General features: G+C 49.4%; 4 protein-coding genes across 4 annotated transcripts; all 4 read left to right on the top strand.

Moving 5' to 3' along the window:
* Positions 1 to 2,535: 2,535 nt before the first annotated feature.
* Positions 2,536 to 7,075, top strand: LOC308502476 (keratin, type II cytoskeletal 6A-like; the record flags this gene model as incomplete). The annotated part of the gene is made up of 9 exons (XM_081060328.1): positions 2,536 to 3,066; positions 3,975 to 4,189; positions 4,505 to 4,565; positions 4,724 to 4,819; positions 4,943 to 5,107; positions 5,578 to 5,703; positions 6,259 to 6,479; positions 6,694 to 6,728; positions 6,840 to 7,075. The coding sequence occupies 9 exons, from the start codon at positions 2,536 to 2,538 to the stop codon at positions 7,073 to 7,075; spliced, it is 1,686 nt and encodes a 561-aa protein (XP_080916454.1).
* A 10,499-nt stretch (positions 7,076 to 17,574) lies between these two features.
* LOC308502477 (keratin, type II cytoskeletal 75) lies at positions 17,575 to 27,597 on the top strand (the record flags this gene model as incomplete). The annotated part of the gene is made up of 9 exons (XM_081060329.1): positions 17,575 to 18,072; positions 18,628 to 18,842; positions 19,802 to 19,862; positions 20,212 to 20,307; positions 21,149 to 21,313; positions 23,221 to 23,346; positions 23,495 to 23,715; positions 25,424 to 25,458; positions 27,371 to 27,597. 9 exons carry the CDS (start codon positions 17,575 to 17,577, stop codon positions 27,595 to 27,597), a joined length of 1,644 nt encoding a protein of 547 aa, XP_080916455.1.
* Positions 27,598 to 29,612: 2,015 nt separating this feature from the next.
* Positions 29,613 to 43,594, top strand: LOC308502482 (keratin, type II cytoskeletal 75-like; the record flags this gene model as incomplete). The annotated part of the gene is made up of 9 exons (XM_081060334.1): positions 29,613 to 30,077; positions 31,944 to 32,152; positions 36,567 to 36,627; positions 37,434 to 37,529; positions 39,607 to 39,771; positions 40,615 to 40,740; positions 41,209 to 41,429; positions 42,023 to 42,057; positions 43,383 to 43,594. 9 exons carry the CDS (start codon positions 29,613 to 29,615, stop codon positions 43,592 to 43,594), a joined length of 1,590 nt encoding a protein of 529 aa, XP_080916460.1.
* Positions 43,595 to 47,192: 3,598 nt separating this feature from the next.
* Positions 47,193 to 58,978, top strand: KRT82 (keratin 82; the record flags this gene model as incomplete). Its single annotated transcript, XM_081060338.1, has 9 exons — positions 47,193 to 47,597; positions 49,419 to 49,627; positions 52,049 to 52,109; positions 52,786 to 52,881; positions 53,241 to 53,405; positions 55,984 to 56,109; positions 57,717 to 57,937; positions 58,164 to 58,195; positions 58,737 to 58,978. 9 exons carry the CDS (start codon positions 47,193 to 47,195, stop codon positions 58,976 to 58,978), a joined length of 1,557 nt encoding a protein of 518 aa, XP_080916464.1.
* Between the last annotated feature and the right edge of the window lie 2,551 nt (positions 58,979 to 61,529).

Raw genomic sequence — 61,529 nt, 5'->3', positions numbered from 1 at the left:
ATAAACATAAAGGTAAACTCTACCCTCAATGACCAAAAGGAAAAGATCTTAAAATCTCTGAATCCAAAAAAACAACAACAAAAAAAAAGGAACAATACCCTCACAGAAATAGAGAAATACACACACAATTGTTAGGAAAACTCAAAGACAAGATGCCCACAGCTACAGATCTCAGGAATAACCAGTGACAAACCCTCTCACAAAGAAACAAACCAAAGCCAAGCAACAAGGTAACCACAAAGGAACACCAAACAAAGCTAAAGCCTCTGAGACTTTCCTACTTGCCAGGCACTGTTGACTCATGTAACTCCTACTAAGTCAACTAAAGGACACTTCCTTCTGTGCAAATCCAAGGAGCCCTTGTTTGCTTCGATCAGAACTGGATGTGTGGGCTGGAGGCGGGACCCCATATATCATGAAGTTGCAAGAAACTGCAAAGGTAGTGTTGAATCAGAGACAAGGCCTACTGGCAGCATTTTGTTGGTGAAGCAAAGAAAGACTGAAGTGTGAGCCACTCTTCAGTGATCCCTTTTGGTTTGGCTGAATTAAAGATTAAAATAATTATTCACACAGCCCTGTGTCATAATGAGAAATTCCTGTTAGCCTGGATATGGTCCTGGCCCTTCCTCCCAGAATTCTTTTTGTAAATGGCAGGTCCAGAAGGAACTCACCTCATTCAAAGATGAGCAATAGTCAGAAAGGAACCATTCTTGGACTCACAAAAGATATTTTACATTGAAAAAAAAATACTGCAGGGAGTAGGATAAACAAAAGGCATACAAAAAAAGAAAAACACTTAGCAGAAAAAAAGTCACAATAAAATATTACCAGAGAATTAAATGAAATAAACACCATGATAGAATCAGAGAACAAGGGGGCAATATAGTGAGACAATGAAAGGTTAAAACATTTGCTTAGAGAGCTCAGAAAAGGAGCAGAGGGGTGGAAAATGCCACAATAGAAATGAAGGCCAAACTGAAAGCAGCACAAAGAGGAAAGGACATTGCTGAATGTACAATAGTAACACACAAGCAAAGGTGAAGAAAGGCAAGCAGTTATGAAGTAGAAATCGTAGAGTATTGAAAGAGAATCGAGAGAAAACTTAGATGTGGGAGATAACGCAGATATAACACAAACATAATTGGAAAAGAGAATATATGTATTATATATATATATTGTATATGTATATATATGCAAATATGTTATATAAACACACACACACACATTACACATCACACATGCCCCAGGAAAAGCACAGGAACCTATCCAAGTGAAGTTACTACAAGCTTACACAAGGAACTGGGAACACAGCTTGCCTCCAAATACAGCAATTAGGTGACTGGGCAATGGCCTGGAGCATGTATTTTGTCTCTTAAACATGTACTATTTATTTAATTTTTAAATATATAAATGTGTAAGGAAACATATACAATATCTATATCTAGAAAGTTTAAATACATAGCTTATTAAGCTTCTAGTTTTAAATATCAGTTTACAGGACATATAAAGGACATAGCAGCATGTTAAATGAGACTCTTGAATATGCAATTAGAAATATCCAAAGAATGAAAAACAACGCAGAACAAATAACCTGGTTTCTTTCACAGATAAAAATCAAGGGAAAAAAAGAAGGGGGATTTAATGATTTAAAAGACATGTCACCAAAATACAACATGTGTGGAGCTTATTTGGATCCTGATGTAGACGAGCAAGCTATAAAAAATAAATTACACACGCAGGTTTATTTGAAGATTGAATTTGTTGATGTTAATAAATATATACTATTTAACATATCAAAATGGTATTTTGGGTTTTTTTTGTTTGTCATTTAGACATAAATATAGAATTACATGACAAAGAAATGATATGATCTCTGAAATTTGCTATCAAATAATTTAGAGTTGGGAGAGAATTGGGTGGGAGTATGGAAGAAATGAGTCCAGCCGTAATATAATAATTTTTATAAAGCAGGGTGATAAGTACATAGGGGCCCATTATGTTATTCTACTTATCCACCTGTGGGAAATTTAATGTTAAAGGAAAGAAAGTCATTTATATCTTTTGTAAAAAAGAAAAAGAATGGGAATTTTTCTATTAGGCATATTGAACAGATTATTTGGATCTGTAATCTCTGCTGGGTAAAATAGCAGGTTGGAGAGACCTCTCGGTAAATTGTAATACACAAGCATAAAATGCAGAACCTTTGAGACAATGACGAACTCCTAGCACAGTGAATAGAGAATAGTCTTATTGTACTGAGATCAAGTCAAAGCTGGAAGGCAAGAAAATTTTCCCTGAGTAAAGGAAGCCAAAGTGCAACCTTCATATTTCATAACTTTTTAAATAATCCAGATGTGATCTCATTGTTTGTAAAGCCCAGCCCTTCCCAATCCGCAAGCTCACCTTCCAGGACAGAGCCCAGCCCATTTCACCATATATAAACTGCTGCTGGACAGCTCATCTCACACATCTGCTTCTCTCAGCCCTACCCTCCAGCTTCTCACACCTTCTTCAGCCTCCTCATCTTCGGGAACCATGTCTAGCAAATCCATCACGAGGAGCAGCCATCGTGGCTTCAGTGCCAGCTCAGCCAGAGTCCCCAGGGCTGGCCGCTCTGGCTTCAGCAGCGTCTCCGTGTCCCGCTCCAGGGGCAGTGGTGGCTTCGGTGGAGTGTGTGGAGGGGCTGGCTTTGGCAGCCGGAGCCTCTATAGCCTGGGGGGCTCAAAGAGGATCTCCATCGGAGGGGGCAGCTGTGCCATCAGTGGCGGATATGGCAGCAGAATTGGAGGTGGCTTTGGCTTTGGAGGTGGAGCCGGGAGTGGATTTGGTTTCGGCGGTGCAGCTGGTAGTGGCTTTGGGCTCGGTGGTGGAGCTGGCTTCGCTGGTGGCTATGGGGGCTCCGGCTTCCCTGTGTGCCCCCCTGGAGGCATCCAAGAGGTCACGGTCAACCAGAATCTCCTCACTCCTCTGAACCTGCAAATCGACCCCACCATCCAACGGGTGAGGACTGAAGAGCGGGAGCAGATCAAGACCCTCAACAACAAGTTTGCCTCCTTCATCGACAAGGTGAGCGGGCAAGACCGGCCCACCTCTGGGATCTCTGAGTCCCCAAACTAGAGAATAGTGAATGTCCTACTTGGGGGCAGAACAGGGGAGAGGGAGAGAGAGACTCTGACAGGCTCCCCAACGGGAAAGCAACAGCTCAAAAGATGATGGAAATCAATTAGAACTACAGAATCTTTAAATATCCCTCATTCTGTCTGGGAAGAATTTTCAACTTTTAATAACCATAAAACACTGAGAAATGGGAGGGACTGAGCCATACCTCCTAAAGAATCTAAGTGGTTAAAAAGAAAAATCCAGTGGACAACTAACTGCCCTAGAGCTCTGGGCAGGGGAAAAAAGAAAAGGAAGAAAACAAAATTCTGGCTGGGTTAGAAAAAAAAACCTCAGAAACACCCATATGTTCCATAAAAACACTAATCTATACTAGAAACAGTTAACAACCATTAAATGAGGATGTTCTAGAGGAAACTCATGCACTAAATGGGACATTAGATTGGATCTAAATGTTAATTGGTTTAAATTTGATCATTAGATTCTAAACATTTATCATCCCCTTAACTGGGTCCTAACGCAATACAATCTTTGTGCAATGTATCAGGGAATACTATTTTAAACTAGATTTGTGATAGTACTTGCCAAGAGAAAGAGAAGAAACATCAAAAGTCACTGATAGACGTCAGAACACAAAGTCAGAGCACCCCAAGGTCCACGGGGGAACTTCACTGGGAGCTCTGTGGGTTGCGAAGGAAAACAGTCTGGGGGAGCACGACTGTCAGCCTGAGGCTCTGCACATGCTCTGTAGAAACCCAGCATCACCACGGGACCAGCCAGGCCTGCTTGCGGACCTGACAATTCAATCTCTTTCTTACTTCCTTCACCTGGCAAACAACCAACTTGTGTCCCTCCAGGTGCGGTTCCTGGAGCAGCAGAACAAGGTCCTGGACACCAAGTGGACCCTGCTGCAGGAGCAGGGCACCAAGACCGTGAGGCAGAACCTGGAGCCTTTGTTCGAGCAGTATATCAACAACCTCAGGAGACAGTTGGACAGTGTCCTCGGCGAGAGAGGCCGCCTGGACTCGGAGCTCAGGGGCATGCAGGACATGGTCGAGGACTTCAAGAGCAAGTGAGTACAAGGAGAGAGATGGGCTCAGTTTGCCTATCAAGTACAGATGTGAGCATCGTTTTGTAGCAAAACAAGTCTGTGAAATGAAAACTCATAATTGTTGCCTAAAAACAAACACAAAGAACAAAAGTATCATTAGGTGGATGGGGAGAAAAAGAAGGAAACAATTCAGGAGTCACAAAAATCATCGTTTAGAATTACAGGAGGGAAAGCTCAATTAGGATGAATCCACTATGGAAAGCTTGGATCCCGGGCTGCCTTTTCTGTGCCATCTTCAGCGCTGCTCAGTTACACCTTGTCCCTTTCTCATTCTAGATATGAAGATGAAATCAACAAGCGCACTGCAGCAGAGAATGAATTTGTGACTCTGAAGAAGGTAAGCTGATTAAGATCAGGGTCATGTTTCCTGGCAGAAGGAGAGGACTCTGGGTCTTTGCCCACATCTGAGAGGAGAATAGGTGGGGGAATAGACTAAAGATGGGCAGATGGGGAAGGAGGGCTCAGCTGACTCCAAGTTGTTGGCTTATTCCCCAGGATGTGGATGCAGCTTATATGAATAAGGTTGAACTGCAAGCCAGGGTCGATGCTCTCATGGATGAGATCAACTTCACGAGAGCCTTCTATGACGCAGTAAGCATGTCCAGCTCCCTTTTACTTTCTGTAATGGGGCCCAGCAAAAGGGGGCAAGGTCTCGGGGTTATGAACTCTGTCAGTGTCGCTGGAGAAGATGATCTGACAATCTCTGTTATGTAGGAGCTGGCTCAGATGCAAACCCACGTCTCAGACACGTCCGTGGTCCTTTCCATGGACAACAACCGTGACCTGGACCTGAACAGCATCATCAACGAAGTCAAAGCCCAATATGAGGAGATCGCTCAGAGAAGCCGAGCTGAGGCCGAGTCCTGGTACCACACCAAGGTGAGTGGGCAGCTGCTGAGGGATTCCTGGGCTCACTCCCTGAAGACCAGCAAGATTGCAGTCTTCACTGGGAAATCGACTTCTAGGGAGCTGGGTCCTCTCACAGAAGGTGTAACCTGCACTGACCGAGTAGATATTTACAGAATTTATGTGTGACTCTAGTAAGCCACAGAAGTGCAGTGCGGGAGGAAAGCTAATATAGATAAGGACCCAGTGAGCGTTGCTTTAGTTTCACCCTGATGCTGGATCTCAGATACGTAGCGCAGGACATGGTGGTTCTGAGGCAAACTAGACAGTCAGTGGTCCCATAACAAGGATGGTCTGAGATCAGTGTGTAGTATCGAAGGGCCTTACAAAATATCTTGTGGGGAAGCCATTAGGTTCTAGTTTAATAAATGGCTGATTCAGAAGTGAAATTCACCAGCATGTGAAAGGCCATACACATCACCTTCTCTCCCTCTGGACTACAGTATGAGGAGCTTCAGGTCACAGCTGGCAGACACGGGGATGACCTGCGCATCACCAAGCAGGAGATTGCTGAGATCAACCGCATGATCCAAAGGCTGAGATCTGAGATCGACCATGTCAAGAAACAGGTAGGATGGGGACTATGCAGAAGAAAAGCATCGTTTTCTTGCTGGATCACCAGGCTGTCATCAACCATCTTCTGGGAGGTGCCTGGAAACTGAGGTAGCAGCAGGAGGGGAGAACATGCAATACCTACCCTCAGTGAGTTGCCACAGGTAGGAGAGATGATCCCAACGTAAGAGCGTGAGACAAAGGTTGGAACTAAACCAGTATCCCTTGGCCCTAGCTATAAAAATATAGGCAAGAGGCATTGAAAAGAGATTACATAAGGAGAACGATTGACTTGGGAATATAAGAAACAAGTTGGATGTGTGCTGTCGTATCTTCCACCAGTCAGCCCCCACATCCTCGTGCAGGAAGCTTAACACAAAGAGGAACAAAGGTTAACACGTGGCTCCCAGACTAGATAAGTCTTGCAGAATAGGCGAAGTCTTGACAAAAGGAGTCAGAATGCCTTTCCCATGCAATCTGGGCTCTGGAACTCTTCCTCGCTGGGAAAGAACGACGGTTAGTCTCCTCTGGAGGACGGGATTACAAGTTCCTTCTGCCTATCTCCCCTCTAGTGTGCCAGCCTGCAGGCTGCCATCGCTGATGCTGAGCAGCGTGGGGAGCTGGCCCTCAACGATGCCAAGAATAAGCTGCTTGGACTGGAGGACGCCCTGCAGAGGGCCAAGCAGGACATGGCCCGGCTGATGCGTGACTACCAGGAGCTCATGAACGTCAAGTTGGCTCTGGACATGGAGATCGCCACCTACAGGAAACTGCTGGAGGGCGAGGAGTGCAGGTGAGTAACTGACAGCCCCTCAGACAATGGGTGCGTTTCCATGATGGCCAGCCAATGAGGACAAGTTCAGGCCCTCTCATCGTGGCCATGATTCTTACTCTCAGAGAACCATTTAAAAGGCACTTTCCCACCAACTAGCCTCACAGGGAGGCTTCCCACACTGGTTCCGTGGTGGCTCTGAGATCTCATGGTCCCTGTGTTTCCTTCCTCCTAGGCTGAGTGGGGAAGGCGTTGGACCAGTTAACATCTGTAAGTATCTTTGCTTACCTCCCTCCCTTGCCCTTGCGCTCTTCTGACTGGTGTCAGGCTCGGTGAGTGAGCTCACCATGTCTCTGTGCCCTTGTCCTCCTCCCTCCACAGCTGTGGTGCAGTCCACCGTCTCTGGTGGCTATGGTGGCGCCGGCGGTGTTGGCGGTGGCTTAAGCCTGGGCGGAGGCAGCGGCTACTCCTATGGCAGTGGTCACGGACTTGGAGTTGGCTTCAGTTCAGGAAGTGGCAGAGGTTTTGGTGGTGGCCTGAGCTCTGCTGGGGGCAGCACCTCCACCATCAAATACAGCACCACCTCATCCTCCAGCAGGAAGAGCTACAAGCACTGAGGTCCTCTGTTGGCTCCTGATCCCACATTGTTTCAGGGCCCCTGTCCAGCTCCATTGCCCTCCCCTCTGGTTGCTTCTTCTTTCTTGCCTCCAATTTCTCTTGGCCCCTGAATTGAGCTGAGGTCACCTAGTTCTCACTTCCGGTTTATACCTGCTAGATCTTATCTTCATTAGTCACCGTTGGGAAGTCAACCAGCAGGATCACGAAGACATGTAGACATCCTTTTGATATCCCATGTCATTAGTTATATCATTCTGCCATAATTTGAGGAAGAAAACGGCCTATGCTCCTCTGAAAAATGAATCTCGATCTGGATCACGCTACACAATGGGTACTCTTCCCTTTGATGTTTAAGGGTGCCGCCCATTATACCTCCACTTCAGAGTTCCCCACAGGCTAAATAAGTTATCTTTTCATCAAGGGCCCCTAAATGGCATTGACACAATGCTCTCATGTAGAGTTTTATTCCTGCAGTGTCTTTCTCTGCTCTCTTGGCTCTTTTTTTGTTGTGTTCAATAAAGCAGACTTAATACAAAGATTCTGTGTTTAATTGATTGCTTATTATGTATTGGTTATGAAACTTTCTCATCCTGCACCATGATCCTCATCTTTGGAGTACCATCTCTCAGCCCCACTGACAACTTACCCTGCTTCATACCCAATTCTGTCAGTCAACATTACATGATACCTAGTTATTCCGTGGCTGGATGACCAACAACAACTATTTAGCTCTCTGCCACTCAAGGCTCTTTCTCAAAATGAAGTCTTTTAAAAAAGCATTAGGAAAGAAAGGGAAACCAGGGTCCTGGAAGCTGGATCAGCATAATCTCATAACTGAGGGGTTGTGCTTTTCCAGATCAATCATTTGGTGGCCTGGTCCCCACCCTGACCCCTGAGACTCCTCAGAGACACCCCATCCAACCCCCCGTCCATCAGGGAAACGTGGAACTGATTCACCAGAGCAGAGACCAGTTGGTAGGAAGGCAAAATGCTTGATTCCTCTGTATGACAATAAAAAGTTGCCACAAAGTTGTTGCTTTGATATGACATCTGAGGTGTATCACTCAAACCAATTGGTACAGAAAAGAAATATCCCCAGATTGTGGTGGATGAATTAATAAAGCCACACTGTGCTAAGTGAGTTGTAATACATTTCTTTTGTGCCCAAAGATACTTGGGTTCCATTGAAGAACTTCTTTTAAAAAAATGTTCATTAAAATTAATAAAACTATACACCTAGTTTTATTATTTTATAGTTTGACTCTCTGTAAATTATATTGCCATAACTTTGAGGTAAAATAAAGCTGTCAAGAAAAGTCAATAAAATAAATTAATAAAATCTCCAAACAGCATTGGTTGGAGACTTTGTTCTGAAGTGCTGTTGGTGAAAAAAATGAGATTGAAAGATGAACCATGTTGACAGATGACACCCAGATTAGCATAGAGATGGTTCTGGCTGGGAAATTCTCTTTTTGTGATAGAATATCCAAAAATCATTTTCAGTGTACATTTACATACAAATTTTGACAAGCAAATATAGATGTTGGGGTTAATTAAAATATTTCCAGCTATCAGTGTCAGGGTTATAATTTTGACTTCCATATAGAAATGGACTCTATCTTTTAGGCCATGTTTATAAAAGCTTAATCTAGAATCCGACTAATCAGGCATTCTGTACCTGGTCTTATCTATATGCAAAAGAATAAAAAGCAAGGAAAACTTCCACAAGAACAGCAATAACCACTCAGTTACAAAAATACTTTGATATTTTGAAGCCATGGCAGAGACCCTCTGCCCTGGCTCACAAATCCAGTTGCGGTCTTGCCTCATTCCATGGTTGTCTGCAGGTGGGCAAAGGTCTTGCTGCTGAGCAGGTCACTAGGCAGAAGCTTTGGAGCTGGGGAAGACTTTTAAGAATTAGTCACCTCCCACCTTTCTATTATATAGCTGTGGAGTTTGAGGTCAAGGTCGTGGTGAAAAAAGAGCTAGGAACAGCCGTGCTGTACAAAACCCCCAACGCTGATAGGGAAACTTGAAATGAGCCAGGCTAAGATTCTGGTTCTCCCACCTCATGTGAGAAGCTCCATGGCAGCAGGTTACCTACAGGCCTCCCTCACCACCCTTAAGTGAGGGCCAGGTGAGCACCCAGTTCTGTAGAGGCCAACTACTTGCCAGGAGGCTTGATACTCAGAGCAAGCATTACTATCTCAGGCACCTGTGAATAGGCCACCCAGACGAAATAGAGAACGCCGAGTAAATGTGAATTCTACATAAACAATTTTAAACGTTTAGTATTAAGCCTGCCTAAATATTGCATGGCATATACTTATACTAAACAGTTATTTGTTATCGATCTGAAATGCACATTGAACTGCACGTCTTGTATTTATTTGTATTTGCTAAATCTGGCCCGATCAACGAAGTAGATCCATCTTCATACTGAATTACAGTCAAGGGCGCTGGTGGTTGGGCTGCTGCTCCGAATCTCTATTGTAAAGGGGCAGACGATAGGTCAGGGCCGACCTTCAGACCCTCTCCTCCAAAGTATCCTTTCTCTGTTATCCCAGCCCTCAGCTCCAGGCTATAGCTACCCAGCTGCCCCTATGCAAATCAGCTCACACAGCTTTGGGCTCCCTTGGGGTTTCTCATAGTTTTGTGGTCATCAGTGACAGTTCCTACTGTCCATGACTTCCAGGTGTTTCTATAATTTCTCAGGACTGATCCTGGGAGAGGGATTAGCAGGACCAGCTGGTTTCCCATCTTAGCGGGAACTTAAGCCATGGATTTTTTTAAAGGACATTATCTCTATTCATTATGTTTGTGATTTATTAAAAGATGTTAACATGGGATAACGGTGAAATAAATAAATCAAAATATTAATAGTAATTGATTGTAAGGAGTGGGAATTTGGGTAATTGTTATTTTCCTGTTTGTTCTTTCCTGCTACATAAACATCCTCATTCCCTCCCCCACCGCACCCCCGCCATTGAAATACCATTTTTATTTCATGCTGAATTCATACATTTTCTCTTCTGTTCCATTGATCTCTTTGTGTGATCACACCATCAAAGTACTAAAGCTTTCTGTTCTATGTTGGTTTCTGATATAGCCAATTCCCACGCATTGTTTGTTTTCAGGTTATTCTTGTGCATTTTGTTTTGCTGTTATTGTTGCTATTAGGTGTATCTGGGTATCTTAGAGTTTTTGCATTGTGAATTAGGACCCTTTCCTTTCTATCATATTTTTTAATTACTGAAAGGTAGTGCATAAGAATTATTGATTTCTGTGTCCACCCACCTTGTTAAACTTTATCCCAGTTATGATTAAGTGATGAGTAAGAGGCAGAGCCAGGATCCAAGGACTGACCCTAATCCTTGCAAAATCTGTGTTCTTCCCCTGGGATTAGAGGGGTACGGTCTCACCCAGACACTTGCTCCATCAGTTCCACCTCTGGCCTTAGGAAGAGGTGCCGGGGAGAACACGGAGGGATTGACCTGGGCTTCTCCCACCTCTCCACCCCTTCCTTGTTTCGCTTGCCCTCTGGTGGAGACACCACTCCCCTAGAGTGCAAAGAGCAGACACAGAAGTGAAATCCTCCCTTAAATGGGGCATCTGCTGGATGATGACATCAACTGGTGACATATTCACACATTGAGGGTAAACACCAAGCAATGTTGCCTTGAGCTTGAGAATCCCAGGCCACACGGGCAGAAGAGGAATGACTGCTTTTGCCCAAGCTGGCACAGCTTACCGCTGTCTCCTCCTCCACCTCTGGACTCAATTCAAGCTTTATTTTGTCTTTCGTCTTCCTGAGAGCTCTATTAGTCTTTGAAGTCTTATTTCCCTACTCTGACTTCTCATTTATTCCTCAGTGATGAGGGAGTGATGAGTGGAATGTGACTGTCTTTAGCCTGTGTTACCCTCCTCTCAAAAATTGTCTTCCAAGCCTCATTTGCTTATCTATGTCCCATGTCACTCAGCAACCCAGCAAAGTCACTTGGAAATGTTGTGTAAGATTACCTGTGGCATAGCTGGGTTCTGGACACTGCAGATAACTTAAAAGAAGACAGGTACGTTATTAAGTGCATGTTGGATTCAACTGAATCATGTGAGGCTAAGCAGGTGTCAGTTCTTCCAAAGGGAAATTTTTAAAGAAGTAGGGACACCATATTTTAGAACTATATCCATAAATTACCATGATGCCTAAACAACCTTACCAACATAGAAAATATATGTGCTTATCTCACAGAGACATTAAGTGCTAACTCCAGTGAAACAAAACAAAACAAACAAACAAAAAAGAATTCCATTTATTGCAGAATCATACCCTCTAAATCATTCCAGAAAGAATTTGCAGAAACCCCACAACTTCTCCGGAGAGAGGATGTCCCTGTTTTCCATTAGACCACAGAAGCCCTTTGATACTGAATTAAACTCTACTTGCTGAGGTTTAGGTGTATTCCCTGGTCGCTACAACAACGTTAAAGAAACAGATTCATCTCTTATGATAATGCCTTTCCCCTTTCCTCACACCTCCTATTTCCCAATTCATTCGTCATTTTCATTAGTCTCTGGACTTACTCCAGGTTGGCCAACTCTTGCTTAACAAACCAGTGCCCAGGGCAAATGAAAATCACTTTGAAGCATTCCTTTAAAAGGAATCAGTGCCTCTCATTGGCCTGATGGGCGCATATCCAGAATATCCACTGAGAGGAAATCACTCAGAGGGCATTGGGACATCGCTGCCTGTAGGATCATACACCATTTTAGCCCCTTTCCAGAAAGGGAGGTGAGAGTAGTGTCCTGGTGTCTCAGATGTAACTTGCGTCATAGCCATGGCACTGGTCTGTTCAGTAGAAGCTATTTCGTCCCATCAGATTCCAGAAATATATCTGATTTTGCACCCTAGAAGGCTCCAGCAAAGCTGCACATCAATCAACGGCACTTTGAGTGTATACAAAGGCAGCTGGCTAATTGAAAGAGTCCTCTACTGAGTCCTTCTTCAAAGAGACAAGTTCTTTTGCAATCACGAGTCACAGGCTCTAATTTTTCATCCCTCTGTGTCTGGGATTTTGAATGTTTACTGCTGTTAAATCAGAGCACCGAGACATACCCATTCTCCAGTGACCCTGAGTCAACCATCTTAATGACTCTTGGTTTTCCAGTATCATGGTCACTGCCACCATCCTCATCATCAGTGTGCTTGTTTGGTGTCTGCAGGTCAGCTTGGTATCAGACAATCTGAGGCAGAGAGTCCCAGGCCAAGACTGGATGCCCCACTGGCCCGGCCCTCCAAGGGATAGTGGAAAACACAATCCCACATCCAGAAGCTTCTGCCTGTGGAAACACCCAGGTAAAAGATGCATCACCGTGATGTCTCAGACAAAAACGCAGCTATATAGACAAGGTAGGTGTGCATTCAGCAGATAAACACAATCTCATCTTAAGTATTCATGGATGGCTTCACTCTGTGATTTATCCGTGAGAAATGTTAAACCACGCCATCTCCCCAGACTCTCTTCCAGTGCTCAGAACGCTATGTCTTCTTGTGGGTGCCCAAAATGTGGCCCTTGGAGCCAACAGGGAGAGCAAGTCTCATCTGAAACCCTAACTTCCATCCTACAGTGTTTCCCCGAAAATAAGACCTAGCCAGACAATCAGCTCTAATGCGTCTTTTGGACAAAAATTAATATAAGACCCGCTCTTGTTTTACTACAATATTAGACCCAGTCTTATATTAATTTTTATTCCAAAAGACACATTACAGCTGATTGTCTGGCTAGGTCTTATTTTCGCGGAAACAGGGCATGATCAATCATGCCACTCACTACCAGGAAAAGCTGCAGGGGCACCGCATTTCATCCCCACTTTCCTCTCCCAGAAGTGTCCCTGTATGGCAGCTCCTCAGCACCAACCAGAGACTTGGTGAAATGCCCCAATCCTGGGAACAAATGAGGCCATTAAAGTGGTCAGAGGTGAACAGCCAAGACACACCCAGAATCCTCTCTTGTCTAAATCCCCTCACTCGCTTTCTATTGGGGTTCACTATGAAGGCCCTTGAGATGCTGGCATTGCACCCACCCCTTCCCTCCAGGAGGGGCCCCAACTATGCTTCAACTAGGCAATGGTGGAGGGAGATTTTTCTCACTGGGCTGTGTGATGTGAGGGAAGCTTGGGGTGAATGTAGGCATCAGAAGGAATTAGGAGCTCTGCCTCAGCCACCAAATGGACCGCTATGGACTTCAACAGTTCATGTTCTTGGTGTCCCATCTCCAACGGCTCCTTCAGGCTCTAAAAGATTGACTCTGCTTCTTTGCTTCACTTCTTTGTCCTAATGTACTCAGTCTGGACCACGTTTGCCTGTGGATGGTTGTTTTGTGAATGTTCCTAAGATGTGCGTGTCTGTGTGTCTGTGCTTTGCACATGCACATCTGTTGGGTGTGTCTGAAGGACTTGACCATGGAGGGGAGGGGCTGCTCCACCTTGCTTCTCTTAAGCACAAGTTTGAATGGAAAGCGTACCCCATTTTGCTGCTAATACTGACTGACGGGGACCTGAAGGTTACTTGCACACCCGCACAAAGCCGGGCAACTGCCCTTCAAATTTGGGCCCAAGTGAAATGCCTGCTTATGTCGGCGGTGAAGGGAGCAGAGGGGGGGAGGTCTGGCCGTGTGCAAGTCCACGTCCCAGGTCCTGTGTCTTAGTGGTTTCTCGACATCAACTGGCACATTTAGACCCTTTGGGGAGCGATTATTGCCACTGACTGTAGGAGCAAAGGGAGCCATGAGGTCGAGTCTGATCCCCATACAGGCAGGCTGGGTGGCACTTTAGAGATACCAAATATTGAGGAATTCTGCTGCCCGGCATGAATAGTCAAGGTTGAGAAGTGTTTCTGGTTGGGAGTCTCAGGCGTCACCACCACAGAGGTACTGTCTTGTCTACACTCAGCCCCTAGGAGTTGTAAATTGTAAGACCCAGGTGGTGACTGCACTTCCAAATGGCCTCAGCTCCCCTTTCCTTTTCAGGGTGAGCTCCAGAAGGGAAGGGGTTTTGTCTGCTTTGTTCACTACTCTGTCTCCTGTGCCTAATACAGTGAACACCTGGCATAGGTGTTAATAAACAGTTTTAACCACAGGCAGGACTCCCCAAGGTAGTAGGAGAGGGCTACCCAGATCTAGCTTTCGAGGGATCAGGGGTGGGTAGTTGGGGGCTGGGTCCTCAAACACTGTGCCTAGGAACCCTGGTTCTGTGCATCAGGACAACCTGCTTTAGGGGTTTACCTAAGCCCCTCAGTCCCCATCCAGCCTGCCTTCATCTGGCCCTGGCGTGTTTAGAAACCAAAGTTTTTTGGTGCACCCTCCTTTCCCTCAGCCTCCATGCCCACCTCTCCTCCTCCACGGACCTCACAGCCCTGGCTGCCATCTGACCCACTCACCTTGAAATCCACCGCAGCCAGGGGCCCCAGCATCCCTCTGAGGATGGGAGAGACCATCCTGAACAGGACGAGCAGGGAACAGGGAAATCAAAGAGTTTAGCATTCTCAGCCTTGGGCACCGGAGCACATACCATAATTCTTGAATCCACCACTCCCCAAAACCTCAAGAAAACTCCTCCCAGACAGACCCAACAATACAAAGTTGGAGAGACTCAGGAGATTTGGGGAACAGAAAAGAATACATAGCTCTTCTTTAAATTACATAACGTGTGTCGAGTGAACTTGTGCCACGGTTCTGTGAAACACCCCTAACCCTCAAAGGTAAACTAACACCCAGACCACCAGAAAATCAAAGCAGGTGGGAAAATATAGTGATGTGCAAGCCACGCCCAGGCATTCTCAGGGAACAGGTGTAAAGGGGTTAGTGTTTGGGCACAGAAGGTGAGCTCTAAGCAGAATTATAAAAGATATTAAAATCAAAACAAGAAACCTTCCTTGGCAGGAAGGGAAGAAAGTACTCACAGTCTCTAAGTTTTGAGGTTTTAAAGGGGGTGGTGACACAGGCCACTAAGGAGGCCAGGTGTCCTAGGCATTCACGTAGACATAGTCCACCAGGGTAAAGGTCAGTGAAGGTCAGAAGTCACAGAAGAGGGAGTGAAGGAAGAAGAGAAGTAAAAGACATCTATTTCCATCTATCTCACCAAAGTCAGTGAATAAGACAATCTAGTTTGGGAAACAACAGTCCAGGTGAAAAAATTAGAGAGAGGAGACAGAGAAGGAAGGTGGCAACTCCTGACAAGAGGTGATGGCTGAGACAAACAAGAATAGAAAGGAATGAGATGGCAATGTCAGAGAATAGGGCCCCCAGGAGAGGGTACAGGAAAGAAAGGAATATCCCAAGAGGAAAGGCAGACTGGAGCCAGCCCTGGAAGCCTGGCTTCCAGTGCTGGGAGAAAGCTGTGGCAGCCCCATTCTCATGGACCTACTGGCTAAGGCACTCCGCAGGCCTTGACCCTCCACCAGCCTTTGTTCCATGGAAAGCTCTGAAGGGTTTAGTCAGCATGGCTTAGGAAACAAGTGTCCCTTCTTCTGGAAGAAAGATTATCATGCAAGGAGTACAGAAAACAAAGACAATTATTCTTTCCATCCCAGATGCGTGCACCACCCCAGCTAGTACCTGGGCCCATTGGCCACTAAGTGAGAGAATTCTTGTTCTCCTCTTGGCTTGTATCAACAAAAGCTATGATTCATAGGTTCCCTGTGGAAACTGAGACTCTCAAACAATCTCTTAATGGAGGAGAGGCCCACCCCCTGGCTTCAGCCCCAAGGAGGAAATAGCTTAGACAACAGAGAACGTCCATGCTAAGTGCCAAGCTGCCATTCCAGGCAAGGGAGCGTCTGCCACCCCATTGGTTACCTGTGTTTCTCTGAAAGGACACTTGTGTGGAGAGACCATAAAATCGGGCTCTGCCTCTTACTAGCTCGGTACTGTCAGTCTGCTTAATTTATCATTTGGAGACTCAGTGTCCTCATCCTCAAAAGGGAGGCTGAATGCATTTCAGTTCCTCTCTCACGCTGCCATCCTTCAAAACCACTACAAGAAGCAAGAAGTCAGACGCAAGATAAGAGAATATTTAACAATTTCTCTGTCTGATCCTCCCATGGTAGAGACAAGGAGAAGAGATGCAGATAAGACAGGGATGAGCGAGCTTCAAAACCTCTTCTGTTTGAGAGTGATGGAGGAGGTAGGGCAGAGTCACAAGACTAACGGGGCGGGGAGGGGGCAGAGGGAGGCAGAAAAAATCCTCTACTCAGTGTAACCACTGGAGCTCTTTTGAAGAACGATTAAAGGGTCAGGATGGCTGGACCTCAGCAGGAGGAGTGGCCAGTCTGGAACCTTCCGAAATAAGGTAGCCTCAAACAGAGCTGGGAGATAGTGCTTCGGTGTCCACTACCTTTTCATAAATTGCCTAATGAGCTTCAGTGTTGACTTCCCAATAGGGTGATGAGTCCATTATTAAAGAAAAGGAACACGCATTGTGCTTTTTTTGAATCTGCCACATGTTGGACACACTGCTGGCACTTCATTCACACTCACTTGTTAGTGTCAGAAGGAGAAAAGACTCAATAAACATTTACTCAGCACATACATGGCTGAGGCATCACAAAAGTCATTTTCACCCATGAATACTCATCACAAGCTCCCCTTTACAGATACCCAAACTAAGGTTCAGAAGAGTTTCATGATTGGCCCAAGGTCTCACAAGTACATGGCAGGGCCGGGATTCAAACCCAAGTCTCCGCTCTTCAGCGTCTGTCCCTGGCAGATAGAGGGCCTGGTTTTGAGAGTCACATTGCATAGGAGTAGACAGGGCATACGTGCACATGCACACGCTCGTGCTCCAGAAAATCGTGTGTGACCTGCACAAAAGTGATGGAAGCTTAAGAGTAAAATAAAGGGGCAATCAAAACTGGGTGGATTCTTGACAATGATGAGTGCAGAGCAGGATTTTCAAGATCTGGAGGGGCGGCTTGGTGGAAGGGGGGAAACTGGGCACCAGTAGCTGAGAAAATGTTCAGGGACGGGAAGCACAGCTAAGGAATAGGAAGGAACCGGAAACAGTGAATTGCGGTCACTTGTAATGACAAGATGTTTGGACAGGAGGGAGTCGGTCCCAGGCCTAAGGAAGCGGTTTAGAAATGAGGCAGTGTTTTTTGAGTCCATTATAAGATGCATGATTAGGACATGACTGAAAGCAATTAAGGCGCTTCTCATTTGTCTGCTGATCAAGTTGCGACTGGAAAGGAGTTTCCACATGGGGGAGGGGTGCCAGGGAACCAACCAGTGGCTTGTACACCATTTCCAGAGGGGAGCTGAGTGTGAGCTCAGGGTTGGCGAATGCCTAGGAGATGCCATCAGAGGCCTCTATCAGCATTGCCCCGCCCCTCCCAGAGGCCCATAAAAGCCAGGGGGCCTGGGGCTTCCCAGATGCCCTGTCTTCTCTAGCCCCCTTCACACACACCCACATCAGGAGCTCTTCTCGCCCTCCTTTCTCAGCCGCCATGTCCAGGCAGTCCACCATCACTTTCCAGACTGGCAGCCGCAGGGGCTTCAGCACGGCCTCAGCGACCACCCCAGCCTCCGGGTGCTCCCGCTTCAGCTCCGTCTCTGTTGCCCGCTCCCCAGGGGGCAGTGGAGGGTTGGGAAGGATCAGCAGTCCTGGGGCTGGCTTTGGAAGTCGCAGCCTCTACAACCTGGGGGGGGCCAAGCGGGTCTCTATCGGTGGATGTGGCAGCAACTTCCGAAGTGGCTTTGGTGGCAGGGCAAGCAGTGGGTTCGGAGTCAGCAGTGGATTTGGCTATGGGGGTGGAATTGGAGGGGGCTATGGGGGCTCTGGCTTCCCTGTCTGCCCCCCTGGAGGCATCCAAGGGGTCACCGTCAACCAGAGTCTCCTGACTCCTCTCAACCTGCAAATCGACCCCACCATCCAGCGGATTCGGAAAGAGGAGCGGGAGCAGATCAAGACCCTCAACAACAAGTTTGCCTCCTTCATCGACAAGGTGAGCTGGGAGCTGCATCTGCTTCATTGTGTTGAGGTGGTGGGATCTCTCAGAGAGGCCCAGGCCCAGAGGGGGAGCTTCCCCGTGAAAGCACATCTGCTCAAAAAGCACCTCCTGGGGGACTGAGGCATTTGCAAGTGGGACCATCTTGCCCCGGGGGGACCGTGTAGAAATTTCTCTTTGTCCTGCATGGGAGCCCTGTGGGCTGGTTCAGTCAACACCAGGAAAAGTAAGTTGTTCTCTGCAGGAGGAGTTCCAGTAAGCAAACTAACCTAACCCAGAGCAGGCGTTGTGGAGACTGTCAACCCAAAATAGAGGCTCCTCTTAGAGGCCTCCAAGCGCCCCCTACACTAGTTCTATGGAAGCCTCGGAGAACTTCAGGGTAACTTCCAGGGCTTTCTCATTTGACTTGGAGTTGTCAATTATATAATCAACAGACAGATGTCAGGTGAAAAGTATATTTTTTTCTCTCATTATTAATTAGAGTCTGGCTCCAATTCATTTCTCAAGTCTCCTCAGTTCCTCAAGATTTCATTCTCTTCTTCTCCCCTCCAGGTGCGGTTCCTGGAGCAGCAGAACAAGGTCCTGGAGACCAAGTGGAGCCTCCTGCAAGAGCAGGGCACCAAGACCGTGAGGCAGAACCTGGAGCCCTTCTTTGACGCCTACCTCAGCGACCTCCGCCGGCAGCTGGACAGCGTCACCACTGAGAGGGGCAGGCTGGACACTGAGCTGAGGAACATGCAGGATGTTGTAGAAGATTTCAAAATGAGGTCAGTGGGGAATGGGGTTCTGGTCACACGTAGTCATCCCACGGCTCCTTTTTGTGAAGACCAGAGAGGTGCAAAGGAGCAAATGCCAGTGTCAGCTGGGAGGTTTGGAACTTGCTGTCATTGTCCCAGAAGACAAAGACAGCATGGGGGTGGGGGAGTAACAGAGGGACTCTCATCTTACGTATCACTATTAACAAGAAGCCTATTCTTACCTGTTTACACTACCACAAAGGGACATCTGCATCACCTAACAAAATATTGCTACTCTGGAAAAAATATTATTTCCCAGTCAGCATACTATTTAACTCCACTGGACATAGGTTCTATTATTGAGATGGCTTGCATTTCCAGGATGTACATTAAAATATAAACGAGGCAATCTGGTCGGGTAGGCAAAATGTGACTGGCCATCATCCGGGCTTCAGTAGGTGAGGTTTCCAGTGAAAGGGGGTGGTCCTCGCTAACCCCTTAGCTGCCTTATCCTTGGTTTCTGAGTTAGAGATATACCTACTTACTAAAAACACACTGCTCAAACAGCTGCCCTGAGGTTCAATGAAAATATATCAGAATCTACTAGAAACAGTGTCCTGAACAAAGTTTACAGCAGGTACTTGAGGCAGCAATATTTTTTAAAGATTGGAATTGTGCATCTCTCAGAAGATGGAGTTGCATAAATGTATGTTTCTATTTCCATAAATTCCATGTTCAACTTCTAGACTTACAAAAGAAGGAAGGGAAAAAAAAACCCAAAAATTTCTGGCAGAAGAAATTACTCCCTTTTATAGAGAAAAAACTAGAGGTTAAGTAAATTATCCAAAGTCACACACAGGTCAGCAGAAAAGCTGGAGGGGATTTGAGGTCTCTGGACTCTTGCTGCACAAGTACCAATCTCCTCAGCCCGGGAAGAGCAAAGTCGAAACCTTACTCAACAACACGCCCCTTCTCCTCTGTGCTCACAGGTATGAGGAGGAAATTAACAAGCGCACAGCTGCTGAGAATGAGTTTGTGGCTCTGAAGAAGGTGAGTGGAAATGCCTCTCCAAGGAGAAAATCCAAAACTGAATCACGGAGTGTGGAGTGACCTGACCCCTGGCCCATACGAGACATGTCACGTCAATCTTAGGAACACCCGGAGAGTTCAAACCTGCCAAAATGTTCTCTCTGTGTTTACGGTCCCACGGCCCCTGCTTGCGTTTCTGTTAGCCCAGAGAACTCAAGCAGCCACTTGTCAGCCATGACACACCCCAAACCCCACATGCAGAGTTTGCCAAAATCCAACCTAGAAGGGCCCGGGAGGAGTCTGCCCAGCTTCTCTTGGACTTGCTGCTCAGGGCTGGGGTCTCACAGGAGCCTCTGTGCTGTTTTTTTAGGATGTGGATGCCGCTTACATGAACAAGGTGGAGCTAGAGGCCAAGGTCAGCTGTCTGACCGACGAGAGCAACTTCCTACGGATACTCTATGAGGAAGTAAGAGCCCGCTAACGTTTTTATCCCTCCAGGGTCTAGCGCCTGGAAAGAAAAGGATGCTGCAGAAAGGATCATCCGCATAGTCCCCATCCCAGCATCGTGTCCCACATGTGCCAAGCTGGGGCTTGGGAATCACATGGACCTGGGAGAACTGCTTGCCCCAGTAAACCCTATTCCAGCTCTGAGGCTTATCCCCCCCACTCCATAGCATGTCAAGGAAGGAGTGCTGATTCCTGAAGCCCAGGTCACTGAGTAACATTCCCAAGGGATCAAAACCCCCCTCTCCCTTCCCCTTCCCAGAAAGATCAAAGAGGCAAGCTGTACCTTAGCTCATTGGTCAGGGCACTTCCTGCCCTCTGAAGATGCCTCCTTCTGGACACCGCCACTCTTGAAGTAGAGACCTGGGTCTGTGGGAAGAGAGAGAGTATCAGGCAGGGATGAAGTCACACTGTACGGGGGGCAGATGGCCCTAACAGTCACCTGATCCTGAAGAAACATTTTATGCTGGCATATGCACCAATATAATATATATTTAACTCCATGTATTTTGGATCAGAGAACACTTACCCACCCTTCATGCCCAGGGAAAGCACACAGATGGGAGTCTCGAGAAGGGATGCTGGGAACACACTCCCTTCACATGGAGCTATGGCCCAGACACCTCTCTTTGGGGGATTAGCATGGAAACCCCCAAACGCTGGGAGTGCCCAGGGAAGAGCTGGAAGACTCCCTGCCAGGAATGTTGAAGAAGGGCTTCCTGACCTAGATGGGTGATCAACCACATGGTTTCAAGAGCCCTTCTTTTTATGCCTCGATGACGCTGAGTTTACTGGCTCTGCAGGAGCTGTCCCAGATGCAGACCCAGGTCTCCGACACGTCCGTGGTTCTGTCCATGGACAACAACCGCTCCCTGGACCTGGACAGCATCATCGCCGAGGTCAAGGCCCAGTACGAGGACATTGCCAACCGCAGCCGGGCCGAGGCCGAGTCCTGGTACCAGACCAAGGTGAGTGTGGGCACCTGCGATAGGGTCCACAGCTAGCGTTCTCTGATGCTCCAAATCATCATTTAACTATTCATCACAAGCCTCAGGAAACATGTGAGCATTTCCAGTTCTTTCAACTTGGCAGAATCATCTTTGATGCTATGAAAACTTAGCTTAACATGCATGTGAAAACTCAAGCAAACACACTAATACGTATGTGGTCAGGTGATGGTGGCTGCTCAGTCAGTCATAAAGCTGTTTCTAAAGGGCTTGTTTATTCCATTCATGTTTCCGGAGCTCCTACCATATGCCAAACAGGACTACAGAGTTGTAAATACATAAGCTGCAAACAGAACCAAAGGTTTGGGAGGGCGTGAATGAATGGACACTCTTCAAAGGGAAAAAGACAACCTGAATAAAAAGCTTCCAAGAAGAGGTGGGTTTTCAGTTCATTTTGGAAGCAGCAAAGAATGAAAGATTGCCAAGGAGGGAGGAGGTATTTAAGGCCAAGTAAGCAGTCCCGTGGGGCTGGAATGCAGAAATAAGCACTTTGTATGAGCAAGAGAGTTTGTATCAGGAAGAGAGGTAGGGACAACCACAGAGAGCTACTGTCCAAAGGTGCAGACGGCCGGAAAGTTTGGTTTTAGAAGGGGGTTGTAGGCTGAATAGTCCAACCCATGAGCTGAGCTCCCTGCCAAATTCAGACACTTTTCAGCGGCAGCTGCTCGCCTACAAGCTGGCTCCTATCCCTTGCCCTGCTCTGTGCACCGCCTTAGTCCCTACCACTGCAATGTGATGGGAAGGAAGAGGGTGTCAGCTGACAGGCGTGCACAGTGCAGAGGCAGTCCCCTGACAGTGAATGGAGGTGGGATGCCCTTAACCCCAGGTGGAGAGGTTAAAATTTATAGTGAACGATTCCTTTTGTTGGCGGAGCTGTTGTTCCCTTTAACTGTTTGTATCTGTTAGGTTGATGCAAAAGTAATTGCGGTTGAAAAGTTTAAAAATAATTGCAAAAACCACAATTACTTTTGCACCAACCTAATAGAAACAGAGGAGCTAAGCTATTCAGCACTTGCAAATCCAAACAGATCTTCACAGCCACCCTTCCTCCCTTGGGAAAGGTGTGGGTTTCACCTCAGTCTGCTAGAGGAGACAAGGTGCATTTATTTCCCCGAAATGGGTGTGTCCTGGATGTGCATCATGAGACGGAGAGCTGTCTGAGATGGAAGAGTCCGTTATAACGTCTTCAGAACTGGGCTGCTATATCCGCTCCACCCTCTCCATTTCCCCAGCACTGGTGTCTCTCTGGAGAGCTACCAAAATCCATGGTACAATTGGTCTGGATATATACCCAGTGACCAGGAACTCCCCAAGGACAACAACCAAGTCACCTCTCACTCACAGAGCTCCCCAGGCTCCTTTCTGCCCCAGGGCCCTCAGGCTGTTTGCTCTGTCTGGAGGGTTCGCTTCCTAGGTTGGTCACTTAGGTCACTCTGTCCCATCTTTCAGAGCACAGCTCAAGTATCCCATCTCTGAAAGAAATTCCCTGACTACCACCCCCTTTCCATATCTAGACCAGATTCCTTCATCACACTCAGGTAGGACCCTGTTCATCTCCTAAGGAGCATTTATCTCAGTTGGAACTATAGATTCGATAATATGCTGATTTGATTAATCTATCTCCCCGAATGAACTAAGCAGGGGGTCTGATTATGTTCTTCATGATACTCCCAGAGCATAGCACGTGCCTGGCAAGTAGATGTGCTAAAAAAAATATATATATATATCATCTGAATAAATAAGCGAGGGAATGTGTGACTGGTCCGTGAAGGGATGGGCTTACTGTGGCACTGAGGGCCAGGCAGTGCCTAGAGAGCACGCAGCCCAGGCGTTTGACAAGGGGACTCACTCTGCTCTGGTTCTCTCAGTACGAGGAGCTGCAGGTCACGGCGGGCCGGCATGGCGATGATCTCCGGAACACCAAACAGGAGATCTCTGAGATGAACCGGATGATCCAGAGGCTGAGAGCTGAGATTGACAGTGTCAAGAAGCAGGTAAAGTTTTAGCAGGGCCAGGAATGTCCCCCGCACACACACTCATTTCTTGCAGGTCATTCTGCCATGCTTACAGGACTCCAAGCCAGGACTCTACCTACCTCCATGGGCTACCAGTAAGGTTCATGGCTTCCTCCTTGCTTCACAGTGTTCCAGCCTGCAAACGGCCATCGCCGATGCAGAACAGCGTGGAGAAATGGCCCTCAAGGACGCCCGGGCCAAGCTGGTGGACCTGGAGGGCGCCCTGCAGAAGGCCAAGCAGGACATGGCCCGGCTGCTGCACGAGTACCAGGAGCTCATGAACGTCAAGCTGGCCCTGGACGTGGAGATCGCCACCTACCGCAAGCTGCTGGAGGGCGAGGAGCACAGGTGAGGGCAGAGGCACTAATTTCATCCCAGCTGCCTGGCCTTCCTAGGGGCTCAGGTTGCTGCAGCTCCCTCCTCACCCGGAAAAAAAAGCAAAATGTAGGTGGAATTGGGCGATGACAAGGAATACAGGTGCAGTTTTTTTCCAGGCTAGTAAATCATTATCAGACTCCCATGTTTGAGGTACTGCTTTTAGCACCCCATCAAAACCTAGGACCCGATCAGGTCTACGTAATGAAATTCTATCAAAAGAGACATTTGGTTACATGGCAGGGCTGGATATATGGTATGAAAGAAAAACTCTGGACTGAGAGTAGATTGTCGTAGGATTTGGGCGTACAGGTCTACCACTAACTAGCTGTGTACCCTTTGGAAAGTCAGTATCTCCTTTCTGGCCTTCAATTTCTTCAGTGATAGAATAAAGAGAAAGAGGTCAGGTCACATGTTCCCCAAAGTTCACTAGAAGCTTTATGCTCTGCCAATTACCAGCTGTCTGACCGAGGACAAATACTTAGCCTCTCCATTCCTCAGTGTTCTCACCTGTAAAATGGGGATAACCATACTTTCTAGCTGGTATGTTTCTAAGAGAGTTAATATAGGGAATACATACAAAACTCTTAAAACAATATACGGTACACAAAACAATGTTCATTCAATAGTAGCTATCTTTCAGTTTAGTGGCCGAAGACATGGGCTTTGCAGTCAAATGAATCTGGCTTCAAATCCAACTTTGTGATCCTGGACAAGTTAATTATCTTTTCTGAGCTTCAATTTCCCCATCTGTAAAACTGAGATAATAATACCTACTTAATGTGGTTGTTGAGAGAATTAAGTGGCATAATGTAGGCAACAGGTACCAAGAACTGTCAGCTCTTTTCACTGTTCCAAGTATGCGTATATTTATGAATGCCAGTTCTGTCCTCAAGATGCTAAAACAAAATTACTCTAGTGGCTGCCACAATAATAGACTGATTCTTGCTATTGTTATGTTTATGACTCAGACCTCCTCTCCACACCTGTAATAACCTCAGCACTGCCCAGTGCTCTATGATAGTCCATTGTTGAGAGAGAGAGAGAGGGAGAGAGAGAGAGAGAGAGAGAGAGAGAGACAGAGAGAGAGAGAGAGCACTTTTCTTGTTCTATGACAAACCCTGCCTTTCCAATTGACACCAGTGTATGATTAGCTTTAATTTTTTAAAAGTGCCTACCGACCGTATTTCCCCCAAAATAAGACCTACCCGGACAATCAGCTCTGATATGTCTTTTGGAGCAAAAATTAATATAAGACCAGGTATTATATTATATTATATTATATTATATTATATTATATTATATTATATTATATTAGACCCAGTCTTATATTATAGTAAAATAAGACAGGGTCTTATATTAATTTTTGCTCCAAAAAGACACATTAGAACTGATTGTCCGGCTAGGTCTTATTTCCAGGGAAACACGGTAATTTAAACCAAAAATGTGTTTCTGAGATTACAGGTTTTACTCCTACGAACCTCAAACTCTGCATTATTTCATTCATTAAATTATTATTTTTAATACTGCTAGTATTTAAGTAATTTCAACCTCCATTACTTCTGCAATAAAAGTAATGAGGGTTCTAATGTATTTAAAACAATTACAAAAATGTCATTTCAAATGCCCACCACACGCTGGACCCAGTAGTAACCGCCTTCTCCCCCCTCCTCCCAATCAGGCTGAGTGGAGAGGGTGTTTCTCCAGTTAACATCTGTGAGTATGACATCCTTTGTGTCCTTTGGAGTGTTTACGATGGGGGATGGGGAGGTGATGGGCGTGCATGAGACATTGGAGGGAACCCATCCATAGGGTTCATTTTGAGAAGGTTTGAGGTTTTTAATTTGTTAACAGAGAGCCATATTAGGAGAGAGTCTTCAATGTCCCAGTTTGCAAATGAGAGAGCAGCACGGGGAGATGGGAGGTTTGCTGTACTCCTTCTGCCTGGGTTTAGAAGACCCACAGGCCTCACCTCCCATCTCCCAGGACTCCACACCTTTCTTGCTGAGGCTGCAAGTCTAGCTCAGAGATGAGTGTTCCATGTAGACAGACTTTATGAAAACTGGTCTGCCCCCAGCCTTTGAAGGGACCCTTCACACAGGGCACAAGGGACTGTCATATGGGCAGCCCCTTCCCTAAATATTTTGGGAAGAATCCCCACTGCTTGACTTAACTCTGCAGAGTATAACTGCAGAAAGTGACCAAGGCTTTTCAAGGCAGTGAGAGCACCATAGACATGGCAGTTGGGTGCAGCCACTGAGAAACGAGAGGTGTTAGCAAGCTGGCACGGCCCCGGGCCATGAAGAGCAGAAGGCATCACTCAGAGAGCTCGGTAGTGGCATCCTGAGGCCACCAGAAATGACTTCTGCAACTTACAGTCTACAAGCGAGTTTGGTTTTCTGGATGCAGGATTCACAAAAGCAATTGATTATAGGAGCCAATGATTCTAGAAGGTAGAGCCCTCTGAATCATTCACGTGTTCTTCCTGGTATCCTTGTCTAGTGGCTCCAAAGACTCTCAAAGCTAATTTTTGGGAATGGATGGCACAACCTCTAAAGTTTCCTTTCTCTTGAAAGCACCTCCAATTCTGTATTGGTTTCCTGGGGCTGTCACAACAAAGTACCACAAACTTGGTGTCTTTAGAAAAACAGAAATGTGTTGTCTCACTGTTCTGAAGGCTGCAAATCCAAAATTGAGGTGCCAGCAGGGCTATGTTCTCTCTGAAATCTGTAGCGACGAATTCCCCCTTGCCTCTTCCAGCTTCTGGCGATGTCTATCAGTCTTTGGCTCATCACTCCAATCTCCGTCTCTGTGATCATAAGGCTATTTCCCTGTGTGTCTGTCTTCACATGAATGCCTGCCCTCTTATCAGGACATATTGGATTACAGCCCACCTAATGCTTTTCTCCTCGCTTGATTACATCTGCAAGATCCTATTTCCAAAAAAGCTCTCATTCACAGGTAGTAGGGGTTAGGACATCAACATATGTTTTTGGAGGACACAATTCATCCCATAATGGAGTCCATTTTTTTAAATTTCAATTTTCTTTCTCAAGAGCCCAACATAGAGTACTAGATGTTTAAGGCGATGGTGTTTATAAAAGAGCAGGTTGGAAGACAACAGGGGCAGAGTTGTCTGGCCAGTGGGCTATCTGTCACTTGGTCTATCAAAAATATTCCAACCCCCCTCTGGGATTTAGAGCATGGAGGCTGGGAAACACCAAGGGAGTGCATATGTACCCCCCTATGAGCTTCCAGAAGGAAGGGAAACACGAAAGCCAGACCAAAGAGGGAGATAAGGATAGAGCAGCCGGGGAGAATGTGATGGGATCAAAGGAACCGCTGCATGGAGACGAGAAGTCTCCATTAAAGAGAAGCCCTGAGGAGCAGAGGGGAGGCAGGAAGACATCCAGACAGTATAAATGTCTGGTGCTGCAGCGCAGGGCAAGCCAGGCTGAGGCGTAGGACAGCAGTCTCACCACACAGGCAGGAAGACTGGAAGCAGGCAAACAGCTGCCTGATGAGACCACCCTGTCCCCACCCCACGGACTTCAGGGCACAAACCCTGACGCCCCAGGTGTCTTCTCTCCTGCCCGTGATTCTGACCACGTCTCCTCTCTTCCGGCAGCTGTGGTTACCTCCACCATTTCCAGTGGCCATGGCGGTGGCAGCGGCATTGGAGGTGGGAGCTTGGGTCTTGGTGGGGGCAGCGGCTACTCCTTCACCAGCAGCGGTGGGCACGGCCTGGGGGGCTCCGGCTTCAGTACCTGTAGCAGCCGGGGCCTTGGGGGCGGCGGCTCCAGTGTCAAGTTTGTCTCCACGACATCCTCCAGCCGGAAGAGCTATAAACACTAAGGGCAGCCACCCTGCTCCCTCACCCCTGCCCTGAAACCAGTTCTGCCCACGGATCTGCCCTGTCTGCACTAACCCTGGACACATGGGTCCTTCTCCTTCATCTCCTCTCCACAAGGCCCACCTGTGCTGCTAGGAAGCCTGGCATCCTGGCTACACCCCATTCCCCAACCTGAGCCAGCCTCTGCCCTCACAGTACCCAGACTGCTCCTGGCGCCCTCTCTGTGCCAAAGCACAGAGACTTTCAAGATTCACATTCAGCTTGTCTTGCAGAGACTCTCCCTTCAGCTCCACCTTCCTTTTCCCTCCCTCAGATGCAGAAATGGGGAGTCTGTGTCTCCCAGGTCATCTCAATGCCAGGTTGTCAGCCCCCGGGTCTCATGGTGCTTATAAGTTGCCTGCTGGGAATGAGGGCTCCCTCCCTCCCAGCTCTGGAAGGTGTCTATTAAATGTATGTGTAATGTGTTTGGTGTTCAGCCTCTGTTTGGAACAGTGATGGAGCGCAGAGCAGTTCTCCCCCTCCTCTTCCAGGCCTCCTCCCAGCACAGGGCCCCACACAAGGAATGCGCAGACCTCCCCTCTTTCCCCCAGAGCTAAGAAGCCTGGATCAGGGAGATATGGGAGGGACAGGAGGGCAGACCACTGGCCAGACTCCCACCCGAGCTTCTGCCCACTTCCTCCTACCTCTTGTTGGGATGCCTTCTTTGAGAAGCCCAAGGCCCTGGGCAGAAGCCGTGCACAGCTTCCCCACTATGTATGTCATGGAAGAAGCCGTCCCCTCCCAAAGCCAGACTATGTTCCTCCTAGGACACTGACGTAGGGTGGGCAGCCCAGCCCTCTGCCGGCAAAGGGGCCTTTGTTCCCTGGCAGCTTCAAACTTGGAGAGCCAAGCAGAGAAATAACAGGGCAGGAGAGGAATTAAAAGTCAGCCCTGGGGGGCAGTGCTCTCACCTAGCAGAGGAGCCATTTAGGCCCATAATTGCAGCAATGACACATCACGGGCAACTCCCACATTCCTGAGTTTACAGTCCCCTGGACCCCTCCCACCAGGCCTGAGCCCCCGTGGATGTTGCCCAGAGAAATTTGGAATGGTTGGAAGGGAGAAGATGGAAGAAGGAAAGAAATCACACTGAGAACAATTGTTAAATATCCCTGATCCCCAGGGGTGGAGGTAGGGGACGAGTGACGACCCAGGGACAAGAAGTGTAGAGGGGACAGGAATTTGGAGTGAAATCCTGAGTCTGCTTCCTTCCCTTGGACAAACCACCTCTCTCCATTGGTGTGAGGTTCAGCCAGACCACCGGGCCCTACCATCGGCCCAGCACTCACTAGCCATGTGACCCACCAGGTTTCTTAACTACTTTATGCCTCAATTGCTTCATGTGCAAAGCAAGACCAGTAATAGCCACACCCATGGTTCTGTGTAAAGCTTAAATGAGAAGGCAGGTGTAAAGCAGCTACCCATTGTGGCTGCTCAGTAAATGTTAGCAATTGTTATTGTCATCTACCCTCACAAAATTATCAAGAGAATCAAATGACAAAATGCTTGCAGCTGACCTACCACACAGATTGAATTCTCAATAAACGGGGTTTCTTCTCTTCATAAGTGACCGTGATGGGAAGGGCATTATCAAGCACTTGGGTTCGGAGTCCAAAACCTGGAAATGGAGAAGAAAGGAACATATGAGGAGCAGTGGAAGTGTCTGCAGAGTGTGGCAGAGAGCCTCGTGGGTGGAGGGGGAGGGGGCTTAGCATCCAGTCCTGCCCCAGGCCCGAATGTCCAAGCCTGGTCCTGCCCTGGGTAGGGTGTTCCCCGAGATGATTAGCGGGGCAGGAAGATGGGCCGTGGCCAGACATGCCATTGAAATGAACTCAACACAGTGGTCTTTGATCTTCTCTGGCCAAGCCCAGTTCTTGAAAGGGATAAAAGTCCAGGAGACTTTGGGAGAAGTAGACTCTGACGGCTCCTCATCCCTTTGCCATTTTTGCTCCTCTGACCTCTGGCACCAGCGCCCACCATGACCCAACGATCCTCTAGCACCATCAAGTCAGGGGGCACTCGGAGCTTCAGTACTTCCTCCGCGAGCCTTCTCCCAGGCTGCCGGTCCAGCTTCAGCTCTGTCTCTGTTTCCCAGGGCGGAAAGAGCTTTGGGGGCGGCTTTGGGGGTGGCTTCGGGACGAGGAGCCTTCATGGCCTTGGGGGCAACAAGAGAATCTCCATCAGCGGGGGCTATCGCTCCAGCCGGGGGAGCTTCGGGGGTGCTGGCTATGGGATGGGTCTCGGTGGTGGCATAGGGTACAGGATGGGGGGATTTGGAGGTGGGATGATGCCCGGAGCTGGAGGCATCCAGGAGGTCACCGTCAACCAGAGCCTCCTGACACCCCTCCACCTGGAGATCGACCCCTCCCTCCAGCGGGTGCGGAAGGAGGAAAAAGAGCAGATCAAGACCCTCAACAACAAGTTTGCTTCCTTCATCGACAAGGTGAGAGGCAAGTGGGGTCCCCACCAGAAACCCTGAGGGATCTCTGCTTTCTATGCTTTTCTGAGGTCAGCTGTAACTTGCCCAGGACCCGCGATTCTGGGAACTGGGAAGACCATTGATGGGTTGGAGGAGGAGGTGGTTTCCCACTTTGTTGAGATAGGAGCAGAAATATGTCCACCTCCAGACTCCAGAGCTATTGAACCCATGGCAAGGACATTGCTCTTATGAAGGCTAATGATCATGTGTTGGGCTTAAAATTAGACAGTGAAAGGCGATCCGTTTGGAGAGATGGAGATAAAGGAAAGGAAGGTTACAAGTTCAGTTCACAGAAGTGGGCAAGGGTGATTTCTTTCCTGCCCAGTTTAATAGGGGCAAATTTTCCTGTGGCAACCTCTTTAGTGATTTGGGTATGTCTGGGAAGCTGAGCGGTTTGGCCAGAGGTGCACTCAAAGAGTTTCACACTCTGCTTTTGAGGAGAAGACAGTTGTGAGTTCGCCCTGCTGTGTGGCCTGGAATCCTAGGGATTTCCCCAGTTTGGGGAAAGAAATAATTCTATTTTGAATTCTATTTTGTATCACCAATAGTTTATACCCAAGCTGGTTGTTTTTGCCTGAGAAGAACCAATTCAAGGATCTGGATCATTCAGGCTCCATACCTGGGATCTGGAAGAAAGAGTGCTAAACGAAGAGGCAACCAGGTCCCATTTTTGGTTCTATGGCTAGGAGGATCCCTACTTTCTCGGGCCTCGGTTGGGTTGGACAGATGGACTCTAAGATGCCTTCACAGGCCTAACAGGTTATGAAATCCCTCATCATACAGACCCAGATTTTGAATGTGTAAAACCTGACCACTGAGGCAGGCAATGGTTCTTCAATGTTACCACCCATGTCACCCTACTTAGCCTGGTGTTTGCATCAACAGCTATGAGATTTCCAGGTGCCTGGCTCTGAGGGGAAGGACGTGGGCCCTGCTTTTCCTAGGTTCATCTGGAGGGGACACGGTGAATGAGGGGATGTGACTAGGGAGGGGCTTGGAGCCAGCACTGCCCTCCTTCCTCTGACAATGGCAGAGAAAGCTGGTGGGCTAGGTGCATCTGTCAAAGACCCTCTGTGGGCACACTGCCATCTCCAAAGTGCTGGATGCTCTGTTTCTTCATTCTCTGAGGGTGTGTGTCATTGCAGCTACTCCCAATGGAAGGATTCTGCTTAGGGAGAAAGGTTTTGCTTGTTTTCCCAGGCTGAGAGGCAGATGAGTGCAATTCAAGGAAACCAAGTTAGTAGCACATGACCACAGAGGACCTGAGAGAGAAGAAAGAGGAAGAGATTTGCCAAGGCCACACAGCTAGTAAGGGACACGGCTGGGATTCTGCCCAGATCCCCTCAATGCAACTCCAGAGTGACCCATTTCAGCAGTCCTACAGTGTGTAAGCAATTGATTCCAGATTCTGGACCTTGAGAAATCATGTCAGAAAGAAAACAGACAGGTTGGATTTTCTGCCAAGAACCTCCTGCCCACTTAATGAGAATCAAAATTTCGCCTAGTGACATGATGGTGGAGTGTTCTTTCTCCACCTACTACACTTCCGCATGGTTTGGTGTATTTAATGGCCTCTAGCCCCTCTGGCCCTCCTTGCTTCTCCCACTTCCAAGTCAAGCCACCATCTGTCTCCCAGGCCCATGACACCTACATTTGCTTGGCTCTCCACATTCCAGGCTCCTTCCAGGCTGAGGCCAAGGAGGAGTCTGCCACCTGGACTCTAAGGTCTCGCAGGGCCCCCCTGCACTGTTGAGGGGTCCTGGATCCCAAAGCCCTCCAGGAGGGTGCTGCAAAGAAGCCCTAATAGTCTCTCACCTCTGGCTGGGGCAGGTGCGGTTCTTGGAGCAGCAGAACAAGGTCCTGGAGACCAAATGGAGCCTCCTGCAGGAGCATAAAACCAGCAGGGCCAACATCGAGCCCATGTTTGAAGCCTACATCAGCAACCTTAGGCGGCAGCTAGACAACCTGGGCGGGGAGCGAGCCAGGCTGGAGGCGGAGCTGAAGAACATGCAGGATGTGGTGGAGGACTACAAGAACAAGTGAGTGGGTACACAGCCAGCTCCTGGGAGGGCCTTGTGGGGTTCCAGGGGAAGCTTTGCTCGCGGGACGTGCCCAGCCCAGTGAGGAAATAGGACATACACTGAGAGCACCGAGGTGGACTCAGAAAATGAACTGGGACCCCGCAGTTAAGAATGTTAGAACTTTGGGGAGGGGCTGAGGTTATAGATGATGACAGCTAACGTGGGCACAGAGAGCCTGATACACACAGCCACCTGACAACCTCTGCAGATGAGGAAAATAAGCCTCTGAGAGAGCAGCTGACTCGTCTAAGGTTGTACAAGCAGCAATTCATGAGTTAAGAATTAAACCCATAGAATCTCACCCTCATATTTGTTCAAACTCCATTGCATTGCTAATTTACTCAATGTACATGCTTTCACCCCAAACCTTGGCCAAGGGGCCAGGGAACAAAGGCAAAAGAGCCATACATGCTGCCTTCTCTCTGGAACTACACACACACACACACACACACACACACACACACACACACACACCACTAAACCTAATAGTATGCTCATGCCTACACACATGAGCAATTTCTTAATTTTATTGTTCTCATTTATTTCTAATTGCCTTAGTCCAAACAAAATAAGTGACTCGATGAGGAGTTTTAGTTACTGTTTGGGTAATACAGTAAGAGTTAAGGATTTAGAGTTGTGCTAATATGGTTGCCACTAGCCACATGTGACTATTTAAAGTTAAATTAACTAAAACTAAATAAAATGTTAAATTCTGCTCCTCAATCACACTAGCCACATTTCAAGTGCTCAGTCACTACGTACGGCTGATGGATGCCATAGTGGACCCCCCACGTACAGGGCATTTCCATCATCACATTTCTATTGGCCAGCAGTATTGAATCTGGCTAGTCAGTGGCTTTAGAAGCTTGGCTCAACCACTTACTAGCAGAATGACCTAAAGGAAACTAACCTCTGTAAGCCCCAGTTCCTTTGCCTGTTAAAGGGTTGGGTGCTGTGAATAGTACCCAACCCACCTTATAGGGGGTTTGAGAATATTAAATCAAAACTTGCACGTAAAATATTTGGTAGGGCTCCCAGTGCCTGGCACACAGTAAGTAGTTAATAAGTGTCTGCTATTTATATTGTATTGATGTTTAGGTATATGTGTGTAGTGATACAGCCACAGATAACAGAAACAAGTGCAGAAGGATAATTTATAACGTGTGTGCAAACATGGAGTAATGGTGTTTCAATCCAAGAAGGCCTCCTGGAGGAGGAGGTGAAAGTTCACGTTTAAGAGAGAAAGAGGCACAGAGGAGGAACATGGGGGGGTGTGTGTTGAATAGTGTGCTCCTAGTTAATAGACGCTGATATTCCTGCGGCAGGTGTCTAAGAGGCAGGGCCACATGGTGCTCACCCTCTGGCAGAGGGACTGTGAGCTGGGAAACACAGAAGACAAAGAGAGTTGCACGGAGTTCGGTGAAGAACAGATGTGCATATTTAATAAAAAGGCAGCACGAAGAAACAATAAGGAAAACCAAGTCAATTGGCAGGAAAGAGCTTGTCTCGGGTCCTACTGGACAACAGGGGCAATATAAAAGCAGGGGAGGTTCTAGTTACATACATCATGTGCTTTGTGGTTTGAAAAGACTAATGACACGCCAGACGGGAAGAGCCTCTGAGAGGTTAAGTGACCTGCCCCGAGTTATTCAGCTGGAAGGTGGAAGAGATAAAGCCCAAACCACAGCTGTCCAGAGCCACTGAGAGGGGGAGATGCTTAGGAGAGCTGGGTCACCTAGAACAGAAGTGCAACTTCCTTCCGAGAGATCAGTGGGAGTGGGAAGGGGGTGGAGGGTTGCTGCCTAGGGGCAGATTGAAGAATGAGAAAACTGTGTGGGGAGAAGGTTCGCGCCTATGAGTCTGAAGACTCTGCTTCCAAGCCCCTGTTCAACGTGGCTGAGAATAGACCAATGGGTAGAAGAGCTGGCCGAGACCTAAAACTGCCTGCCTCTTACCGTTCTCTGTTCTTCCCCTCATGATCTGTTTGGGTTGGGGTGAGACCTTGGGGTAAAAAAGGAAGCATGCACGCTCCTTTATGGGACCTGAGCTCGTCAAAGAGCACAGCTGTGAGACAGCAAGCTCAGAAAGAATGAAGGGTGGTTCTGTTTTCAGTTTGGGTTTTATTTGGACAGGGGTGGTTGTTCGGTTGATTTAGGATTTGAGGGGGCACCAGTGTAGCAGGAGAACGCTCTTCTAGCGGCACATTTTCCAGGCCTGCTCTGGAGACCCACCACTGCCTGTTCCCCTACAACCGCTGTGGGGACAAAACCCCAAAAAACAGTTTCCAGGCTCTCGGCCTCACATAGAAAGGTGCTGGCTCGGGTAGTAAATGGCCATCAACTGTGATCAGATGCCAGCAGCTGTGGCTAGTTGGCCGTCAGCTGTAACCCGTAGGCTATTGGCCACTAATATAACTGCTGTGGCTACGCAAGCAGAAAAGGAATGGGGGCTAGCAAGAAGATGGTGGCTGGCAAGCGTGGACTGCTATTAGGCAGATTATGTAGATCCTGCTTCCTGTGTCTCCAGCCCAGCCACCAGCGAGAATATATTGGTTTGATTCCCCTATCTATGGCTCCGTGGGTGTTCCTTTTTGGCCTTACCGTGTCCTGCGCTCTTGGGCGGGGAGTAGGAGCTGAGACCCTGCACGACAAATGGCGCAGCGAGCAGGGTCCCCTGCGTGACACTTGGCGTAGTCGGCAGGATACGGTGCTGGCCAAAGCTTTCCGAAGGGCAGTGGAGCAGTTTGTGCGTATGAAAGCTCAGTCTGAGGAAGACCAGGAGGAGCAGCTGCCGGAGAGCTCGATTCCCGTGGAGGGGTGGGAAGAGGTGGATGGTTCCCCAACCAGCAGAGGCCGGAGAAAGCGGAGAAAGCGAAGGTTGTTGCCGCCCTGTGGGCTGGGAACTGCTTGCTGAGGCAGCCCGGATGCAGGACTTTTAGTCCCAGGAGGAAACGCTTGCTGAGTCCTTCGTGGGAGATGAGGGTGAGGTCAAGGTCATCCCTCACCCCCAGGACAGCCCTGGCGAATGACTATGGACTATGGGGAATTGCCTTCTATCCCTGATTTAATGGACGCTTGACTGTTTGGGAACATACCACCATGTAGTGGGACTGGTTTGATGTTTGCTTTTGTGTCTTGACTGGCCGCCATTGATAATATGTAAGCACCTTGATGTGAGCCACTGTTGTTCCAGCACAGTACCCCGACAGGCCCAGAGAGAGAGTGGCAGTGCCCTGAGAGGCCCTGGCTGTGTCCAGGAAGTCTGGCTGTGTCCAGAGAGAGTGGCAATGCCCGGAGAGACCCTGGCTGTGTCCAGGAAGTCTGGCTGTGTCCAGAGAGAGTGGCAGTGCCCTGAGAAGCCCTGGCTGTGTCCATGAAGGCTGGCTGTGCCCAGAGAGAGTGGCAGTGCCCTGAGAAGCCCTGGCTGTGTCCAGGAAGTCTGGCTGTGTCCAGAGAGAGTGGCAGTGCCCTGAGAAACTCTGGCTGTGCCCGGGGAGACTGGTGGTACCGTAAGAAGCCCAGGAAGTCTGGCTGTGCCCAGAAGTACTGTGGTGGTGCCCTGAGAAAACCTGGCTGTGCCCGGGGAAACAGGTGGTACCCTAAGAAGTCCAGGATGTCTGGCTGTGACCAGAAGTACTGGGGTGGTGCCCTGAGAAACCTTGGCTGTGCCCGGGGAGACTGGTGGTACCTTAAGAAGCCCAGGATGTCTGGCTGTGCCCAGAAGTACTGTGGTGGTGCCCTGAGAAACCCTGGCTGTGTCCAGAGAGCCTGGCTGTGTTCAGGATAGTGCATTCACCTCCAGGCTCCTTGCACAGGGCCCCTCGCAGAAGACGCTTGTCGCGTAGATTGTGAGGCGAGACCCTGTAGGGGTGGAGTGTGGGGACAAAACCCCAAAAAACAGTTTCCAGGCTCTCGGCCTCACATAGAAAGGTGCTGGCTCGGGTAGTAAATGGCCATCAACTGTGATCAGATGCCAGCAGCTGTGGCTAGTTGGCCGTCAGCTGTAACCCGTAGGCTATTGGCCACTAATATAACTGCTGTGGCTACGCAAGCAGAAAAGGAATGGGGGCTAGCAAGAAGATGGTGGCTGGCAAGCGTGGACTGCTATTAGGCAGATTATGTAGATCCTGCTTCCTGTGTCTCCAGCCCAGCCACCAGCGAGAATATATTGGTTTGATTCCCCTATCTATGGCTCCGTGGGTGTTCCTTTTTGGCCTTACCGTGTCCTGCGCTCTTGGGCGGGGAGTAGGAGCTGAGACCCTGCACGACAAATGGCGCAGCGAGCAGGGTCCCCTGCGTGACACCGCCATGGTTTGATCTCACTCCCAGAATCCCAGCTCCTACCACCCATACACTTCTAATCCTTCCCACAGGTACGAAGAAGAAATCAGCAGGCGCACGGTGGCAGAGAACGAGTTTGTGCTGCTCAAGAAGGTGAGGGGACAGGGAACATCCCTTCTGACTCTCAGGCAATCCCTTCCACGATGACAGCTGCCACTTAAGCATGTGGCCTTGCAAAGAAGGCTTTATTTAATTTGTGTAACCAGTCTTGGAAGCAGGTTTTACTTTCGAAGTGAGGAAATTCAAGCTCAGGTTGGTTAAACAAGGTGCTCCAGGGTTACCCAGATAATCAGAAGTGAATCAGGATCCAGGGCTCCAAAGTCCAGCTGTAAATGCTGACAGCAGCCCCCTCCACATGTGGAGTCCAGCGCAGGGAGAAGCAAAGCAAAATGGGCTTTGTGCTGAGCTAAGTCTCCAGGACATCAAGTCAGGCTTGGGGGACAGGAGCAGTCAAGGATCCGCTCTGGGGAGTTGTGGGCCTTCCTGCTTAGTGGGGAGCAGGCAGAGGGAGGGGAGAACCGGCCCCAAGCTAAGCTGGAGGAGGGAGGATGGAGCAGCGGTGTATAAAGGGGAGAAAGGGGCAGAGCGTGCAAGGAGGAGGGGAAGACATGGTGAGCCGCAGGGAGAGGCTGTAGGGCCGAGGGCCCAGGATGGGGTTGTCCCCACCAGGTGGAGGTGACACAGGAAGTCTTTCCACATGGCACCAGCTGATGAGCTGGTGCGCATTCCCTGAGAGCCCTGGTCCTCACACAGTTTGGAACCCCCCACCAGTCCCACTCCATAGCCTGGAAGAGAGAAATGCTCGTCCCTGGAAGCTGAAGTTCTTCCACCTCACTCACAGACAGAGGGCTGGTTACCCCAACCAGGTGGGACTCAGTGACGGCATATTCTGTGTCTAGGATGTGGATGCAGCCTACGTGAACAAGGTCGAGCTGGAAACCAAGGTGGACGCCTTAATGGATGAGATCAACTTCCTGAGGGCTTTCTATGATGCGGTGAGCAGTGCCCAGTGCCCCCCTCAGAGGGCTGAAGGCTGGGGCCGTGGCTGGGCACAGAGGCTGCTGGCTCCCTCCTTGGTCTGCTCTCTGCTTCCACCCATCCCCAGGTTGGAATTCATGGAGCAGATGCTGCTTCTCTTACCAAGGGAGAAAATGAGGTTCCCTGGGACAGCTGGAGAGTCAGGTGAAGTGATAAATTCACCTTTGACCACATGGACCAACCAGGTGCCATTGGTCAGACAAAAGGACTCCCTGTCAATGAATTTCTTATGGTTTCCGTAGAACTAGCTGAGCAAACCGGCTCGCCCAGCCCAGCTTAAATTTATCTACTACTCTTCCTAGAGCAGCTGCAGGACATAAAATTATGCCAATTGAGTGGCAATTAGTAAGCCTTCTGGTGCTTCTAGAAGCACACAACACAATTGCCTGGTTGTCCTGAAGCCCTGTTTTGTTGAGAACACTGTTCTCGGGGACTGCGCTGAACAAACACAGCTGAGCCCCTGAGTTCTTGGAGCTTCCATTACAGTGTGTGGGGGGGTGGGGGGGAAAAGGGGGAGGGGAGGGGACAAGCAGCACAGAGAGAATCAAATAACTCTAGCATTTCAGGCACAATAGGGACAATATGAAAAATGACAATAGGGAGTCATGGCAGGCCAATGGTGGGTAATATTTGAAGAAAAACCTGAAAAGAATTGAGGACCCAGGAATGCCAGGAGGAGGCCAAGGTTTCTGGTGTAGAGTGAGTGAGGGGGAGAGCGGTAGAGATGTGATTAGTGATGATGAGGAGGGAGTGAAGGCGCCTTGTATACCTGGTAGGCCTGGTAAGGACAGGTGACATGGCCCATGCGTTCCATATGTTTGGTGCCCAACAGAAGTGGGTCATGTTTACATGGATTCGGTTGGATCTTCCCACTGTTCACATGGGGCAAAAAGGCATCATTTTCTCTGCTTATTCTCTTTCATGCTGACAACCAGTGTGGCGTTGGCTCCTTATTCTGAACTAGCCCCCAGCCCAGCAAGCCCAGGGGCTTGACACCCTTAAGTTAGGTCTGCTACCAGGAAAACACTATTTGGGAAAAACAAATTGCAGCACACAACAACAAAACAATAATTTCTCAAAGCAGGAAATGCACGAACCAATTGTTAATACAGACAGCAAAGGGATATTTTTACTTAGAGTTGGAATTTGGACCCGTGATTCTCAAATTTTACAATGCATCGGAATCTTCTTAGAGGGCTTGTTAAAATGCCAGTCCTGATTCAACGAATCTGGGGTGGGGCCCAAAATGTTGCTTGTCCAACAAGTTCCCAGGTGATGCTGATTTGCTGATCAGAGGACCACATTTGGGGAACATGCTTGAGGTGGTTGTGAGGAGTGATATTAACAAATTAATTGTGGGTTTACTGTTTCAAAAATCGTCTTACGTGGACATGAATTTATTTAATCCTTCCCGAAATCAGATGAAGCACCATTATGGATGACTAGCTCTGCTGAGACTCAGAGATGCTATCTAATCTGCTTAGCAGATTCAAGACATGAATTTCTCAATCTGGTGCCCTTTCTGCTGTTTTGAGCATATTTCCCTTTCCCGCACCTGAGGAGCTGGGAGGAGGAAAGTTGAGAAACAGGAATGGGACAGAGCAAAGCGTTCTGGCTCCTTCTGACTCAGTTTTCTTTCACATGATGATTTCTTTATTTGAGGTGAAAGGCTGTGTTTTCTCAGAACATGAGACATCATGAGAACATGAGGCTCTGATGTGATGTCAGCAAGGTGTGTTTCCTTGACAGTGGGAGTAGCTTCTGGAAAATTCTGGCTAGAGTTACCTGTGCTGCTGCTCCCTCTATGCAAATGAGTTGATGACAAAGAATGGGAGTAAACCCAGGGACCTCTGTAATGTGCTTCCTAGCCCTTTTAGACCTAAGCAGGGTGCTGCACCCCCACAGTGCCATGAAGACTTCGATGCCAGTGTCCATCCCGGGGGCCTGGTCACAGTGTCCCAACATGCATGCCTATGCACACACATGCACGCGCACACACCCTGCTTCAGTTCTCCCATTTGCTCCCCATCGCAGGAGCTGGCTCAGCTGCAGGCCCAGGTCTCTGAGACCTCTGTGGTGCTGTCCATGGACAACAACCGCTGCCTGGACCTGGACGGCATCATCGCCGAGGTCAAGGCCCAGTACGAGGACATCGCCAACCGCAGCCGGGCCGAGGCTGAGTCCTGGTACCAGACCAAGGTAGGTGTCAAGGTCAAGTTCATGAAACAATTTTAGAGAACTTGGATTTCAAAGGCAAATTATACAGGAGTTTTATCCTCTTGGATGTCAGAGTCTGATGGGGTCAAAAGGATCTGAGCTCAGCTTCGGTCTTGCCCTCTGTTCTGAGCACTCCTTGGGCTGCACCATTAGAACCTGGAGGAATAGCCAGATGAAGGCAGAAGGTGGTCAGTCCTTCTGCCACAAGGAGACTGGACATACCTCCAATGCCCTGTAGAAGAGAGGTGAGAGACAGCTGGACAGTGCCAGCCACCCGTGCCAGTAGGAGTAAGAGAAGGCTGGTGGGAACAAGTGGCAGATTGAGCCTCCTGGACACAGAGGAGAGAGATGGAACTGTCTGAGGACGAGGGGTGGGGTGGGGGCAGGGGTGGGGCAAAGGCGGAACATAGGTCGCACAATGAGATTTTCCAGCTTAGAGCAAACACTCTGAGTGGGGGAGTCACTGGGGATGTGAGATGCGGTGCCAAGGAGAACAAACACAAAAGAGCTTTAAAATCAGGGAGTGACAGGCACCCTGTATGATGCTGAGTTTATAAGGATGAGGAGTCTGGTGTCAAGGGAGAGGGATGGAAGACTAGACCCAAAAGGAAAGGTCCAACTGTGAGGTGAAGCCTGTGGACACCGAGAGTAAGAGGCAGAGCCCGGGGCCAATGGGGATGGATTTGACGGAAAGTGGTGGGGGGAAAGGAAAGCGCCTCCAAGCAATGCAATCAAAGCCTCTTGGGCCCTGGGAAGCCACTGCCTTCTCTTATCTGACCTTACCATCCTTTCCTCCTGCTTCTCCGCCCCCCTTTGCCCCCCCAGTATGAGGAGCTGCAGCGGTCTGCCGGTCAGCATGGGGACAGCCTGCGCACCACCAAGATGGAGATCTCTGAACTGAACCGGATGATGCAGAGGCTGCGCTCCGAGATTGATAACCTGAAGAAGCAGGTAGGGCTGCACTCCCAGAGGTCATCCCACCCATGCCCCTGCCCCGGGCAGACCCGAGCCTGGCCCTCAGCACATGCAGAGTGCAGTGTCCTCAGGTGAGGAACCATCCAGGAATGCGCAGTCTCCCGCCTCACCAGGAGTGTCAGGACCTTCTTCCTGAATTCTGTCCAACATCAATTCTTCCAGGAAAGGTTCCGTCCTCTGGAAGCATCCGTGGCAAAACTTTGACCTGCTTTACTTCCCCACTCTCCAGATATGGTCAGCGTTGGAAAGGACGCCCCCAAATCATTTTCTCTATCCTGGCTAAGTCTCAAATTATCAAAGGAGGATGGAGATTAATCTTATTTTTAAACATGATGAAGCTCCAGCCTCCTTTGCATGAAATCCATGTCAGGAAATTCCTCCATGTTTTTAAACTCTCCACGTTCTCTGTGGACAATTTCACAAACTGCCGTGTCCTCCTGCCAGTGTGCTGCACTCCAGGCCGCCATCGCTGATGCCGAGCAGCGTGGGGAGCTGGCCATCAAGGACGCCAGGAACAAGCTGGCAGAGCTGGAGGACGCCCTGCAGAAGGCCAAGCAGGACATGACTCGGCAGCTGCACGAGTACCAGGAGCTCATGAACACCAAGCTGGCCCTGGACATTGAGATCGCCACGTACAGGAAGCTGCTGGAGGGCGAGGAGAGCCGGTGGGTTACCTTCTCCTCCCACCATGGCTCAGACTCTACCAGAGCTCTGTAGCAGTGCCACAGAGGCCAAGAGCCCCACAGTGCCAGGCCCCAGGTAGAATTTCCACGGATAGAAAAGGGTTAAAATGCAGCTAGAGGCCTCCTCCAGTCGGAGCCCCTCCCACAGCTCCTGTGGGACCCAGGGCAGGGAGCCCAGGTGAAAGGTGTCAGGGAGAGATAGCCCAGGACTACCTGGAAGGCCATAAGCAGGGTCATTTCTGTCCAGGCCCTATGACACATGAGGCCACACTTGGGACAAGCCTCAGGGCCTCTGTGTTTGCCCAGAGATGCCTACAATCTAACTGTCCTTTTCTGTCTAGTGAGCACAGGTCCCTCTCCCTACTTCTGTGCATATTTTGACTCGATCTCTGTTCTAGATGTCCCCTCACAGATCCATATTAGCTTTCTGAAGCTAATGAGATGAATGAAAGGCTTGTTAAGCGCAGTGCCTGGCACACAGTAAGAGCTCTGTGCTGATCATTAAATACAAAGAACCCAGGGCTGTTTAACATCTCAGCAAATGAAATGTCTCTTTCTCTCCCTACCTGCAACAGACTCACTGGAGAAGGTGTTGGACCCGTGAACATCTGTGAGTAAATGTCTTGGGGTGATAGAAAAGTGGGAGATAAAGTGACTAGCGTCACTATGAGCTAATAGCGTCGCTAGCAAGGATTTGATGACTAGAAATTGAACAAGCTGGGGCAGAGACGTCATTAAGACCCTCTTAGGGGCTCTGCAGAGACCCCTCCCTTCTTTGGCCCTTCTTCCCAGTGTGATCCAGAGAGACTAGTGGTGACTCCTCACCCCCCAGGACTGGTCCCAGTAGGGTCATATGCGCATAGGAACGATTCTACGTGGGCTCCAGGAGATCCCAGTTATGGGACAGGACTACTCACAGAGCAATGGGTCCCCCATCTGAACCCCTGATTTCTCACCTACTTCTAGCAGGAATTCAAACTCACACAACTAACAAAAGGCTATGAAACAGGTTAAATGTAAAGACCTATATTTAGATTGAAGCTAATTACTTGAACAAGCAGAGCAGTGACCGACCTCGCTTGGCCTCAGCTCCTGGGAGGGAGATGGGGAGGAATCGTCTCACAGAGTGACCCAGCAGGTGGCATTCATGGAGCCCTGAGTCATGGGCATGGGAAGAAGAGTCCCCTTGGGCCCCATGTGAGTCACACCACATCAGGGAGGCTAGGACACCAGGATGGGGGAGAGCTTGAAAACAATTAATACACCGAACAGGAATGCTTCACCTAGAGAAACAGACACGGAGAGGGGAGGTCGAAGAGGCCTCTTCACATGTTTGAAAGGCTGTCGAGAGCTGTGTCCTGATGTAATGAACGTCCCATTGCTGAAAGTATTTGAGCAGAAGCTGACGATTGCCTCTCAGTGATGCAATGGAGAGGATTTCATCCGGGCGACTTTCATCTGGGTGGCCTTTCGGCCTCTTTCAGCATGGGAATCTTTGATCCTCTCCAAGTGTACGGCGCCTCACATTTCATTCAATGAGAGCTCCTGGTATAGCTGAGGAATGAACACAGCATGGGAACCTAATGCCTTGGTTTCTGTCAGGGGTGACCTCGGGCATGCCACTTGATCTCTTTTTTCTCCAATGTTTCCTCTACAAAACGGGGATGCTCCTAGTAATGGCATCCTCTCAGGCCTATTGAGATCAGTGGGGTCACAGTTGTGAAAGGGGTTTGAAAGATGTTGATGTCCTGTGAGGAGATGCTTGCGCTGAGGCCGTGCCCACCCTCTTGGACCCTGGCACCCAGGGGACTGAGGAGCTTCCTGCTCCTCGAGGAAGAGCCGTGGGAAGGAACCACACAGGCTCCGGATCCGGGCGGGGTGGGTCCTGGGAAACCAGAGGGGCCTGCCACTGTGCCCTGTGTCTTCTCTCCACAGCCGTGATCTCCTCCTCCGGGGGCACAGGCTACAGCGGGGGTGGCGGCCTCAGCATGGGTGGGAGCAGCGGCTACAGCAGCGGCCTCTGCTATGGTGGCAGCAGCGGTGGTGGTGGCTTCAGTTCCACCAGCGGCCGCAACATGGGCGGCAGCAGTTCCAGCATGCGTATCATCTCCAAGACGTCGTCCACCAAGAAGAGTTACAGGAGCTAAAGGCCCCACTCGCCTCAGCGGCCTGCCCCCTAAAGCCCCCAAATTCCCGCCCAAAGGCCTGCCGCTTTGCTGAAACCCCCTGCACAGAATCAATCCTGGCAGCAGGCGGCACAGGGAGCAGACAGGTGGCCTGGGAGTTCTAAGGTCACTTTATCCATCCCTCTTCTTCCAGACAGCTCCCCATGGAAGCACCCACTTGCTCCTCATCCCAGAGCCCTCCAGGGGCCACAGGCATCCATTCTAACTAACCGTGACTCAATTGCCCTGAGCCAAGACCTGGGCTAGGACTTTGCCCTTCAGTAGCTACCAGAGCAGGGGTGCATTTGGGTCTTCTCCCTCCTGTTCAACCCAGGTCTATTGCAACCACAGTCTTTCATGAGGGGCTTAGAACTGTCCTTGGCACCACCAAAGAAGTTGAGTGAAGTCTGGTACAGGCCATAGGCTCCATGTGTGCTTTCTGACTGCAAACAGAACACATTTCCTGCAGGCCACTCAGACCAGGAAATGTTGCAAACCCTGCCTACGTATTGCCTCCTCACCTCCTCCCTTCTTGTTCCCACCCAGGCCCCCAGCCACTTCCCCTGACAACTCCCAACAGCAGGGTATTTGAATGAGAAATTAACACCTTTCAAAATATTACCAACTCTTGATTATTCGTAGGAGAATAGAGTAATTTTATCAAAAACCCAAAAGTTCTCGGTGGCCTGGGCCTGCCTTGGATACTTCATAGCCAAATTCCTTCCAAATCTGCCTCATTTAAGCCAATATTAGAATTAGTGGCTCAAATAGAAATGTCCTGATGGTGAGGGGGATGAGGCAGGCTCTCCTGAGGGTGTGGGAACGGCAACTCTGCCCCAAATGCCTATAACAGACACATTATAGGAAAAGGAACCCAATTAGCTGGTAGTAGAACTGCCCCCTGGGGAGTCCTGCAAAATAGCCCTCCAGGCTCAGGATTTGTCAGTGCTCTGTGCTGGCCAGTCTCTCTTCTGGAAAGTTTTCTTTCCTTTTTACCCTGCCCTTCTCACCTTTTCTTTCACCCTCACTCCTCTCCTCTCTATTTCTCTCCTTTCTTCCTCTCCCTCTCTTCTGTTTGGCAATATATTTCCTACTTCCTCCCTCTTGACCTTTCTTTTTCTACCTTCCTGTTTCTAAAATGTCTACAGGATGGATTTGCACATCCCCGGCCCTAGCCAGAACCGAAATCCTTGAAGGCAGCTCACCAAACGCCCTACCCCACAGGGAAATGGAAGAGAGAAATTCTTCCTTCAGTATTTCTCCTCAAAGGGGACACTTTACTCACCCCTTGAAGGAAGAAGAAGTATGGAGGTGGTGGAATAGGGGAGTGGGGTAGGACAGAGATCTTTTTAGTCTGGCCTTCATGGGGTGGTATTCCTATTTAATTAGAAGAGTTGTACACACTCAAAACACCTGCCATGTATTCAAGACTAAAGTGTATTCCGAAGGCAAATAGAGACTGGCCACCATGCTGCTGACACGAGCACAGAAGAATTCACTACTTCAGAAAAAAGTCACTCCGGCTCTGATTGTTTCAAACTCTTCTCAATTGCCTGCTCCCTGTGCCTACCTATTTCCTGAAATGGCTTCAATAAAATCTCACTGAGCTCTGTTGGTCTTGACTGAGTCTGTGTCCTATCTCACACTCAGAGGCACCTTGGAACTGGTATTGTCCAGGAGCAGGTACCTTCCACCTACAATGAGTCCAGTGCGTCCCACTCTGTGGCCAAGCTCTGAGCCTGGGCTCCAGAGAGCCCAACACAAACACTGCAACCATGCTCTGGCCTGCACGTGGCCCAGGGGTGGGGAGCGGCCTCTCTCCCGTGTCCACATCACCCCAGTGAGCCCTGCCCTCACAGGGCTGCCCACTATTTCATTCGTGTCCTCTGGCGGGAATCTGGAGGGGGTCTGCTCTCTGGCCTGACTTCTCAGCATCACCATCACCACTAACAGCATCTTCTGGACCCAGTTCTGTGGTGCTTCTTCCAGGACACAGTGAGAATCCCCCCCAACACACCCCACCATCGCCGATGGTTTCTTATTACATCCTCACCTCCCCCAGCCCCAATCTTTTCTCCCCAGCATTCTAGGACCTAAAGTCAAGATTATACAAAAGAAGACATTGTAAAATGTCACAGTGAGACTGAGAATTTCCAAGCACAAGAAATGTTTGCGCTCCAATCTCCTAATCTACAGGTGGGGAAGCTGAGGGACAGAGAAGACATAATGAATCCCAGCCTTATCATGAACAAGCTGGGTAGCTTGGGGGAGTTACTTAACCACTCCGCTCCTTACTTTACTTATCTGCAAAGTAGAAACTAGTCATGGTGTTGTCATAAGAATTAAATGAGATAATGAATGTAGAGCTCAGGGTGGTCCCAGCACATAGTAAGCACCCAGTAAATGTTATTACTATTAGTATTATTGATTTGGTTCTGACCTGGAAAAAAAGGCACAGTGCGGAAAGGAAAGACCTGTTGGCCGCAGCAGCAGTTTCACTGATGGGACTGATGGAAAGGGGGAAGGAACAGAAGTGGGGGGGGGGGCAGGTGGTGAGCCTCTCCAAAGAGCTGTGACCTGGGTACGGGGGGGGGGGGGGGAGAAGGCCTGTATCTCGCATCTCCCTGAATAATTCCTGAGGGTAACGACTGTCCCCAGAAATGTCCTCAGGCCAAGGCAGGCTCTGTCCATCTCAGGGAGGCTCAGGATGGGGTGGGAAGGAAGGGAAGGAAAAGCAACGTGGAACCCTGAGCTACTGGCTGACACCAATACATGTTTGGGGAGGGCCGAAGAGTCCTGGGGGGACCATGCCTTGCTCTCCTGTCCTCAAGCACAAGGCATCTCTTCTTGAGTCCCCTGAGGCCTTTCTGGACTAAAAAACTCCTGGAGACAAGACTCTATGTCTGGAGCCTATGACCTCAGGACCCCTAGTGGGGCAGGGTTCGCTGAGCCAGAGGCAGCACCCCACCTGGCCTGAAGAGGCGCAGGGCCCAGCATGCTTAGGGAAGATTCTCCCACCCAAAAGTCTCCCCCACCCCCCGGGAAGTCCTAGGATCACCTAGGAGCCCATGGAGAGCACTCGGGCCTGGAGCATCTGCAGAAGCACATAAAAACAGCCTTGAGGAAACAGAGCAGCCTCAAGCATATCTAACTTGGCCTCTAATCCCAGGGCAGCCAGGGAATATAATTCATGCTTCAGTTCCTATAAAATGGAGTAAAGTCCCAACTCTCCCTTTCCTTGAGGATGAGCCACTGAATATGCCAAACATATCTGTCTGGTGATGAAACCCTTTCATAACCCCAGTAAACAAGGAAGAGGGACACGTGAGACTTTTATAGTGACCACCAGCACTGACCATTGGCTCCTTCTCTCTGCCCTTTGCTACTCTAATTATCCACCTGGGTACTTAGAGCTGCCAATCTCCCAAGCTCATAATCCTGATTTAATGGTGATTGGGGGTTGACCCAGCTCAGCCCTCCATCCCCCTACCAGATAAAAGGGTGGGAGCTGAGCTGACTTGATAGTTCTCACCTCCTCTTCTCCCCACCAGGGCCTGTCTTTCTGCCTCTCTCTCCTGCCATGTCGTGTGGCTCCTCTCAGCAGGGCTCCAGAAGTGGCAGTCGGAGCTTCAGCTCACGCTCAGCCATTCTCCCCCAGATGGTCACCCACTATGCAGAGAGCAAGGAGCCATGCCGCCCCGGGGATGGTAGGGGTCTCCGCATCCTGGGCTGCCTCGGCTCACGGAGCTTGTGCAATGTGGGCTTCAGGAGTCCCCAGGTTGCGTCCAGGTGTGTCCTGCCTGGTTTCGGATACCGATTGGGGGCTGCCTGTGGTCCTTCTGCCTGCATCACCCCTGTCACCATCAATGAGAGCCTACTGGTCCCAGTCGAGCTGGAGATTGACCCAACCGTGCAGAGGGTGAAGAGGGATGAGAAGGAGCAGATCAAGTGCCTCAATAACCGCTTTGCATCCTTTATCAACAAGGTAAGAGGGAGGGTCCAATGGTCCAGGACCATGGGATGCAGAGAACACCTTGTGTCTGGTCCGAGGGAGCAAGAAGAGACTGACAATAGAGAAGCCTCGGTTCATCTATTGGTCTCTCGGTACTCCATGACCATGAATCCTTGAATGCTGGTTAGATCAGGCTCGGCACAAAACATTTCTGTTTGCTGGTCTTTTTTCTAATATGTCCTCTCTCTCTGGATGTTATCTGATAAAATCACCAACATTGCCTGAGGTCAGACTATAAGAGGAACTTCCAAAGCAATGATGGATATTGAAAGGAACAACCTAAAAGACAGAGAACTGCCCTTCCTGATGAGGCTTTAACAATAGAGCCCCTTTCTGAGTGCCTAAGCTGGCGAGACCCTTGAGTCTGGAGGCCAGAATGGGAACTGTGACCTTGGAATTTGCCATCAGCTTAGTTCTGGGATGAGGAGAAGGTGGAGCAGTTAGAGCTAAGGATAAAAAGTGGTCATGGCCAAAGTCTTATATCTGTCAACCCCAAAGCCACAGCTCTGAAAGCCTTCGGGGAAAGGTGACCTTTCCCCAGGTGCCTTTGAAAGGCCCTGAACTGGTTTGTCACCCTCAGCTGCTTCTGGGCCTGTCCCCATACCCCAGAAAGTCTCGTGGGGTTAGAACATACGCTAAGGGCTGACTGATATTTCTGGTGACCCCAAGATTTAGGGCAAGGAGTCCTGGGCTGGAAGTCAGGACCTCGGTGTTGGCTGCACTCCTGACTGTTACCCTGAGGCCCTGTGCAAACCACTCACCTCTCGGCCTCAGGAACCCTGCTGCCCAGAAGGGAAAGAAGCAACGATAGTGGGAAAATTAAAGGCGGTAATACAGGCAAACAAGCTCCACACAGGAACTTGTTTTAGCCCATGGGAACTGTTACACTTACAGTTTAATTTTGAAAGCTCACTGAGTTCTGGTTGTAAACTCATTTTCACAACGTGGGCCCTGGCTGTCAGCAACACCACACCACCCTCTGTGAGAGCTTCCTGGTAACATGGCCATTGACCGGAAGTCGGCAAAGTTACTTCTTCTGCGGTTTTCTTGAGAGACAATGCACAGTATGGAAAATCCCAGGGTGAAGACTGGTGACCACGTTCCCTTTGCCAGCAACAAGCTGGGTGACAGTGGTCAACTCACTCCACTTCTCCTAATCTCGGTTTCCAAGCCACAAAAATGGAGGAGCTAGGCCAGCAGCTCTCCACATTACTGTGACAGGGCCTTTTTTGGATGTAGCCATGCAGGCTGGGGCGGAGTCGGTGAAAAGAACTTCAAGTCCTGGGACAGAGTCTATGATCTGACCTTCTCCCTGAAGTGACCCTGGGCTGTAATTGAAAAAAGCCCAACTCCTCTCAGGTATGAGAGGAGTTAGTATAAAGATGTGCAAAGTTTTTCCCATGCACAGCCCCAAGTAGCAGCTTGAGGGAAGAAAACAAGGCTTAAAGGGACGGGTGGCCCGGCCAAGGTTACAAGGCTGGAACAAGGCAGATAGGCAGGGTTGGAAGGAGGACCTGTCCCAGGCCTCATGGGGCAGCACTCTTTCCATTACAATGTGCAGCCCCTGATTGGTAGGTGGGTCCTTTATGCTCCCCAAGGCAGGGGAGACACAGAGACATAACCTCAGGTACCAGTCTACTCAGAGACCCTAATCTGTCAATTTTAGCATATTGGCAGCAGTGTGTCAGTAAAGAGAGCAGAAACTGACTCAACTGCCCCCACCACCATTTACTCTCTCCAAACCATGGTCCCCAGGGTCCCAGCTGCCCAGTGACATTGCATTCTTGGCTGCAGGTCCGGTTCCTGGAGCAGAAGAACAAGCTGCTGGAGACCAAGTGGAACTTCATGCAGCAGCAGAGGAGCTGCCAGAGCAACATGGCGCCCATCTTTGAGGCCTACATCGAAACGCTCCGGAAGCAGCTAGACTGTGAGACCAGGGACAGGGCCAGGCTGCAGTCGGAACTCTGCAGCCTCCAAGATGCACTGGAGGGCTACAAGAAAAAGTGAGTGTTCTCTACCTTCACCCCACCAGAGGGCCCAAGGTAAGCTACAATCTGGCCCTCAGTATCCCCACCTGTAAAAAGTTTTAGGGAAGCCTAAAATGACGTTAGTAGGTGGTAGAACAACTAGGTGGGATAATATAGGCAGAACATCTAGCATACTGCCTATATGTCACAAAGTAAAGCTCTGAAAGTACGTATATACCTTCCTTTCCCTTCCCACCACCCTGCCTAAGGAAGGCCCTCACCCTTCCTCTCAATGTAAAACGAAATCTTTTCTCCGGTCATTTCCGCATTCCAGGGCTCTGCTCCAAACCACCTGTTCTGCCCTATGTTCCACCAATCCCTTTGCATTTTCTGAACCACTTTTTATTCCCCAAACCCTCTTCCCTCCAAGCTTTTGCTCCCCCTGTTCCTTCTTCTAATAAGCCCCCTCTCAGCATCTCTTTAAATCACATCCAGGTTAATATATCCCACATTTTTACCCCCTGGCTTCTGGCTTCTCCAATCCTCCATCCACAGCTGGAAGTCATCACCCCGCCTCTCTGACAGATTCTCTGTCTCCCTTCCCATTTCTTAGTGGTGAAGTTTCTGTAGCCTGCTAGACTTGCAGCTCAGACTTGGTGCACAGTGACAGAAGGTGGTTGATAAGCACATGTTAATGACAAACTTGAAGGCTAATAGATCCAGTGCTTACAAGAATCGAAGGCCCAGATAAATTGCCTCATGGTCCTAGGTGGGGCTCTCCCAGCCCAGGATCCCAAAGGAGAGCATGTTGGTAGGAGAGGGTTGAGAGAGACACAATTCCATTGACAATAAACAGTGTGACTATGCCGAGAGTGATGGTTCATAAGGGACATGGGTCATCAGAGTGGAGCCACATGGGAAACATTCATGGTGATTATGCCAACCACAAGCCTACTCATGGCTGCTGGAAAGGGCTGGCTCCTTCCCCCAAGAGGCCCAGTCCAATAAGCATAGATCTCTGTGTACACACACCAATAGCTACACGGTGGCACAGGGCAGAAGGGGAGAGGAATTCTAAGAGAGTGAGAGTGCAAAAGGAACCAAGGAAGGCTTCCTGGGAGAGGTGCCATTTACTACGGGTCTTAAAGGATGTTTCATTCTGGTTGCTTCTTATAAAAGAGGAGTCCAAAGTAGACCCTGGAAAAGGAGAAGAGACGGGAACAGGTGACAAGAAAGGGCCAGAGTGTGCCAAGTAAGAGGGGACGACTCAAACAGACTGTGACAGGTGAGAGGTGACAAGGCCATGGGATGCGTGAAGGCCAGCTCTCTCAGCAGGAGCAATGCCTTTTCGAGGGGTAAGACACAAGATAGCCAGGAGACATGGCTTGCAGCTCAGGATGAGGACTTTGGACTTTAAAAGTGGGCCAATAGGGGAAGGATGTGATTGGGTGGTATGTTAACAAGAATAGCCAACACTTCCACAGTCCATATCCTATGCCAGGCCTAGGGAGCTTTGCAGATGTTAACTTATGTGATGTGTTAACTCCTAACAGCCCCACGAGGCAGGACCAGTGTTATCTTCACCCTACAGATGATGACACTGGGACACAGAAAGACCAAGTCACTTACTCAAAGTCATACGAATAGCACATGTCGAGCCAGGATTCAAACCTAGGCCGTAGGCTCCAGCGTCCAGTGTCCGTGCTGCAGCCGAGTTCTGCTGGAAGAAGGAAGGATGGGCATCAGGAAGCCCAGTGAAGCTTTGAATGGATTGATGTTGCTCTTCAAACTGAGTCATTCTGGACAGACAAACACCGTGGCCCGAGTCTGTTGCCTTGGTGGGGGAGGGGGCGGTGTGCAGGCAGTGAGTGGGCGAGGAGCTCCCTTGGAGCCTAGAGGAAATAGCTGGGCTGTGTCTATGGGTCTGGTAAAGTGGGTAATTGCTACCTCTGTAACTGCGCTGAAGGTGGGGGCCAGCTTCAGGTCTCTCCTGGTAAGGAGGGCACAGGGTCAGCTGGGATTTCAGTGACTGCAGCCAACTCTCAGAACAACTCAGAAAAGACAGCTGGGCCCGCAAAAGGCAGCCAGCGTTTTGCCACCTTCCCAGAGGAAACGACCAGATGAAGTGAGCTTCCTTAGCAGCAGGACAGAATGAAGGACGCCTTAAGCAGGACTTCCCAGAGGATGACCCATCACAGAAACAGGCTGGCAGAGATTGGGAGGGGGGTAAACTGGCAAAGTGCCCAATGAGAGGCTACGATCACAATCATCTGTCCCAAATGGCTGGAGGAGTTACAGGTGTCCAGAGACAGAGGATACACCTGGTAACTCCTTAGGGGATTCAGTCAGTGAGAGGCAGATTGGCACCCCAAAAGCCCCCGCCCTCAGGCCTGATACCAAGACCCCTTCTAAGCCCCACAAGCTGATTAAAACACTTTTTCCTGCCCATTCCACCAGATATGAAGAAGAGCTGTCCCTGAGGCCCTGTGCAGAGAATGAGTTTGTTACCTTGAAGAAGGTGAGGGAAGATGGCACAGGGAGGGAGGAAGCGCCCTGAGTTGGCCCAGCTGGCCTCGGGACGCGCAGCCCCTGCACTATGTCCAAACATGTCGGCAGCCCACCCACCTGCAAAAGGGTCTCTCACCCCTCGAGTCCTGGTGACCCTGGGAAAGAGGAGGGCCAGTGTCGCATACCATGTGCTAAAGGGGAGTGATTGATCTTGTCTCCACCTCCCTGCTCACGTGGCCAAAGCGAGTTAGGAATGTGTCTACACCTGCCCAAGAGGCTGGAGATGCGGCTAATGCCCAAACAGAAACAAAACAAAAACTCTGACTCAAACCCCAGAAGATGAAAACCATTGCCATGATTCCTCAGACAGATAGCTAGGTATTTCCTGGCCCAAGGCTCACACAGTGAGCTCTGAGAAACTTCATTTAAGGCTCCTTTAAACCCCGCTCCCTTCAGATCCTTTCCCAAGAGGGTGACAGGCCCAGGTGTGGGATCTGGGGCTGGAGACCCCTCCCTCCATCCTTGGCTTTGTGACCCCTTCACTTTCACATGGGCTTAAATGAGGAAAAGTGGGCGCCACACCTGCCACCTGCCACCAGCTTGCTGGGAGTGGCCCAGCTGGCAGAGGGGTGGCCCTCCCATGCTCCCCCAGCCCCAGGTTATGGCTGTCACTGCTGTGATTGCAGGATGTGGACACGGTCTTCCTGATGAAGGCTGACCTGGAGACCAACATGCAGGCTCTGGTCCAGGAGATCAACTTCCTGAAAGGCCTGTATGAGGAGGTACCTGCAGCCGAACTGTCCATAGGTGGTAGACCCGGGGCCAGCTCTGTGAGGGCAATGGGATGGGAAAGCTCCAGCGCAGTGGGTACATTTCAGGGCAAGCAGCCTGAAAAGTGAGCATGTGAAGAAATCAGCGTGGGACTGCTGGTTCTCAGGCAGTGAAAGCCCCAAGAAGTTGGATCACCTAGACCTTGGCTCTTGGGTCTCTGTGTAACTAGAGGGTGGGGGACGGAGAGCAGGTTGGTGATGGAAGGCCCAGGACAGCTATGCAAAGTCCTGTGTAAAGCTGCTATGGTAGGCCTGAGCAGTTTCTCCCTCTTTATCTTCAAAGAGCTCACCTGTCCTCACCCCTCCCCTAGGAGATTTGCCTTCTCCAGTCTCAGATCTCAGAGACCTCCGTAATTGTGAAAATGGACAACAGCCGTGAGCTGGATGTGGACGGCATCATTGCTGAGATCAAGGCCCAGTATGATGACATTGTCAGCCATAGCAAAGCTGAAGCAGAAGCCTGGTACCAGTGCCGGGTGAGAGCCGGGTGGGGAATGGAGTCCCCAGACCACTCTCCCCCAGAAAGTGGATGAGGAGATAATGAGAGAGTCATGCGATGCCACAGAGACAGGGAATCCCAGTAACCCACCCCCGCCCCTGTTGTTTCTGCCAGGCCCCAGGCCAGCTGCCTGTGGAGCACGTAGGAGTGGACCTCACAGATAGCTCAGGTCTGTCATCAAGATGCCAGGGTGCTCCAGCTTTCTTCACCCACAGACTACCTGGAAGTGAATTCAAGGAATTCAAGGAATAGTAATTGGCAACGATGGCAAACAGGGCTCTGGGCTTCAAGGCTTCAGAGGAGACTAATGGCATGGAGTGGTTACCAATGGTGGAGCAAAAAGGATGATTAAGGGGCCCCAGATTTATGTAATTAGGGGCTTGCTGGGAGGGCAGTTGGTGTCCCCAAGGGCAATTTGGTTTAACAAAGATTATCATCTCAGTCTCACCTGCCCTATCTGTGAAAGGCACCATGTTTCCATTCACTCAGTCACTCATTCATTCCTTCATTCATTCAACGGTTGCTTGAGCACCCATCATGTGCCAAGCACTGTTCTAAATGCTGAATTCCAGCAAGGAACAGAGCAGACAGTAATCCCTGCCATTGTGTCACTTTCATTCTAGAGGCAGGGGCAAGGGAGGGACAGACAACAAGCCAGACAAATAAGTATACGTATGTTAGATGGTGAGGCATGCTATGGAGAAAATAAATCAGGGTAAAGCATACGGAGTCTTGTGGGAATACAGTTTTAAATAGGGTGTCCAGGGAAGGATGGCCTTACTGAGGTGTGTGGCACCACGAGGATACTAAGAGTCAGATCGTCCCTGTGCTCAAGGAGATTCTAGTCTGCTGGGAGAGAAGTATGTAACTAATCAAACAGAAAAACAAGGCAGCACGAAGTGATTGCTAAGGTAGAGCATCAGGCCAAGGGAGTATGATGATGGAAAGAAGAAACATGTCAGGGAAGACAGGCATTGGCATTTGATCTGGAGCTCAAAGGCCAAGTCTGATTTCAATAAGCAGAGCATGGGGTGGGGAGGCAGGGGGAGAGTGTGTCGGCTGAGGGGAGGCAGGGGCCAAGATGCAGTAACATAGATGTGAGAGCCTGGTGAGAAGCACCATGAAGGAGATGGTGCTGGAGGGGTCGCCTGTGGCCAGATCACAGCCGATCTGCTGAGCTGAGCTGAGGACTTTGGACTCTTTTCTGAAAGCAATAGGTGTCATTGCTCAGGGATCGGGGGTGATCAAAGGTATCAAACCTTGGCCTGGAGTCAGTTCCCAGTGACTCAGTGTATGGCCCATCTACAACAGGTTTCACCACAGCTGGCCCCGTCCCCCACTTGCTCTCCTGGGCCACCCATCTGTCAGGTGGACTCAAGGAAAACAACATCCGTGACCCATCCTCTTCAATCAGAACCAGAAAGACAACTCTATTATTTAAGGATTGTATCTAGCTGTGAGAATCAGAAATTTTAAAAAATAAGTAGTTAAATTCAGCTTTCACGTTTTTCTCAAGTAACTTGAAGCACAGAAATAGACTACCCACAGATGACATGGGAGTTCTATGTCACCATCAGAGACAGAGGCTCCTTTTAGCTTTTTATTTGGCCATCCTTGGTACTGCTTTAATCCTCATGGTTGCCTCATATCCCAAGATGGCTGCCCTAACACCAATCTCACATGCTCATTCCAGGCCAGAAGAACAGGGGGTAAAAGAAACATGCCAACTGAGTCATTCCTCACCTCAAAGAGCTTTCCTGGAAACCCTATCCAGCAAGGGCCATAGGTCTCATTGATGAGAAGGCTGAGCAATATTCTTTTACCTAGGTTCATTGCCACCCCCCAAAAAAGCAGAGTTCTGTTTGAAGAAAAGGAGAATGGATATTGATTAGGCCACTACAGGCTTTCACACAATAACTGAAGAGGCATTTGTGCTATATCTCTTGTTTTACAGTTTCTATGCAAAATGTTCCCATCCTTATATGCAGAAAACTTAAGTTGGCTAATTTTCAAAAAATCTGTATATGTCATCTATAACACACTATTCAGAGATTGGCTTCAGAGTTGGAAGGTTAAAAAAAAAGTGTTAAGTCAAGATAGGAGGTAACATTGCATTTTGCTTTCCGTTGTTTTGGAGGAGATATACAAACATACTCACCCTGGGGGCAGACATGGTCTGTTCACAGGCCTTGGTCTGTTCACCATCCCAGGCTGAGCACGGAAAATCCTTCTGAGGTCCAAGGATATCTAAAGGAGAGGGAGCCCTCAGGCTCTGGGGGAGAGAGAAAAGGAGAAGACACAGAACAGCTAAAACAGAGAAGGGAGCTGGGAGCTTGGAAGAAAATTTAATAAACTGACCATTCAGAGTCGGGGGGTGAGAAAGGAGCATCACAGAAAAGGACAACAAAATTGACCAGAAATGGAAAGAGGATGGGGAGCAGAACAACTGTAAAAATCCAGAGAGCACCTGAGCCAGGAAGTCACAGGAAGAGAGACTTGGGACAGTGAGGTGCCACAGCCGGGGCACTGGGGTTCTGACCTCTAGGTCCCCGCAGTATGAGGAACTGCAGTTGACTGCTGGGAACCACGGTGACAACCTCTGCAACTACAAGAATGAGATCCTGGAAATGAACAAGCTGGTCCAGGAGCTGCAGCAAGAAATTGAAAATGTCAAAGCCCAGGTGAGGCCAGAAAGACCTTGTTCTGAGGGCCCATCCCAGGCTGACCCACTGCCTGGTTGTGCGGGGCGGGTCCACACTCCCTGGAAGTGCTGTGGACGAGGGAATAAACTTGTGCTGCCTCAACTAAGAGGGCATAAGACCTTTCTACCAAAGAGCTGACCAACAGCAGGAGGACCAACCTCGGGAAATGGTCAGGTTCCCAATAGAGGCCAGGCGACCTAGTGTCAAAGATGAAATAACAAGAGTTCTTCATCAGATGGGAGCATAGAAAAAAAAAAAAAAGATGGTCACCATGGTCCCTTCCAACCCAAAGACTACAATTCTATGATTCTGAAATTCAAGGTGACTCTGCAGAGTTCATAAAATCAGACCTATCCTAGTCTCCTATGCTAGGGAAGACCAGACACTTAAAATCGATTAGCCCAAAAGAAATTGCTCAGTGTATCTAAGAGAAATGCTCAGATCTCCTTAAGATGTTATAGACAGGAGAACTGGTCCCAGTCCCCAGAGGAACCAGATGTCACAATCCTAGGAAGAGACCTACAGCAGATTTGAGTCTGTCATATAAACAAGGTTGTAGGACAAGCTCACTCTTCACCCGGTGTCTCTCCTTTACGCTGTACGCTGACACTATGTCACACTCACCACTCTTCTGACACCACATGTGTGGGTTTTTTCCCACACCAAGTAATTCTGCCTCACCAGGTTGGTGTCATACAATTTAACTCAATTCTGATACTATCTGCCTAGAGATAATGTCAGATCCCACAGGCTAAGGGCTGTTTTACGAGTTCCACAAGACTGCCCCACTTCAGATGCCAATCAAAACTACAAATTGTCACCTGAGCTTCTGACCAATCTGCTGTAAGTTGGAACCCCGTTCCTCGGGTTCGATTAATTTACTAGAACGGCTCACAGAACTCAGAAAAACAGTTTACTTACTATTTACCCGTTTCTTATAAAATGATATGATAAAGGACACAGATGAACATCCAGCTGAAAAAAAAAGGTGTAGGGCAAGGTGTGTGGGAAGGGGTGCTGAACTTCCATGCCTTCTGGGCACACCACTCCTTCAGCATCTCCACAGGTTCACCGACCTGGAAGCTCTCTGAACCCCGTGCTATAGGGATTTTTACTATTGGAGGCTTCCTCACATAGGCATGATCGACCACCATCTCCATTTCCAGCCCCTCTCCCCTCTCTGGAGGATGGGGGGCTGGGGCTGAAAATCCCAAGCCTCTAATCATGGCTTGGTCTTTCTGGTGACCAGCCCTCTTTCAGGCGTCATCCAAAAGCTTACCCAGGTTCACCTCCTTAGAACAAAAGATAATGCTATCACCAAGGAAATTTCAAGGAATTTAGGAAATCTGTGGCTGGAAGTGGGGTCAAAGACCAAGTATTGGAACAGAAGATGCTCCTAGTACTTTTATTACGTAGGAAATTACAAAAGTTTTGTGCCGGGAACTGGGGGCAAATACACACACACACACACACACACACACACACACACACGTTTTTCTGTTATCTCACAATGAGCATGTTCTCTCTATTCTTCTGACAGTCAACCTGGGGCTCCCCAATAATGCTTTCTGTGCCTTCTCCCCCAGCGCTGCAAACTGGAGACCGCAGTGACCCAGGCTGAGCAGCAGGGCGAGACGGCCGTCAGCGATGCCCGCTGCAAGCTGGCCGAGCTGGAGGCCGCCCTGCAGAAGGCCAAGCAGGACATGGCCTGCCTGCTCAAGGAGTACCAGGAGGTGATGAACTCCAAGCTGGGCCTGGACATTGAGATCGCCACCTACAGGCGCCTGCTGGAGGGCGAGGAGCAGAGGTTAGTCAAGGATGGGCCCCAGGTGTGCATACTCTCCTGCCCTCTGGTTGCTGCTTCTGCTATTGCCCATCCCACGGTCATGGAAAATCCAGAACAGCACACAGCCACGGGCCCTCCTCGTGAACATGGTCTGTGATGCAGGCAGCAGAAGGAGGGTGCCACGCGCCAATTGACCTTGTCCTCGTTCATGCCATTACCGCCTGTCTTCTTTCTCCTCTCACCCCAGGCTCTGTGAAGGCGTGGGGCCCGTGAATATCTGTGAGTACATGCATAATCCCCAAGGGCTCTAGGGTCGTGGGGGCTGATCAATCCAACATAGACACAGCACCCCTGCCCAGACCTCGGCATGCCTACCACCCCAAAGGAGAAGTTCTGTATGCCAGGTGCTTCTGGTTGGAGGGAGACGCTGTCCTGTAGCACTGCCTAAGGCTTTGGGGGTCAGAATGAGGAACAGAGATACAGCACAATCCCAGTGCTTCGGGGCCCAGAAGCTGCAAGGAACCATACTGACCAGGGAAGGCCTTTCTGGAGAAAGAGGATTTAAAGCAGGCTCAGACAAGCAGAAACTGAGAAAGGGTAAAGCAGAAGCCAAGGCTCTGGGAAAAGAGGAGAGGCACATGGAGAACCTGTAAGCACTTTGTGGCTGGTGTGGGAGGTGCACACGTTGGTAATTGGAATGGGGGAGTCCTTAGAGGTAAGAAGCAGCAGGTGGAGGGCAGGGTCTGGCTGAGACAGTTAAGGGCGATGCCCTTAGATCCACACGGTGCAGGGCTCTGAGCATCCCTTCCTGTTCCCACAGCCGTGAGCAGCTCAAAAGGTGCTGTCGTGTGCGAGCCATGTGTGGTCAGCACGTCCATGCTGAGGACCGACTGCCCAGGGGGCACCAGTGTTATCAAGAGCAGTGGGGCCTGCCGCTTTGTGGGCACTGGTGAACTCTACATCTCCTGCGGGCCCCAGGGGCTCCTGGGCTGCGGGAGCAGGCAGAGCTCCAGCATGAAGCGAGGGGCTGGGAGCATCTCCTCCTCCTGCCATAAGTGTTAGCACCACCGCAGGGGCTGGAAACCCAGGGCACAGGGCACCATTTTCCAGCCTGGATGTTGCCCGTGACTACTAGGGCGGAAGACAAGGAGATTCCAAAACCCCACATTCCTGTTTGACTGCAGATTTCCCTTGGGTTTTCACTGGGAGCCGTCCCTTAGGTACATTCATATCATCCAGAGTCATTTTTCACTTAGCTATGTGCAGAGGGAGTCTGGGGATAGTGGTAGGATGCAAATAAAGAGAATGCATAGTCCATGTTCCCTAGACGGCTGACGGTCAGGCCCTCGTGTGGCCAAGAGAATGGCGACAGCCACCAACCACTTGTCTTCCAGATAAAAAGTCCAAAAGGGCACATCACGGTTCTGCTTTGTGGATTATCTCATAGACGTTTCCCCACAAAGCCAGCATCCCCTGATCCCTGGACATCCCCCACGTCCCCTACCTCCGATTCTCATGCACCGAAGGGAATTTCTTTTAACACCCACTTTGGAAAACAGTCTGCAGTTCATCAAATGTTAAACACAGAGTAACCTATGACCCAGCAATTCCATTCCTAGGTATATACCCATGAGAAAGGAAAACATATGTCCACACAAAAACTTGTACATGGATATTCATAGAAGCACTATTGACAATGTCCAAAAGGTAGAAACAACACAAATGCCCATCAATAGATAAATGGGTAATTACAATGTGGTCTGTCCAGACAATGGAATACTATTCAGTCATAAAAAGAATGAAGTTCCGATACATGCTACAACATGGATGAGCCTTGAAAATGTTATAGTAGGTAGAAGCCAGACACAAAGACAACTGGTATATGATTCCCTTCGTTTCAAAGTCCAGAATATAGAAATCTACAGAAACAGAAAGCAGATTAGTGTTTGCTTCGTGCTGGAGAGAGCAGAAGGCGAGGTGGGGGCAGATGTATGTAATACATAAAGGTTTCTCTATGAGGTGATGACAATGTTTTAAAACTCACAGATGAGGGTTGCACATACCTAGGAATGTACTAAAATCACGGAATTGTACATTTTAAATGAGTGAATTATATGAGATGTGAAATTTATCTCAATAATAAATAGCAGGGAATACAGATCTGGAACAAGACATTACAGGTGTGAGAATTGTTGTGAAGGGGACATAACTGAGAGTCCCACCCAAGTCACAGACTTTGCGAAGGTTCCCAGGAGGAGGGGCAGGCAAGCTGGATCCCTCCTTTAGGGCAAGGAAGTACGCAGAATGTTCCAGGCTGAGAGGTCAGCAACAGTGAGCCAGAGCACACAGTGCAGACCCTGGTGAGAATCTGTGATTCAGGCATGCACGTCTACACATGGAAAAGGAGGGGACAGCACAGTGGCCACAAAGCCTCAGTTCCCACTTGAAGTCCTGTCACTTTGGACCTGGCCCTAGAGCCAGATAAGCTCTGAAAACTATAGAGATGCTGTGGTCTGGGAGATTCCAATAGATTGCCCACCTCTATCACATAGATAACTACCTGAGGCCCAGGAAACACCCCTCTGAAATAAAGGAGGAGAGGGAGAGCAGTCCCCACCCTCACTGTGAGGTGGGCAACTCAGAAGTGGGGGTGCCCCAGCTCAATCCTGGACATGAGCTCAGAGGCCTGACTACAGCCCCTCCAGAACTCCCACCAGGGGATTCCCCCTTAGTGATGTGCAGCAGTGCCCCCCTTTTCCTTTCCTCCCCAGGGAGGAAATGACTCAAGGCAGATGGAACAAAAGTGCCTCCTGGTGGTGGTCCGACGATTCACATTCCATTCACCTGGGCAAATGTCTCCCGAGCTTCTTCCTGGGCCAGTTTTCACGGGGTGCTAGGATAGACAGAGGATCAGGCACGGCACGGCCCCTGCCCTCAAGGAGAAAGGGAGACCTGTTTTTATGAAGCCAGAGCCTCAGTGCATTCTATTCAGCTCAGGACTCCACATCCAGGCCCTTGCAGAGCGCCCCCCGGAGGACTGGTGGGGAACTACCTAAAGAGGCCTGGAAAGGGTAGGAGAACCCAAAATGGAGCTTCTTGCGTCTCTGTCTGTCTCCCCAGAATTTCTCCCATTTCCCTGTCCCTCTTCTCACCCGGGCCTCTCTTCTCCCCATGAGGCCCTTCCTTGCCCCACTGCCCCCTCCCTCAGGTGCTCTCTGTCTCTGCCCCCAGAGACACTTGTCTCTTCAGGATCCCTTCCTCATCCCAGGCCCATCATTGGCCACAGGTGCACTCACTACTGCCACTCTCCACCTGGGGCTTGGATTGGAGGAAATGGTTTCAGAAATGGCACTGTGAGCAGAGGAGGCGGAGCTTAGGACCACTGCATCTGGTAGAAAGAAAAGGGCTGGGCACCAGCCATCCCAGCACCTAAATGCAAGACCAGGCACATATCAGCATCCAATAAAGGTTTGTTGAAGCAAACTGACCTATGCCTATGAGACACAACATTTCCACCTTGGACAGGTAAAGCTGTGTGGGTAATGTGAGGAGTTTGGATTAAGCCTGAAAAAAAAATCATCCTGCCCAGAAGGGAGGGGATAGCCCAAACAAG

The sequence above is a fragment of the Rhinolophus hipposideros genome (genome assembly GCF_964194185.1).
Source record: "Rhinolophus hipposideros genome assembly, chromosome: 9".
Lineage (NCBI taxonomy): Eukaryota > Metazoa > Chordata > Mammalia > Chiroptera > Rhinolophidae > Rhinolophus > Rhinolophus hipposideros.
The sequence above is the reverse complement of the archived record's forward strand: the minus strand, read 5'-3'. Positions and strand labels throughout refer to the sequence as shown.